The following is a 72,089-nucleotide window of genomic DNA, read 5'->3' on the forward strand; positions in this document are numbered from 1 at the left end:
GATAGTTTTCATACATACACATTTGCTATTTCGAGCCGAGTTTACTCGCCTATCTTTTTTTCGAAATACGTGTTGGTAGGATTTCGCTTTAACCATTTTTCATCTTTATCCGTGACGAAAGTCATGATGACATTTCAATCTTGAAAATAACTTTGATGACGATAGTCGTGAATAACGATTGTTATAAAATTATAGAAAAATGTTTCAATGCTTGAAATGTAGAGTTGAGATTATGTAACCAACTATGGATATAAGCATATTTAGTGTGTTCGTACATTAGTATATAAATCCATGTGCCGGAAACCAATTGTGTGCACTTGTGCATGCGACATTGGTAAAGGAGACAGGTTGGGTACGCGTACTGGCCGAAGTTTTTTAACCAAAAATTTCTGCTGGATTTTGTAGTTTACAAACCGGAAAACTAGTCACCTTAGGTGCGTACTCACATAAGTTTTCGAACCGAAAATTTCTGCTGAGTTTCCAAACTCAAATCCGGTAGCTAAGGTACATGTACACGTACGCGTACTCAAGCTGGTTATTCCTCAAATCGGAAGTTCATGAACTTAAAACAATAAATAAATAAGGAATGCAATCTTTGCAAACCATGACTATATTGTTCTTTAATTGATTCAAGTGAATCAAACCAATTTTGTTTCAATCATGTCTATTTATAAAGACCTAAGCAATTGAACAACTCTATCAACTAGTTCTTATGAGTCATTTGAACTAGTTATGAGAAAGATGAATATGGTTGATATGAAAGTAATCATATGGCTAACCTCGGTTAACTATTTGTGAACCAACCAAGTTTACACGTTTAGGTACGATTACTCAAACCTAAATGAAACACATTTCATTTGTGTATGATAAGCCAAGTTTCGATCTAACGGTTGAAAGATATTAGCTTGGAGAAATTGATGTGATTTCAAGTTGTTGTAGTAATATAAGATTCAAACTCTAAGACTTGTGAAGATTAATTTTAAAGATTTAATGAAAATAATAAATATAAACAAAAGCGAGAGTTACTGGGACTAGGATTCCACCAAATATTCAAATTCATGCGATTCACCTATTTATTCTAAACCATTATAGCTCATTCAATAAGAATTTTGACTCCATTTCTTTGCCTAAGGTAGATTCTTAAAATATTAATTATAAATCTTAAGCATGGCATATCAAAAGAATTAATCCTTAGCATAAACCATCAAATGAAATAACAATTAATTAAGAAAAACCTTTTTCTAATTTTAATTTAATGCAAATAGCCATATAAATAATTGAATGAATTTACCACATGACTTCCTCCGTCATCCCAGAGAAAGGTTTAGCTCCGCATGGTGAAAACACTCTCAAAATAATATTTCATTGCTTAAATGGTGTTTACAAAGAAGAGAAAAATAGAAAATCAATTAAAACAGGGAATCACAACGTTTATAAGCGTTTCAAACCCACTGATACAAAGAATAACGGTAAACTGTCGTACTGGACAGTCTTATATCTTAAGCATAAACGACAGAGTTTAACGACTGTCTTTGTCTGTATATTCTTCGTGTTCTTCACTATTTTTCTGCTGCTGCTGCAGAGAAATTTGCATCAATTTTCTCCACTCTGTAGCCTCCCCCAAACACTCGATGCCCCACTCTCCGTGTTAATGCAAATAATCCTCCATTAATCAATATTATCCTTAGCTGCCAGTTAAGGAAATATTTCCGTATTCTCCTCCCTTTCACGCGTCAACTACAGCTTGCGCACTCCAAATTCGTGGATTACAAGTTCCGGAAGAAGTCAGACTCCCTCTTTCCTCAAGAAAACCTCCAGTTATGCATACAGAATCCCGGTAATATCTCTTGACTTTGTTTTCTTTAAACTTGGTGATACTTTTCCTTTCTTACGTTTCTGAAGTGATTACCTCCCCTGTTTCATTCAAACAGGATATCTACGATTAAAATCCTCGAGAAAATCTCACGGAATCAGCCACAAATCCTCCAAAGAAAATCACGAAAATTCAAACCATTATATCTCGTATTCTTCTGTTTGTATTTATCCGACCATACAACCAATTTTAGCAGTTTCTATCACCCTTACCGACCCTGTTTGTCTAAATAGAATGAGCACAAATAATTCCAGTGATTGAGTCTTAGTGAAAGTCTCCCAAATTCTTCCAAGAAAAGTACGCAGTTCACTCGAACATTTCCCGCCAAAAAAATCAATTCAAAAGAGGAAGAAGAAGGTGCCCCTTAACCAGCTGCTTGGGGTGCGAATATCATGTGGGTGCCCCCTATCAGTTGAGGTGCCCCTTAGTAATTTGGTGCCCCTTATCCAAAACTGAGAGTCTGAATAACATGTGTCCTCCAGAGTACAAAAACCACTTTACGAGCAACTTTCTCCATAAGAGCTTATTTCACAAAAACACCTACAAACAAGTTTATTAGTGATAAAATGGGTCCCAGCTAATGTATTTATGGGTGAAAATGCGTCGCACTTTCGTGCTCATCAGAAATCAGGTTTTTCATCTAACGGTTAATATTGAATGCTTTGTTACCAAGATAACTTAGATTGCAAACCCTGATTTGAAAACTATATAAAGAAGACATCTAGCAACTGGAAAAACTAATCCCCAAAACTCCTGTGTGATACTAGTTAGTTTGCTAGAGTCGATTTTCCTTTAACCTTAGGTTTCTTCCCGAGACCCTGTAGGTTAACGACCAAAAGACTTCATTGGGATTGTGAAGCCAGACGAAACTACTTCTCTTGTAGTTGAGCGATCTAGTCTTTCCATTTTCTATCGTACGAGTTCAATTGAATAATTGGCTTGAGATTTATCTCCGATAGGGCAAGATAAAAAGAAATCACAAACATCTTTGTCTCATCGTTTGTGATTCCGCAACATCTTGTTTCGCTACCATACGATTAAGATTGTTGTGAGGTGATTGATATTTCTAGGCTGTTCTTCGAGAATATAAGTCCGGATTATCAATTAGTTCATGTTCACCTTGATTTATCAAAATACGGAACAAAAACTCTTAGGTCTATCTGTGGGAGACAGATTTTTTACCTATCATAGACTTTTCTGTGTGATACTGAAAAGTCTTCGACTTGATTTATTAAAGTCTTCGAATTTGGGTCGTAGCAACTCTTGGTTGTGGGTGAGATCAGCTAAGGGAATCAAGTGCGTAGTATCCTGCTGGGATCATAGACTTATGGAGCGTAACTGTACCTTGAATCAGTGTGATTTTGATTAGGGTTCAACTACAATCCAGACCAAAGTTAGTTTGTAGTAGGCTAGTGTCTGTAGCGTCTTAATACAGTGTGGTCTTCAATTTGGACTAGGTCCTGGGGTTTTTCTGCATTTGCGAGTTTCCTCGTAAACAAAATTTCTGGTGTCTGTGTTATTTCTATTCCGCATTATATTTTTTTTATATAATTGAAATATCACAGGTTGTGCGTTAAGATCAATCAATTAGAATATCCAACATTTGATTGTTGATTTAAATTGATTGACACTTGGATATTGGTCTTCAGTACTATACAAGTTATTATCCTTGTATTTGATAAAGACTCGCAGATTTCTATTTGCTTGAGTAAAGATCAAATCAAGTGAGAGAGATATTAACTCCTCCATATACTTTTCTCTAGAATGAGTCTGACTGTCTAGTTGATTCTATAGAAAGTATATTGGAGTTAGTCCATACAGATTGCTAATCGAAATATTGGGTGTGGTTGTTAGACCCCCGCTTTTTCAATCCTAACCAAAACTTCCAAGTTTTTTTAAAAAAAAAAATGAAAAATCGGAAAAAAAAATCAGAGATATGAGGACGAAACGTTTAGGTTTACTTACGTGAGTGATATATTCTTTATCGTAGAGGATGCCGATGATACGAGATAAATTAAAAATACAAAAACGAGATGATTCTGGCAACAATCATCTTCACCAGCAGTAAATGGAGAGTTGACAGAGATCGAAATCGATGATACAAGATAAATTGGAAAAAAAAATGGAATTAGATGTGACGTCATCTTCAAACACAGTAAATGGGGAGCTCTTTCAGTGTAGAAAACAAAGAAACTGAAAATAAAATCATTTAATTACGGGTTATTTTTTACATAAAAGAAAAACATCTTGAACTGAATCGTTCGTGAAAGGACTAACTTATTTTATATTACGTAAATTTGAATCTCCTAGTGCTTGATAGAGCTGGACTGGAGAGTCTAAAGCCTCGCAAAAAAAAATGGGAATAAACGTTGATTCTTACAATCAGTGATCTTAGATGTATTTTGAATTTCATAGGGTGCAGTGGTGCACACATTTAGACTCATTTTAAGAAAATTACATTTTAGTCCTTAGGATCCGCCATATCACTCTCGCATGGTGTCCCACCAACAAATACATCAAATTCCTTAAACCCATGCTGCATTTTTTCTTGAAACATCTAGCAATCGGGCTTCCAGGTATTTGAATGTGCAAATCATATTCTCGTCCACATATTTGAATCTTAGTAATCTGATTGATTGCTTAATCATCTGGGATGTAAAACGCATATAACCCTAAATTCAAATCTAGAGAAATGGAACACTTTAGATGTTTATTCCCTTATTAGTCTTTTCCATAACATTGTAATATTGGGAGGAGCAAGACTAAATTTTATGTTTTTGGTGCTAGAACCTGTGAGGTGATTAAAGAGTAGTTTTGATTGATCTCTTATCCAAGAGCTGAGATGGGTTGGAAAGCAGCGCAGAAGCTTGTACAAAAATGGAAGGTTCTCAGAGGCGACAATGTAATAACACACTGATTATCCTAGGTTCACTGTTCTCTTCAATTACTTGTTTCTCCTTTGCTCTTCTCATCTTTTAACACCTCTACACAGGTGATAATTATTAGGGGCAAAGATAAGGGTGAGACTGGAGTCGTCAAGCGTGTTGTCCGCACTCAGAATCGTGTTATTGTGGAAGGGAAGAATCTGGTGAAAATCTTTCTTCTTAATTTCGGAGGTGCTCGTCAGTTCAGATTTTCTGTTAGTGTTGAAGTATGTGATGTCATGATGATATAGGTTTAGCTTGACAGTGGAGTTCTTGCACACACACAAAAAAAATGACGGTGGAGCTGGTGGCCTTGTAGGGGAAAATGTATGTAACATTGGAAAGAAATTCTTTGTTGTGTTACTGAATGAGAAGTACAGTATCTTAGTACATTTTTACCATCACATCAACACTTGAATCTTGTTGTTTTGACTCATTTAGATACCCAATTTAGAGTGGTCCAGATTTGCGTGGAACTTATCGTGTCACATAAACTACGCTGCTATTGAATTCTTTGTGTACGCAACTGTCAGGTTTGTTGTTTTATATGAAGGTGCAGACAGATTTTCTTTTTATTGGATCTAATCCCTCATAATAGGTGCTAATTGTATCCATTTACAACTTATTTGGTTGTGTATGGCTTTCTTCCTTCACTGGGTTCACCGATTCTTATTATATACACGTGGTTCATGCCTCAATATTTGTGTTATACGAATGTGCATGCAATTCCTGATTATGCAAATTCAACTCACCTATTTGTTTTCCTCAACAATGTAGGCTGTTTTATGGTCTTCTTCCACACTACTACGGAGAAAATGAGTACTCAATACTATTTATCTTTTGTCTAATACAGGTAAAGAAACATATCAAGCAAGGTCAAGGTCATGAAGGTGGAATTTTTACTGTTGAAGCTCCTCTTCATGTTTCGAATGTCCAAGTTGTCGATCCTGTTACAGGGTAAGATGCCGATACTGCAGAGCATTTACCTGCATCTTACCAATTATTATGAGCACTGAATTTATGTTTTAGTTTCAGCTTTAGTTTTCCTTTGTGCTTTTTCAATTTCGGATAAAATTCTGATTGGTTTATGTTACTGGTGCAGGAAGCCTTGTAAGGTTGGAGTCAAATATTTAGAAGATGGTACAGAAGTAAGAGTGTCCAGAGGTACAGGAGCTTTTGGCTCCATTATTCCTCGTCCGGAGATCCTAAAGATAAGGACCACCCCTAGACCCACAATGGGTACGTACTTACCGTTGTCACTTTCATATTTAGAAATGTATACTTAGGTTTACTCTGCAGCATCTGTTAATATTCTCCTTTTGGATGTAGTTGTGCTTATATGTTGCTTCACCCAAGAATCCATTAATACCTCAGTTTAGCACGAATCAGGTTTCATTTTACATCTTCACAAAAACTCCAGTAAAATAGGAGAAAAATATTAGTTATATCACCTCTTCACATCATCTTTATCTGGGAGTCAGAAGGTTTTGATGTTAATGGTCTGGATTTCTTTTGCAGCCGGTGCGAAAGATACACCAATGGAACAAGTTCTGGAAAAAACTTATGATGCGAAGACTGGCAGGGGGATGCCTAGCCTTTAGAGTGTTCATTCATTTCTTCATCCCGATGAAGAGCACATAAAGATTTTTGACGGATAAGCCACAGTGTGATGATTTTGGAGAACAGAAGATCAATCTCCATTAGCTGTTGAAGTCAATAATTCATAACTGTTGAAGAAGAGGTAAGCCATATCCAAGCTGAATATCTACTGCTGTGTGTTGCCGTGTTTATAGACTGATTAGGGGCTTGAGTTGATCTTTGAATGACCTTTCCTTTTGTGTTCTCGAATACAAATATTAGCTACAAGGTTTACTGCCAGTTTTGTACGTTCGGATTTTACTGTCATCTGTGATTTGCGTTCTTTTTTTAGCTCTGCTCTGTGAATTTATAGATCTAGACCTTTTTGTGTTTAGTGAGGTGTGTTTTTTTTTTTTGTTTTTGTTCTTTATTTATTTTACCTTTCTGGGTTAATGTGGTTTTTCTTTTTTTTCTTTTTTTATATATATATATATATATATATTTTATCTTTCTGTGTTAATGTGGTGTGCTTCCTTTTTCTTTTCTTCTCAACTTTGGCGTGAATATCCTCTATCGCCACTGGCTTGATTATCCTCTACTAAAGTGTGTAAGCTTTTTGAAATGCCACTAGCTGTCATATGGTAAACATCTTAATGTTTAGAAACATCTTTGACAAAGCAGTTGGCTTAATTAAAAACCAAATCCGATGCATGCAACTCAAAATTCTTGGTACATGTAGAACCTAAAAGATGCTCCAAACTTATTTATTTAGATGACCAAAAGCCTCTTGTTCATTATCTTACATACATTACTTCTCAGACTTAGTTCACATACATGGATACATACAGTTACGTTCTCTCTCTCTTTTACACACATGCATACACTAGTAGTGCTAATTAGACGGCAGCAAAATCATAGATGGAGTTCAAAGGAACATCATGTTTTTGTTGCTGTTGCTGAGGCCCTGGTAGAAAGAAAGATTCTTTCTGGTTGTTAAAGATTTCTTCCACCTCTTTTGCTTGCACGTTGAACCCTAATTCCTTAGCCTCTCTACTCATCTGGTTCATAACGTTCTCCCTCCCTTCAACAATATTCAAATGAAAGTAAATTTACAAACAATTCTTTTACTGTAATATTCGAATTGGAACAACTAGTAAATCTATTTGTAGCTGATAAGTTCATCAAATTGGGTTACTATTAATACTAATTACCTGCAAGGAAGTTTTTCTGATTGTCACGGACATTGATTCCAAATACAACCATCTGTAGGTTTTCGTTCTTGGATGCAACAATGGTGGTAGGATGACCTGCCGGGATTATAAATGCTGTTTTTGGGCGAAGTTGTGCACTGATCCTTTGGTAATGAACGCCTTCTTGTTCTGTTTCTTCCTGTGCTTGTGTTCTCTGTCCTCTTTGTTGAGTTTCAGAGAGATGTGGACAAACCATTTCAAAGTAACCTTGACCCTTAACTATCATCACAAATCTACTTGATTTTGAATTGTAAAATGGTGCCATCATTCCACCCTATAATGTTAAACGTATCACTATATTATTAGTCACAATTATAATGAGTATCAGTTAGAAGTTAAGAATTCGTGAAAAAGATATTACCTTGGTGATGTTTGTGAAGGTAACGGACATATCAAGATCTTGAAGTTGATTGTAGTCATTTCCATCTATTTGAAATAGCTTTCCATGTTCGTTAGAATGTAAAGGAGACTTCTGCAATAGGTTAAAGGGTCCTCTTGATGATTTTCCTTTCCTCTTCTGGTGACTCTCTGATGCGTGTTTACTGATTGCCTTAATTTGTTCTTCTGATGCTTGGAACATCATTCCTTTCTTTTGTTGTCCAAACAACCTCTTTAATTGATCCCTTGGTGTCTTCAAACAAATTCAAAAACATGTGTATCATTTTCATGTGATGCATTAACGAATAAACCCTACATTTGACATAGAAATTGTGAACAAAACATACATTGAAAGCAGCTTCAAGTACTTCACCACTAAAGCTATTGAAAAATGATTCTGGATTCTGCCCTCCCATTCCAATGTAATCCTGCAAACAGGCAAAAAACATTACGAATGGCTGAAGCAGAAAACCTAGCTATTACCATATTTTTTTTCACCAGATATCAGAACCATAAAAGATAAGCATGGAAATGAAGATCGAAGGCTTACCCTGGGTTTGCCTGGAATGGAGATGGATTGGGCAATTTCAGCAAACTGAAGCTTCTGTTCGTTGTCCCTATTTATTACATTGAGTATGGTCCCTGCTGGAACCCTCAATACGTCTCCAGGTTCGAGATTGTATGTCTCTCTACTTTCTTGATTCACCAAACTTATTGTTCCTTTCCCTAAAAATATTCAGCTTTCAGAGTCAAAAATAACATCAGGAATCCAAGAAGATTCAATCTAGCGCAGTTTAATCCTTAAACGCTTAAGCTACGTTGCTGTTAACTGAGATCTGAAATTCTAACTTAATGAAGAGTAGGCAAAATAGGATGTAATATGCATGACAAGGGCAAAGTTTATGCGACTCGGATCCAAGAGAAAGAGGATTATCAACCATAGGAGTTAAAGATGATTATGCAACTCTTGAAACAAAAAAATTATAAATTAAACGAGGTATTAAAGACTAAACTATCAACCATAGGAGTCATGGACAAACGTCACAAACCTTTCACAACATAAAAGATATACTCGGCATCAATGTGGCTAGGGACTAGGAAAGTATGAGGATTAGCTTCAAAGAAAGATAAACGATAATTATCAAACGTTCGAAGTAGCTTTGATTTTTCGGAAAACTTTTGTGAAACACTGAAATACCCATCTTGTGTTCTAAACCATTCCTTAAAACTTTCTTCATCGAAGAAATAAGGATTATTCTGTTGTTGTTGCTCTTCTTCCCGACGTTTGTTATGTTCATGACTTCTTTCTGTTTCTTCTTCTGTTGATTCCCATCCTATTCCTCCATACTTTTCTTGACAATCTCTAAGGCAACGCTGTTGTTGGTATTTTTGTTTCTGTTCACAACGCTCTCTACATTGCCTTAAATTATGATCATGATGACACAAAGAAAGAGTTGCAGACAGAAGAAATATAGAGATTAATGAGAAGAGAATCAAAGTATAGCTTTTGATTTTCATCATCGCCATGGTTGTTGTTGCTGCTTGGGAAATGAGGGTATTGAATTTATACAGCGATAAAGGGCCGAGTTCAAATATACATGTTGAAGGTTTGGTTGGGATGTTTGCATGCAGATTTGACGAGTGTAAGCTGAGCAAATTAAGTGTCAAAACATGCAGTGCGCTTTCGTGTAGACACTATCAGCATGGAATATGGATATTGATGCGCAGAAAATAACAAAACTGAATTACTAAGCGCCAAGACGGTGATATTAACGATGAGATGACGAAAAAAGAAAACGATGGCCAATGATGCAGGATGATAGAATTGTTTGGGCTTCCAACTCAAGAGTGGAGTGGCTCCACACCTTATATATTAGGATCTAGACTAAGGAGTTAGCTATATGGAACTATATTTAGTTCTCCAACATGTCCCCTCCACGTGTAGGGCTCTGTGAATCCTCTATATCGTGGACCGTTGTATGGTTGTCATGCCTTCTTGGATCTTACCGGGTTTTACGTCTCATACAGAGCCTAGCTCTGATATCATGATAGAATTGTTTGGGCTTCCAACTCAAAACCAATTGGCAGTGAGTGGAGTGGCTCCACACCTTATATATTGAGATCTAGACTAAGGAGTTAGCTATGTGGGACCATATTTAGTTCTCCACCACATGATATCACCAACATTTGAACAGATGATCAGTCGATGTGGCGGAAAGTAGTTTCACTCTTTTTGTTTTCTTTATTGAACAATTCTACACTCTTCCTAGAGAAATCAAGAGTGAGAATAAAATGATGGGAGCACAGCCGTTTTATCATATCAGCCGTTTTATCATATAATGGGCTGATATTGGCCCCTCCACTCTCTCACTGTATTTCTTTCGGGAGAAATGCCCCGTAGGTCTGGTATTGTGGGGAAAATTAGGTGGAGGCCCAAAAAAAATAATATTCTTATTGTCAGGTTCATAAATTATTAAAAATATTTGCATGAAGGATTATACATCTGTATGACGGGTTATGCATCAGGGGTATAATTGGCAACACAACCTGGATATAACATATATAAAAATCCGTGTCTTGGAATTTTACAAATTTTATATCGTTGGAAATCTTTTTAAGAGATCTACGCAACGAGTACAAACAACAATATCAAATTTTTGTTTTTCACGAAAAATCGGAGGTGATCATCATTTTAGGCAAAAAATTCCGAAAACTTGATACATAACCATTATGCAGCCACCAAAAAAGATGCATAACACATTCTGCAGACGCATAACGAATTATGCAACCATTTTCTCGACTGCATAACAAGTTATGCATCTATAACAAGTTATTTAGCTATTGTTTTGGTTGATTTTAGTGCGTACATAAAAAATTGATGCATAATGCATTATACAGCCATATTTACGGATGCATGTCAGGTTATGCATCTATTTTCTCGATGCATAAAAGATTGTGCAACAATTTTCTCGATGCATAATACATTATGCAGCCATAGTTTCGGATGCATAACAGGTTATTCATCCATTTTCACGACTGCATAACATGTTATGCAGATATTATTATTGGTGCATGACAAGTTATGCAGTCTTTGTTTTTGTTGGTTTCAATAGTAACAAAAAAGTTGATGCATAACATGCTATGCAACAGTTTTCTGGGATGCATAACAAGTTATGCAACAAATGCATGATAGGTTATGCATCCATTTGCACGGTTGCATAACAGGTAATGCACATTTTCAGGATCAACAGCTGACTCCTATTAAATGCCATTAATCGGTTGCACCAACACCTGGCACTTACCTGATTTTTGGTTCCATACCACCAGAACTTGGAATGTAAATGAAGCTTAATGCTTTAGTTGCATGTCAGAACCAAGTGGGAAGTATCCTTCTTCACTAGCTACTTGCAGTAACCTTGAAGCTTCAGATTTATGCACAATATTCTCGCTGGAAATGTTCCTCAGGGACAATTTCAACCGAGTAATGTCATGGAGCTTCTCTTGACTTCAAATGATAATTCTGGATCTAGACCTCTTGAAGCAAGTAAGAAAAGTTCCTTGGTTAAACCTTGAGATGGAGATAACTGAATCGGAGGAGAGATCTGTAGTAAAGTTGGTCTGTGAATCATCCTGTGTGTTTACTTCAGGATCAAAACTACAAGTTTGACATACATATAAATCATCAGATATCCGTAGTAAAGTTGGTCTGTGAACTTTTTCAAGTGAAGCTTTCATACTCATCAGATATCAAATTGAGAACTCGCAATCCTAAAATCCAACTAAAATCGTTTTCCAAATGATAAAGATAAGCTGAATTCCAATCTGAACTTAGATTTGTGATTGCAATTGAGGTTCGGATGATGAAATTCCAACTAAGAACCCTAGAAAGTTTTGCCGTTGAAATCAAGAGGAAATCGAATCTAATTCAAAGGGTTTTATTGCTCGAAATTACAAAAAATTAAAAAAATAAATAAATATACAAGATCAACAAGTGTTAAGGAGATTTCTTTATATTAGATTGAAGCTGATAGTCAGTACATATTCATATATTCCCATATCCCAAATCCCCCATTACATAAACCTAACCCTAGAATTTAAACTTGTAAATCTTTCTCCTCTAAAACGTGATACTGATTTGATCCAATGGAGTACTTCACTGTGTGTCATCATCATGCTTGGGCTCTTCATTCTCTCCAGCGACGATTGAAAAACTCTCTTCCCTATTAATTTTAAGAAATATGGGTCTGCTAATAATTTTGTCTGAAAAAATGGGTGCGCGCCTGACGTTTTCTGAGCGTGAGTTTCATAGTGAAAGAATCCTCAAAATGGGTCTCCCTGTAGTTTTCACATTGATATGTTTTTGTTTTCTAAAAATTTATCCTTTATCACGGTAAGTTTAGCATCTTTTTTTTTGTTTTTTGAATTTATCTTTATTGATAAAAATATAGGAACCTATGCGATTGCATAGCCCACCTATCCTTCTGAGGAGTTGAGAATGGTGGTAAATTCAACCATCACCTTATATAGTATTGAATGTAATGTTTGTACTGAAAGGAATGAATCTGTTACAGAAGTAGAGAATGATACATCTATTTATTGCACGTATAAATAAAGAAACAAAGATAAAGGTGGATTACCTGACATTCTATGTCAATGATACACTTATACCTGGACCCATAGAGCCAAGCACAATTGTCACCGTTATCTCTTAGCTACATCTTATTTAAAGCTAAGGGAAAATGGCCTCAAGAAAACCTCACTATGGTGTTATGTCATCTCTTAACTACACTACACGGGAACTGAGTTTCCATGTAAATAGTACAAAACGGAAACTCAGTTTCCATTTTTTTCTCTCTAAATTTTTTTACCATGGAATATTTGGATAGGTTAAAAGATAATTAAGAGAAAAAAAAAGAGATATAATAGGTAAAAAAAACAAAGAATTTTAGTAAATCAAAATAGTGAAAAAGAGAAGTTTTAGGGTAAAACTGTGAAAACCAGAAACAAATACTCAGTGTCCGTTGAAAATCATACGGAAACTGAGTTTCGGTAATGTAGCTTTTTACACGGAAACTGAGTATCCATGTGATTTTCCTTCTCTACAAGCGGGATCAGATGTGATCCACTTTTAAGGATATCCTCACACTTAAGCTACACGGGAGACCATATAGTAGATGGATTTCCCTACAAACATGGGATAACTAAGGGAAATGGCTTACCATTGTGCTTGGCCTAAGGAAAAACTAATCACATAGACAGAGTGTATAAAAGGTGTAAGCGAAATTGTGTAATGCTATTACCCTCAAGATCAAGTTGCTTGCAAGAGAAGTAACATTCGACTTGTTTTTAAGAAAAGCAAATTTGGAACCAAGAAGTCCTTTCAAATAGCAGCCGCCTGATCAAGAGTTGGCAAATATGTAACATGCGATTACATGTTTCATGCTAATTCCTTGACAAATTAGTAATCAACAACCAAAGGCTTCACTTTGTTGAGAAAAACATGATTCGAAGAGAGTGAGATAGCAATGATGCTATCACATGAGATAATAGGTGGAGTATAGCTAGAAAAAAACGAACATCCTTTAGTAATTAACAGACCCAAACAACCCCATCAACAGTGTTGGCCATATTACTGTTCTCTGCCTGAATGGAGCTGCAACACCATTTTTTCTCTAAACCATCAAATGGGGTTAATATAAAAGAAAATGTGCAAAGACCTTTTAGTGTCAATAGAGCCTGCATGCCCAACCAGCATCTCTAAACTCATGAATTACCAACAAAATTTTGAAGAATATCAAACATGATGAGGAGTACCTGTTAGAGCACTGCTCGGTCGAACTCGCTATCTCAAGCATGTTTGTCAATGTTAGTGATCAAAAATATAAGTCTTGATTTCGAGCCTATTTATAGATGTCTCAGACTAGGAAATAGATTTTGTAGTTGATCTTATACTTCACGGCGTTCATCATTTGAAGACGAATAACTACTGAGGGGAGCTTGTGGAACTTCATCGGCAAAAAGTATGTGGAGACTTAAATTCATATATCACTTGGAAAGTCTATTTTTACTTTATATCCGATATTAAGACATAAGTCGTATTACGATATAGTTTTCTAAATACACATTTGAGATTTCGAGCTGAGTTTATCTCGCTTACATATTTCTCGAAATATGTGTTGTCAAGCTTTCGCTTCAACCAAGTTCATCATATATCATGTGAAAATTTCCGAGTAACATCTTACATGGTTTGTGTTATACAATCATTTGGTGTTGTCTTGGAATGTTTCCTTATGATTATTTGAATAACTTGAAAATCGCTTTGATGCTAATAGTATGTGAAAAACGACTGTTGTCATCCTCTAAGAAAGTTTCAATGATTGAGATAAGAGTTTAGAACACTTAATAATTATTGGATATGTCATGTTGTGCACTCTTGCACATATGTAATCCATGTCCGGGAACCATAGTATGCGCACCCGTTTGCGTACCTGTTGGTTTGATAAATCTGGGAACCTAAGTATGCGTACCCGTTTGCGTACTGGCGTACAGGTTCATGTCCGAGAATTTCTGCCGGGATTGAAAGTTCGCGTACCCGTTTGCATACTGGCAAAACCCAATCTTAGTCCGGGTATTTCAAGTATGCGTACCCGTTTGCATACTTAAAGGTTAAATTTCTAAAATCGGTTATGAACATGAACATAAACATTTATATAATAAGGAATACAATCTTTGCAAACCGTGATAGATTCGAGTGAATCAAACCGATTTTGCTTCAATTGTATTCTTGTATAATTCTATGAGAATATAATAATTGAACAACTCTTTAACTAGTTTCATTTGAGTCATTTGAACTAGTTATGGTTAAGATGAATAAGGTTGATATGAGAGTAATCATACGGCTAACTTCGGTTAACTATTTGTGAACCAACATAGTGTACACGTTTGGGTACGGTGAAATAAACCTAAATGAAGATACACATTTCATTTGTGTATAACAAGCTAAGTTCGATCTAACGGTTGAAAGATATTAGCTTGGTTGAATCAGGTTTTTCATCTAACGGTGAATATTGAATGCTTTGTTACCAAGGTAACTTGGATTCCAAACCCTGATTTGAAAAACTATATAAAGGAGAACTCTAGTAACTGGGAAAACTAATTCCCACACCTCCTGTGTGTTAGTAGTTGCATAAACTAGAGTCTATTGTCCTTTAACCTTAGGTTTCTATCGAGACCTTGTAGGTTAACGACTTCAAATATTCCATTGGGATTGTGAAGCCAGACCCAACTATTTCTTTGTAGTTGCGTGTTCTGATCTTTCCATATTCTATCGTATTGAGTTCAATTGAAATAATTGACTCGAGATTAATTTCTCTGATAGGCAAGATAAAAGTAATCACAAACATCTTTGTCTCATCGTTTGTGATTCTGCAATATCTTGTTTCATAGTCGATTAAGATTATTGTGAGGTGATTGATAATATTAGGCCGTTCTTCAGGAATATAAGTCTGGTTTATCAATTGGTTCATGTTCACCTTGATTTATCAAAAGACAGAACATAAACTCTTGGGTATTTCTGTGGGAGATATATTTATTCAATCTATAAACTTTTTTGTGTGAGACAGATTTGTTTATCAAGTCTTCGAATTTAGGTCGTAGCAACTCTTGGTTGTGAGTGAGAACAACTAAGGGAATCAAGTGCGTAATATCCTGCTGGGATCAGAGAATTAAGAAACGCAACTGTACCTTGTGTTAGAGCACTGCTCAGTTGAACTCGCATGCATTGCTATCTCAAGCATGTTTTTCAATGTTAGTGATCAAAACTGTAAGTCTTGATTTCTAATCTACTATATCTAAGTCTCGGACTGGGATAGAAAGTGTAGTTGAGCTCAAGAACTCCATGGCGATCATCATATAAGACGAAGAACTACTCAAGGAACTGGTGGAAATTCATCGACTAAAAGGTATGTGGAGACTTGAACTTATCTATTACTCAAAAGTATATCTACTCTATCTCCTATCTTGAGACAAAAGTCGTTTTACTATATAGACTTTGATTATACACATTTGCTATTTGGAGCCGAGTTTATCTCGCTTATCTATTTATAAAAATATGTGTTGGTAAGCTTTCTCTTTGTCCAAGTTCATCTTTACCTAGTGACGAAAGTCATATTATGTTTCAATTACTTGAAAATCGCTTTGACGAAAAATAGTTTATGAACAACAACTACATAACGTCCTCTAAGAATGTTTCAATGATTTAAATGAGAGTTTAGATTATAACCATTGTTGGATATAAGCATTGTGTGGTAACACATATATGTATAAGTCCTTATTCCTTGAACTAATGTATGTGTATTTTGTTGATCAGGAAACCGGAACAGAGTCCGTGAACCCAGTCCGCGTACCCAGTCCGCGAACTGTCGGAGGTTCTCGTCCAAAGAAAATCTGCTGGAGTTTTTAAACCATTTACAAACTTATTCCGGGTACTTAAGTCCGCGTACTTAAGTCCGCGTACTTAGGTTGATTATTTTCTAAAAACGATTATTCGTGAACTTATATAAAGTAAGGAATGCAAGTTTGCAAACCATGGATATAAAGTTCATGAATTGATTCGAGTGAATCAAATCGTTTTTGCTTCGATTGTGTCTTGTATACTTCTATAAGATCTAAGCAATTGAAAAACTCTCTAACTAGTTCATTTGAGTCATTTGAACTAGTTATGATAAAGAAGAATATGGTTGAATGCTTTGTTACTAAGATAACATTGATTGCAAACCCTGATTTGAAAGACTATATAAGGGAGAACTCTAGCAACTGGGAAACCTAATCCCCACACATCCTGTGTGATACTAGTTGTATAAGCTAGAATCGACTCTCCTTTAACCTTAGGTTTCTTCTCGAGACCCTCTATGTTAACGACTTGAAGACTTCATTGGGATTGTGAAGCCAGAACGATACTACTTTCTCGTAGTTGTATGATATGATATTGATGTTTCTATCGTATTGAGTACAATCGTAACGATTGGATTGAGATTGATATCTCCGATAGGAAAGATATAAAAGTAATCACAAACATTTTCGTCTCATCGTTTGTGATTCCACAATATCTTCTTTCTCCGCGTCAATTAAGATTATTGTGAGGTGATTGATAATACTGAGTTGTTCTTCGGGTATATAAGTCTGGTTTATCAATTGGTTCCTGTTCACATTGATTTATCAAAAGACAAAACAAAAATCATAGGTATTTCTGTGGGAGACAGATTTGTCTTTTATTGTAGAATTTTCTGTGTGATACAGATTTTTTAATTAAAGTCTTCGACTTTGGGTCGTAGCAACTCTTAGTTGTGGGTGATATCAGCTAAGGGAATCAGGTGCGTAGTATCCTGCTGGGATCATAGACGTAAGGATCGAAACTGTACCTTGGATCAGTGTGAGATTGATTGGAGGTTCAATTACAGTCCATACCGAAGTTAGTTTGTAGTAGGCTAGTGTCTGTAGCGGATTAATACAATGTGTGTTCAATCTGGACTAGGTCCTGGGGTTTTTCTGCATTTGCGATTTCCTAGTTAACAAAACTTCTGGTGTCTGTGTTATTTCTTTTCCGCATTATATTTTGTTATATAATTTAAATATCACAAGTTGTTCATTTGAATCAATCAATTAGAATATCCAACCTTTGGTTGTTGATTTACATTGATTGATACTTGAACATTGGTCTTTGGTATCGTTCAAGTGATTTCTCTTGTATTCAATTAGACTCGCAGATTTAAATTTGCTTGAGTAAGAATTGAATCGATAAAGAGAGATATAACTCTTTGATATACTTTATTAAGATTGAGTCTAATTGATTCTCTTGAAAGTATATTGGAGTTAGTCCATACAGATTGTTAATCGAAATATTGGGTGTGGTTGTTGTACCTCCGCTTTTTCAATTGGTATCAGAGCCAGGTTAACACGTTTAAAGACCTTATAAGTCTGTGTTTGTAGTGATCTGACTATATGGATAGTTGTGCTATCTCAATAAATGTACCACCAGATCCAGGGATTGCAGAATTTTCTTCCATGACTGATTTAATAAAATCCGTAAAAGAAATTCTATCTAAACCTCCACTAGGTTCAAAATCCCTTCAAATGTTTTTAGGCCTTGAAAAGAAACTTGAAATCTTATCTCTTGATGTTGAGTCATACCTTCAGAAAGAGGAAGAATCTCTTGACAAGCTAAATCAAGTTATGAGGAATAATATTCATGTTGAAGTCGACATTGATTTTCTAATCAGTGAGAGCAATGCTTCTCCTCTGTGTAATTCAATTAATTGTAACAAACTAAACGAATTATAAGAGGAGTTTAAATTTCAATCAGCTGAATATGTCTCCTAAAGCATGAATCGATTCATTGCTCAATTCCTGATACTTCCTATCAATATAGTAGTATCGTCTTCTTTTATGAAGAAGCTCGGACGTCTATTTTTATCAAAAGAGTTTCCCTTCGCAGTACTAAAAACTATCTGCAGAAACTGTTTTTTATAAGTTGGAAAACAAGAAATCAGAAACACAAATCTTTTTGGGTTCTCTTGAAGTTCTTTGAAAGACTCATAAAAACAGTTCCTTAGGTGTTTCTCAATACTACAAGATTTAAGAGTTGCTGGAAAGAAACTCTCTCTTGGTTCCATGGTGAGCAAGACATTGTTCACCTCAACATTACTTGATTTTGTTGTAAGTGCATCCTCACCAAGGAATGTCCTGCTATGTATACGGTGAGGGAAGCACGAGAACTGGGGAACACATATTATGTTCGGTAAGGCTGCAGAATTCGATTGGTTCTTCTAAAAAGGTATGTCTATAAACTTGAGCAACATTTGTGTTTTTATTTTCTTAGAGTATTTATCATGGTCCATGTACCTTGCTTATCGTTCATTTTCTACCTAACTTGATCTATTTTTAAGGTTCTTAAATGTTTAGGTTTGAAAATAGTAGTTCGGGATGTTTGGACTTCATGGAACACATACCAAGTGTACATACCATCATTTAAAATAAAAATCCAGGGACTTAAGTACGCATACCCGTTTGCATACTGCTCCAGATCACGAAAATGTGTTTGCAAACTCGTATGCATACTGACTTGTAGACGTCGATATTCGGTAAACTTGTTTTGGCCGTATCTTCTTCGTCCGAACTCGGAATGACCTCATTCTTTTTCCATTTTCTTCCTCTTTCAATACTATTCAAAATGGATATGAGAATTCTTGAATTTGGGTGAGTTAAGATTGGTCTTTATCCTGTCTATTGTTTTTGAGTGTTTTGCTCCATTTTGTCGCATTTGTTCCACTTCTCATGGACTTGGGCACTTGGATTCTTGGAGTACAACTATTCTAAGATAATTTGTAGCTTTTACAAGAATGTTGTTGGTGAATCACAAAGAAGAAATTTCAAGAATGGACAGTAGTACGCTTTGCTATGAGATTCTTGAATGTTCGCAGTCATCTTATGTGAACTATGGTGCATGGTCGTTAACGACTTTGTAAGTTCTTATTTGTTAAGAAAAACTTTTTATATGCCTTTGGTAGCCATTTATGGTGTAAATCCATGCGAAAAATATTGATTCTACCCTCTAAGGACAAATCATCTTATATTTTCATTACGAGTTTGTCTTGATGTCTAGAAAACTTCTTTTGCGAATTTTATTCTTGTGTTTTTTTAAGAAGAATAACTAGAGTTTGGAATAGCCATTATTGTGATTACACATAGCTATGTCCAACATTTTTATCTTCATGTTTTTAGGTTTATTTGATTAAATTCTAAAAAGTTGTTTGGAAGATGATTTTTGCAGTATTAATCTTTATGGTTTTATATATTGCAAAATTTTTATGGGATATATGTGTTTGCGTCCGTGAACTATGATTGTCCCATACTTTGTCAAAAGTTGAATCTTTCATATGTCGATATGCATGTATTGATACAAGAATGAATGAGCTTTTGAAATTACAAAACCTTGAAGCCTATTATGTCATTATTGATGAAAGATAGGATGAACTTTTGTTTACGAGGATTATGTCTATTGTATGTCATTGTACAAATAGTGATGGAAAATAGAATGAATCCTTATCTTTTCCATAGTATTGATCTTCCCTGATCCATATTTTATGTACATATTGTGCGGCTCCGTAAGTTTTCTTATGTCGAGCATTTACGATTAGATTAATCATGGGTTTTCTTGTGGTTAATTTAATTGAGTATTTTTGTATTCAAATTCATATTCGTATGTGATTTTTTATGTCCAAAGAAATCCTTCTTTTCTTATGAAATTAAGGTCGCTCTTGTTGTTCTTTCGGGAATGACATTTTATGTGGGAGAGTTCTTAATTGAACTTGTGCTTAATTGCCAAATCTTTGTGGGGAGTGCGTCTGTGGAATATTATAGGGGTTATCTTGTATCTTTATAAACTCCTAGCTTGATGAAAGAATTTAGCTTCGGCTTTATGATTGCATCTAAATAAGTTGATATGTACTTGCTTTTGTTCACGAAATGTCTCTATGGAAATTTTCATTAGGATCCCGTTTTCGTACCTTTTCCAATTTTATTGACAAAAAGGGGGAGAAATAATGTGTAGTTCACACTACAAATACATATGGTTTTCGGATCATTATGTAAGGAGGAGTGGTTTCCATGTAAGATGGAGTATTGACTAAGGGGGAGTGATACATATCACCATAGTATTGTTGTCGAAGTTGTGATACAATTGAACTTTGATGTTGTATAATATTACTATGACACTATGCAACAATGATTGAGAATTCTTGTTTTTTTATTGTTATAGCTACGGATTTTCAACAACGATGATGCTAAACTTACAACCTTTGGAATCATTGGAGTACTTGGAAGTGATGAATATTTCGAGTAATGTTGAAGATTAGGCATGTGGAATAGGAGATAAAAAAGTTTATTTATCTATTTTCTGTATTCCATATGTATTGATAGTTTTGTCACTAAAATTGACAAAGAGGGATATTGTTAGAGCACTGCTCGGTCGAACTCGCATGCGTTCCTATCTCAAGCATGTTTGTCAATGTTAGTGATCAAAACTATAAGTCTTGATTTCTAGTCTACTATAGCTAAGTCTTGGACTAGGATAGAAAGTGTAGTTGAGCTCAAGAACTCCATGGCGATTATCATATAAGACGAAGAACTACACAAGGAACTGGTGGAACTTCATCGACTAAAAGGTATGTGGAGACTTGAACTTATCTATCACTCAAAAGTCTATCTTCTCTATCTCGTATCTTGAGACAAAAGTCGTTTTACTATATAGAATTTGATTATACACATTTGTTATTTCGAGCCGAGTTTATCTCGCTTATCTATTTCTCGAAATATGTGTGGGTAAGCTTTCGCTTTTTCCAAGTTCATCTTTACCTAGTGACGAAAGTCATATTATGTTTTAATTACTTGAAAATGGCTTTGACGAAAAATAGTTTGTGAACAACAACTATATAACCTCCTCTAAGAATGTTACAATGATTTAAATCAGAGTTTAGATTATATAACCATTGCTGGATATAAGCATTGTGTGGTAACACATATATGTATAAGTCCTTATTCCTTGAACCAAAGTATGCGTACTTTGTTGATGAGAAAAACCGGAACAGAGTTCGCGAACCCAGTCCGCGAACTGTCGGAGGTTCTCGTCCCGACAAAATCTGCGGGAGTTTGTAAACCATTTACAAACTTATTTCGGGTACTTAAGTTCGCCTACCTAGTCCGCTTATTTAGGTTGATTATTTTCTAAAAACGATTATTCGTGAACTTATACTTATATAAAGTAAGGAATGCAAGTTTTCAAACCGTGGCTATAAAGTTCATGAATTGATTCGAGTGAATCAAATCGTTTTTGCTTCGATTGTGTCTTGTATACTTCTATAAGATCTAAGCAATTGAACAACTCTGTAACTAGTTCATTTGAGTCATTTGAACTAGTTATGGTAAAGAAGAATATGGTTGAAATGAAAGTGCTCATATGGCTAACCATTTGGTTAACTACTGTTGAACCAACGAATGTACATGTTTGGGTACGGTTACACAAACCTAAAGCCGTGCATTTCATTTGTGTGTAACAAGCTAAGTTTTCGATCTAACAGTTGAAAGATATTAGCTTGAATCTAATCAGGTTTTGATCTAACGGTGGATATTTAATGCTTTGTTACTAAGCTAACATTGATTCCAAACCCTGATTTGAAAGACTATATAAGAGATAACTCTAGCAACTGGGAAACCTAATACCCAAACCTCGTGTGTGATACTAGTTGTATAAGCTAGAGTCGACTCTCCTTTAACCTTAGGTTTCTTCTCGAGACTCTGTAGGTTAAAAACTTGAAGACTTCATTGGGATTGTGAAGCCAGACCGATACTACTTTCTCGTAGTTGTGTGATCTGATTTTACCGTTTCTATCGTATTGAATACAACCGTAACGATTGGCTTGAGATTGATATCTCCGATAGGCAAGATATAAAAGTAATCACAAACATCTTCGTCTCATCGTTTGTGATTCCACGATATCTTCTTTCGCCGCGTCGATTAAGATTATTGTGGGGTGATTGATAATACTGAGCTGTTCTTCGGGAATATCAGTATGGTTTATAAATTGGTTCCTGTTCACCTTGATTTATCAAAAGACGAAACAAAACTCGTAGGTATTTCTGTGGGAGACAGATTTATCTATTGCCGTTGACTTTTCTGTGCGATACAGATTTGTTTATTAAGGTCTTCGACTTTGGGTCTTAGCAACTCTTAGTTACGGGTGAGATCAACTAAGGGAATCAAGTGCGTAGTATCCTGCTGGGATCAGAGACGTAAGGAGCGCAAATGTACCTTGGATCAGTGTGATTGATTTGGGTTCAACTATAGTCCAGACTGAAGTTAGCTTCTAGTAGGCTAGTGTCTGTAGCGGCTTAATACAGTGTGTGTTCAATTTGGACTAGGTCCTGGGGTTTTTCTGCATTTGCGGTTTCCTCGTTAACAAAACTTTTGGTGTCTGTGTTATTTCTTTTCTGCATTATATTTTTTTATATAATTGAAATGTCACAGGTTGTGCTTTTGAATCAATCAATTAGAATATCCAACCTTTGGTTGTTGATTTACATTGATTGATACTTGAACATTGGTCTTTGGTACCGTTCAAGTGATTTCTCTTATATTCAATTAGACTCGCAGATTTCTATTTGCTTGAGTAAGAATTGAATCGAGATAGAGAGATATAACTCTTTATAATACTTTATTAAGATTGAGTCTAGTTGATTCTCTTGAAAGTATATTGGAGTTAGTCCATACAGATTGCTTATCGAAATATTGGGTGTGGTTGTTGTACCCCCGCATTTTCACCTTGAATCAGTGTGAGATTGATTATGGTTCAACCACAGTCCAGTCCGAAGTTAATTGGTAGTAGGCTAGAGGTTGTAGCAGCTTAATACAGTATGGTGTTCAATCTGTACTAGGTCCCGGGGTTTTTCTGCATTTGCGGTTTTCCTCGTTAACGAAACTCTGGTGTCTGTGTTATTTCTTTTCCGCGTTATATTTTGTTATATAATTGAAATATCATAGGTTGTGAGTTAATTTCATTCAATTAGAATATCCGACCTTGGGTTGTTGATATAAATTGATCGACACTTGAACATTGGTCTTTGGTACCGTTCAAGTTACTCCTCTTATATTCAATCGGGCTCGCAGATTTCTATTTGCTGATTGCGGATTGAATTAAGAGTTAGAGATATTAAACTCTTTTATATACTTTACTCTAGATTGAGTCTGACTATATAGTTGATTCTCTATAAAGTATATTGGAGTAATTCCTCTCAGATTGCCAAACGAATTGTTGGGTGTGGTTATTAGACCCCCGCATTTTCAGTACCTTTAGTGTATCTCAGAATTCTCTTAGCATCTGTAAAGTGTATATCTATGAGAGTACGAATATCCAATTTCAGGCTTTGTCTACGTCAAGTATTGACTAAGCTCCGACTAATGAGTTATATGATCACAAAGATCAGAATAACTAGTACCATCATGCTTTGACAGTTGAGATGAAAGACAAACATGAGCATTACATGGCTTAGAGCAAGGTATATGGAATGAGAACGCTCATTCAAAGTCAAGGAGTTTGATAAATTAAAAAAATAAAATTAGGTGCTACTATGGAATGAGAACAATCGTTCGTTCAGCCAAAGTCTTTCATACACTTTTTCATATGAAGGAGCGTGTCATAGTGGATACTACGATGCTGAACATATACCGCTCAAGTGACACGGTCAAAAATATGACACCCACGACCAAAAATCACAACTAAAAGGCTGATCATTAACCACTTGTGCACTTTTTCATTCCAAAAGGTACATGATCAACTTCTTGGGCGAATTTTTGGTTGCAGTGACTGAACATCAAAATGTCAGTGTGTTATTATTGCTCTTCCACGGTGCAAGAAACACTCTTTTACTTTCAAACCGAGTGAGAGATTAAGTGAAAGAGTGTTTTTGGACCGTGAAAGAGCAATTGTAACACACTAAGAGGCCAATGTTCAACCGATTGAACCAAAAATTTACCCAATAGGATGATTATGTGCTGCCTGAGAAGAAAATTCACCAAGAGGATAATCATGTGTCGCTTGAGATGAAAAAAATCACACATATACGACTGTTTGAAAAACCCAATCTAATTGTAGTTGGTTTAGCCACCATGCAAGAATACATTGTTGACGCATCTACCTGCCTGACATTCCTACCAAAATTCACTGCTAATGAAAGAACCAGTCTAATTGTAATTGGTTTGGCCACATTGCTAAAAGTTTCAAAATAGCCAATACCATATTGCTGATAAAAACCCTTAGCAACCAGTATGGACTTCTATATATTAATGGTTACATCAACATTCTACTTTACTTTAAATTCCAACACAATTACATGAACAAAATGGAGGCATTAAAGAACAAGTTCATGTATTTCGCAAAGCATTATATTCTAGAACCTTAAAATATCTCCACTATGATCTTTATGCATCTTGGAGAAGCAAGTTGGCGTAGGAGGTGGAATGGTAGATAAGACATGTTTAGTAGAATAAACTTTAGGTTTAAAAATACCTAATTTTCCCTTGGCGATCATGCTATGTGAAGTAGGAACATGAATATTAGGAGTAGTAAGAGCAGTTAAATAAGAGGATTTTTTTAGATGTATCAGAAACTTCAGAAGAAGGAATTGGAAAAGTGTTAGAAGATACTGGTGCAATAGAGAGTATGTCAGACGCAATGGAAGATATAAGCAAGATTTACTTATCAGAAAAGCTTGTGCATTTGAAATACTGTCAGATATTAGTGACAAATGAAGATATAGTTGGCTTGTCAGCAGATACTTGTGCAGTAAAAGTATCATCAAAAGTGGTGAATGTTAGAACTTTTAATGGATATTGTGCTTCATTAAACACAACATGTCTAGATACATACAACATACCAGTCTTTGAATCCAAGCATTTGTAACCTTCATGGAAAAATCTACATATACAAGTGAATACTTCCTGGATGTGATTTGTGAAGTATATGGTCTTAACCATGTGAAACAAGACCCAAAAGGAAAGTTGTAATTAGGGACCTTAACTTCTCATATGGGAAAATGAATCCTAGACTTCTAAGAGAAAGTCTATTAATCACATAATTTATTGATTGAAAAGAGTCCACCTAGAAAGAATTTGATAATTCAGACTGAATGAGAAATGTTCTAACACTAAGCACCTGTGTTTGGACTCAGCTAACCCATTTTGTTCAGGGTGTGTGGGCATGAAATTTCATGGTAAATGCTGTGAGCTGGTAAAAAATATCAAGTTCATTATTTAAGATTTTTTTTACCACCTTTAGTTCTGATTGTAATAATATAACAATGCAATTAGCTTTCAACGAAAGTTTTGAAATGAAAGAAGATAACTCTAAATTCAATTTTTCTGTGCAACATATAAATCCAACAAAATTTTGAAAAATCATCCACTGTAATCACATGGCATTTGAATCCACTAGTAAATATTATAGGACTAGGACCCCATAAGTCCATGTGAAGCAATTCCAATGAAGAATTTGCTCTTTGAGATGACAAAGTAAAAAAACATTATATGAAATATATGTACCCAACTAACATTAATTGCAAGATAAAGGAGATTTAACAAACATGCGAAAAATTTAGTAAATGACACCCCTTTTGAGACCTAAAATGAAGGATGATCTAATTTTCTATATCGTATAGAGGTTGACGTTGTACTACTTGATAAAGCATTATTCTTCAAAAGATATAAAAACTAAAGAGGATTTAAGCCATCGTTATGTAGCTCTTGAAAAATGATATTTCCAGATGAAAGATTTCTAACACAAAAACCAACTGGATCAAAACTAATGCACATTTATTGTTATTTGTATGGGTGATTGCCATACCTTTAACATTAGATAATTGAATCACCTTAGAAACATCATAAGGAGAATCAGTTTGCAACTCAGATTCATCAGAAGTAATACAATTGTTTGCACCAGTTTTAACATACCAGGTATTTTCACCCATAATATTTGCAGTAGCAAGAATTGCATGCACTTAAACTATGAGGAATAATATTTTCATAGGCTAAGTAAGTGTTTCCAACCTTATTGCATATCTGACATATATATTATGTAAAAAAAAGTAGGAAAAGATGTAGGTTTCTTCTTAGCACCAAGAGTTGGTGAAAACTTTGGGACAATATAAATCTAAAACTGACAGTATCCTCTAGAAGTAGGTTGATAAGATCCTATAAATTGTTGAGTGAAAGAAGACTGTAAATATGCACGACCCTATAACTTTATATTGTGCATAAGTTTATCTACCATTGGCAAGAGCCTTACTAATAGCTTCAGATAAGAGATCTTTCTGCTTAGAATTAACAACTATTTTTACACTAAGTAAAAGATTGTGCAATTTTTTTTGTTAGAAGAAAAAGAGGTTTACGAATTCTAATTGAGGTAAACAAATAACTGTAATCAGAACCAAGACCATTGGGAATAGTAACAACTAACTTATTATCAACTATTTTAAATCCAGCACCAATAATTCATCAGATTTTCTCGATTTCAATCCGATAGATAAAAATAGTACCTGATCAAGTTTTAGTGATTGAAGTTTGAGAAGAAGCTGAATCGAGTAAGTTGAAGAAATTTTTGAAAATATTGATTCAATAATCTTCAACAACTCTTGAAGAGATTCAACACCAGCAACATAAGAAACGATAGTATTAGAAATAGACGATTGTATCCAAAGAGTCAAAGTTATATCATCAACATTCTGAGCAGTATAACCATGATTAACAACAATATTATTTTAATTTCCTATAGTAAGATAATTATGGGACATGAAAGGAAACCATCAAGAAAATCAAGAACTTTGAATTCTTTATTTTAGAAGTGGAAGAATTAAATATTTCCAGGTAAGATAATTATCTTCCCTTAGCTTGATATGAATGATATGAGAAATTTGATTAAGAGGAATATGAGAAATTCTTGATTCATAAAGATTCTTAATGAAATTGAAGAAGGAAATCATAAAGAAATAGAGGATCTATTTAAGAAATTTGATCAAACAAAAGAAAATGACGTAATATAAAAGAAAACTTGAATAAAATAAGAAATGATCACCATTAATGATGATTCTGTGCAGAAGCTAAACCTGCGTGATACCATATTACTAATGAACGACATGTTATATTTTAAGAAACATATATGTTTCTGAAATAGAGAATGACATATCTATTTATTACAAGTCGAAAGAGAGAAATAAATAAAAAGAGAGGTGGACCACCTGATACCTTGTGTCGATGACCATCTTAAACCTGGACCAATGAGAAAACACTAAGATGCAAGGACATAATGCATAAAGGGTGTAAGTGAAATTGTAAGGCTATTACACCCCTCATCCTTTCACAAGAAAGTCCCACCGTGCCTTTCTTTTGGGGCATTAGATTGGACGGAAAAATAGGGATGAGGGAACTAGAATTTCGAATTCTAGGGGATGAGCCTGCTAATAATCCTTGCCTTCTAAGCAATAAAAATGATAATTCTAAACTATCTTGAAAACAATACGTCTCGGTAACAGAATGATTTAGTTAACTTACACATATCACTACAAACTTTAGACGCAAAGGTGGCAGACTATTAGAAGATATGTCGAATCAATAGTGATAGAGTGAATGAAATAAAGTTATTCATTAACTTTAAATGAATGGTTACAATATAAGAACAAATTTATGAGTCCAACTTATCAATGATAATCGACCAATGTAAAGAACACCGATAAATAATGTAGATAAAACACATGACACATAGATAGTATATCTCTATCATCGCCCCGCAAGATGATGGGGGTAGAGCTGCACCTTCAGCTTGTCACGTAAAAATCCAAAAAAAGAAGCCACAAAGAGACCTGGATTTTATTATTCTTTAGCACTGTAGTAACAAAAAGATCCAGAGGCTTACATATACCATCATTGAATCTTGTACATATATTGTAAGGTGGAGATCGAGTCGGAGGAGCACAACGGGGAATGGATGGTGTATCAGAAGAAACATGAATAGTTACAGTTGTTGGAAGTTATAATCTGGAACATTGTTGAAAGTTTTCTGAAATGGAAATAAGAAACCAATTGACACTGATGGTAATCTGTTGATAATATAATTGTCTCTAGAGTATGCTTCAAACTAATAAGAGTTAAACATTCTAAATTGGATAAGGAGGCATTTTATGATTGCAATAAGATGTATGTGCATGGAAGTGGCTACAACATTTTGTTCTTGACAAGAGAATAGGCAGGACAGGAGATGACTACGTTAATGCGAGTTAGGATCCTCGGCTAGAACTCATAAGTAATTCCTGATTTATCAAGAAAAATACACAAATATTTATGAATGAAGTCAGCACCGTCGTCAGTACGAATCGATTGAATTGAATATGCAAGATTTTCTCTACACATGTGAGTTAAAATTAATGAAAATAGCTCTAAAATCAAACATAAAGGAGAACGGATAAATCCAACATAAATTTGTAAACATCTACAATGATAACATAATATCTATAACCATAGAAAGAAATATTGGTGAAGGACCCCATACATACATATGCAATAGCTCAAGGGGTTGAGTAGAAATAGATGTAGATAGTTTGAAGGATTGCTTATAACTCCTAGTTAATTGAAAAACTTTTCAAAATAAAGATTTTGAAGCAACTTCATGCAAACTCAGATCTTTGCATAGCTTATTATAATAAGAAAAAGATGGGTTCCGATCGAAGTCGACAGTGCCAATCATCAATTGAAGTTTTAGAATAAAAGATTTGAGAGTAGTTATTATCCAGCAAAAACTTGTGCACAAATATGGGGTAATGGGAAGCAGTATGTACGTGAAGAATGTTATTGAGGTAAAATGTGTGATTATGAAGAATTTGAGAACCTTATATGGAAAAATGCGTACGTTGTTCATTGACAATATCATTCATTGGAAGAATGACTAAGCTTATTATATATTTGACAAACAAATCTGTCTAGTGAAGAATAGTTTGATTTGTACTGAGGCGAAAAGGTAGGATTAAAACCATGAACAAAGAAATTACATCTATCAGTAAAATAAGTGTTGAATTCTTGAGAGCAAAGAACTTTAGAAACATCATCAGATTGAGTAAAATTGTCCTTTCCTTGAATAATAATCTCTTCAGTTAGAAGAAGATTGTGTAGTTCTTAGAACTTAATTGGTATCGATCTAACTCGAATAGAAGTGCCGAATGAGTGATATTCGAATAAAGATCACAAGGGTTGTAAAAACTAATTCATCATCATTAACTATGAACCACATGCCAATAGCCTTACCCCTAGTACCAACTCAATCATATGACCGCTCCTACGCCGTGGCGGTAGCGTCTTAGGCAGTTATGCAGGAATCGTTTCTGCAAACTCTTCTAAGACCTCGGCTATCCCACCTCTAACTTCTATTGCCTTTCCTGGTTTGATCTCAAACCAACAAGCCTAGGAAAGTAGTCAAAACTTTAAATAAACATTCTTTCACCTGAATCGCAGATAAACATGGCTTAAGTGTCTTGTCTGGATCATCATTTTGTCTCACCCTAGGTACAAAGCATGTGTATTGAGGGTGTTGAATCAATATCCCATCTTTATAAGGAAGTGGTGATGCCTTCGCCGCACAAAAGAAAAATATACATGCCCAATTTAAGGTAATAATCATCCATGACCATCACTAGCAAAACTAGTTTTCCTTTCAATTCTCCAATTTGAACATCCGTATTGCGAACTTTCCCTCGACTGGTTTGTGGTTCTGAGTTAACATCCTTGATGGTACTAGTCGTGATTGTGACTGTTAATTTCAATGCTAAGCCAACGTCTGGATGAATAAAGGACTTAGTAGCAGTGGTCAAGGTATTGAAAGCGTGAAGCGGAGCGTGACTCGTTTTCTATTTTTGAGAAACGATGCGTAGGTTGAACCGTGAAGCGGCGCTTCATGGTTGGCGTTGAATCGTAAAGTATAAATTTGATATATTATAAATAGGTACGAAAATATTTATAAATATAAAATATAGTCAAATATTATACTAAATAACCATGTAAAACATTGCTTGAGCATTCACATACCACACATGAGGTGGTAGGTTTGAATCCCACTATCCTTTTTAATTTTTTAGAACATTATTTCTTGAAGTTTGACCATTTTGCGCTTCTAACTTTGGTCAAAATCATTTACTACACGCTTCACAGTCAGAACGTTTCACAGGTGCGCTCCAGAGCGTTTCTGATTTTTTTTCTCAAGCGAAGCGTACGCAAACCATGACAGTGGTATCAACCATCTCTAATTCCCGCTCTCCATTGATCTTCACATCAATGTACATCAGTCCATAAGACATTTTCTTCTTGGTTTGTGCCTTACTCCCTAGTAAGCAACTAATGTTCCGATGTTGGACTATATCAACATCATGCTGAACCTTCCTAGTATCGTGTTATATCTCATCAACACTTGCAGCGTACGCGGTACCCTAGTGTAGTTATGATATGTTGAACAAATCGTTTCACCCTTATCAAGTTGTTTCGAGGAAATCCTCCGTGTCTGATCATCAAGTAATTATTTTTGGGTGTAGGGTTCACATAACTCTAATGCTAACCTTTGACCTGATCTGCGTCCCATCCTTTCTAGGATTTGTACTCTTAGTGTGGATCCTTTACTTCAAATACAGTTCACAATCGTATTCAAGAACAACAACAACTTCAATTAGCCTTCTATATTCCAACATGAACAGAGAGACCTTAACCAGGGCTCTGATACCCTAATTTTCACAGGTTCAAACTATCTAAATGTAGCAGTCAACCTTAACAATGAGAATACACTCCACAGCACAGTCTCAACCTATTCACACTTAGACAATTTCACTTTTTCTTGACTAAAACTTGATTCAGCCCATACTAAACAAAGGTTCTGCTCACAATCACTCAAGCTACCAAATCAGCATACACACTCTACTTGATGCATAAAACAGTAAACCAAACAAAGGGACAAATGCACCAACAGAACTTAGCTATAATCTTGGCCGAATCCTTATTATTACTGCACACTTAAGGTTACAAAAACTCTCATTGTTCCGGACACCAAAACCTTCATAAGATCAGGCTTTTATACCTTACAAAATCTATATACAAATAACTGACTAGCAGTTAAATATTTGCTTTACTAGCAGTTGGAAAACCATGCGAACTTGCCTAACTCCTAATGTAAATCCATAGAGGCAGTTCCTAGCCTTAGAAAGCATAAAGCAAACACCAAATTTGTGTAACCAACTCTTAACCGTCAAGGCCCTGTGCCTGGCACATGTCTCTAGCCTTGCTGCGCTATGATAGCTTGTCCCAGCGAAAGTAATGTTATCATTGTTGTGCATCACTCCCCAAATGACGCAAGTGTGCTTATGAAAGTCTTGATTGCATCCCTGCATGCCTCATGCACACATGCTATGTGCCAAACTCTTTTGCCACCTATTGATGTAATCCTGCGTCTTTGGCCATGTCCGAACCCTACTTGGCTCATGCCTTGGCCTAGCCTGCAACTCTGAATGCACCATGCATTTATGGTCAGTGTCAAGTTGCAAATAACATGCCAACATTGCGCTTCATTACTAGACCGCTTGACCGACCGGTCATACCCCCCATGGTATCCCTCAAAGACCCATCAATATTTACCATCATAATATAACCCTCAAGTCTTAGCCATGTACATTTAAGTTCCACTTTACGATGATGGAATAAGCAAGGCACATTCAAGGAACTCCTAGACCGAGGACTATCATCTACAACAATCTTATGAGCAACTAAGTATCACATCCTGGATGATCAACCAAATCAACCAACTCACATGATCAGTAGAAATGCTCTGCTTTTTGAAGACCCTATCATTTCTCTCATTCCATATGTGGGCTATCGAAGGCAAATAAGCTTCCTTATGATACTGATAATATAAGAGCCCACAAAGGAACTTGCACATCAAAGAATCTATTAGACAACGTTGTTAGGCTTCATTGTATCTTTGAAGTAAATTGGTATTCATCAATGGTCGAATTAGTGTCTATTAATTGAACCATTTATTAGGGATCATGGTTTTTTTGGGGGGGACCATGGTCTTATTAGGCCAACCTCCCTATACTTATAAGGGGTGTCCTAAAGTTGGGTAAATACACATTTACCCTTTACTTTAATTTAAATTAAAACTAACCTAATAACTATATAAATCTAATCATATATTTCTAATCTAAATGAATCTATTAACCAAAATCAAAATCAAAAACAAAACAAGGGGAATCGAAAAAATTTAGTTTTGAAAAAAAAAATTATTCTCTCCTTCTTCTCTCTTTCCTTGATGTTCCTCGCTCGATTAAAAAATGAGTATTAACCATCAAATGAGTTGAAAATGGAAGTTGCAGAGAGAAGTTCGGCTATGAATTATGTGAAAAACTTGTCGAACTAACCGAACCTAATGTAAATGATGAACATGAAGAACAGTTTGGCTATTTCGCAAAAAAAAAATCCCATAGCATAAAACATTTCCCAACCGAACCCTAATAATTCGGTTAGTTGCTGAAAACATTTCCCAACCGAACCTTCGTTCGGTTATTTCGCAAAATATTTCCCAACCAAACCTAACAGTTCGTTTAGTTGCAAAAAATATTTCCCAACCGAACCTTGTAGTTCGGTTAGTTGCAAAAAACATTTCCCAACGGAACTGGTCAGTTCGGTTACGTCACAAAAAATGTTTCTTAACCGAACTTTAAGTTCCGTTTGATCGTAAAAAGTTTTAAATATTTTTGTAACCTAACTATTTAATGGTCACACCAAATATATAGTTCGTTTTGATCGCAAGGAAAATTTTCAATTTTTTTGTAACCGAACTTCTTGCTGGTAACTAATCATTACTAATCATAGTTATCACTAATCATTAAGTTCGTTTTTGGTCATAAATTTGGGTAAACGAACTTAATCGCAAAAAAATTTAAAATTTCTCGCAAAGAAAATTTTCCATTTTTTGTAATAGAACTTCTTAATGGTAACTAATCATACTAATCATTACTAATCATACTAATCATTAACTAATAACTAACTAATCATTAAACTAACACATTCAATTAAGGAGGGTAAGTTTGGTATTAAGAAAAACATTTAGATAAGGGGTGACTTAGGATTACTTATAATGTCTTGCCTAAAATAGAATCATGGTCCCCACAAAAAAAACATGGTCCCCAAAAAATGGTTCTTAATTTTTGCATAACAACAGCCTTGAAAGTTAGAAACCTAAAATACAACAAAGAAATACCATATAGTCCTAGGAATAATATATTAGAGAGAGTCTATTCCAGTTGACCTAGTCAATTGTCTGTTTGGTCCATTTTGGCAATATAAATTATAGTTTGGTCCTGAAAATTATAGTTTGGTCCTAGGGTTTTGTCCACCCATACGGAATATTCTTTTTCTGTTACCAAAATACCCCTGCACGTGCAAAAATTATCTTTTGGTCCTAAATTTTATTGTTTGGTCCTTTTACCGACATATATAAACAAGAAACAACAACAATAAATTTCAGGTTCAAGAAAATTTTCTCTCTCCTACTTCGATCTCGTTTTTCCTCTTTTGCTGCATATTTTTTTTCTAGGGTTTACGAAATCTTCCTCGATTTCGTTTTTGATACCAAGATCGATTCGATTTACATCAGATTGACTTGGTTATGAAGATTGATTTGATTACATAGTGAATTTAATTACGGTGTTTTGATTTGGAGTGAATTTGATTCGAGATTTTGATTACATAACATTTGATTCGAGGCTTTTTTGAAGATTTGATTCGAGACTTTTTTGAAATTAAGATTGATACGGTTGGAGTTGATTTTTTGGAATTACAGATTCGTAGATCGGTGTTTTTTTGGAGTTTGATTTGAATTCTTCTTGTTGCTAGTCAGTTTTCACGCTAATCGTTTCCTTGAATTATATATCAGCTAAGTTTTTCTTTGATTAGAATGAATGAAGTCGTTCTGTTAAGGCTTCATTTGTTAGAATGAACTCTTTATTTTGTTAAGGAAGAAGCTATTAATAGTGTTACGTCTTCATTCCAAGAATGAACTCTTCTTTTACCATGGAATAAGTATTGTTGGTGCTTTGTTTTTTCTTATCTTTTTTAGGATGTTAACGAAATGAAGTCATTCTGTTAAGGCTTCATTTCTTGGAATGAACTATTTATTTTGTTTAAGGAAGAATCTATTAGTGTTGTTCTGTTAAGGCTTCATTTCTTGGAATGAACTCTTTATTTTGTTTAAAGAAGAATCTATTAGTGTTGTTCTTTTAAGAATCTTTATTTTGTTAAGGCTTCATTTCGAGAATGAACTCTTCTTTTGTCATGGAAGAAGTACTGTTGGTGATTTTGTTTATCTGTTAGGATGTTAACGAATAAAGTCATTCTATTAAGGCTTCAATCCGAGAATGAACTTTTCTTTTTTGTCATGGAAGAAGTATTGTTGCTGCTCCGTTTATCTGTTAGGATGTTAATGAATGAGATCATTCTGTTTAAGGCTTCATTCGTGGAATGAACTCTTTATTCTAGAATAAAATGAGGTTCATTCTACTTGGTGAACTGTTTAAGGTTCATTCGTGGAATGAACTCTTTTCTTTTTTACTTCAGTTCATTCTACTTGGTGAACTCTCAAGCATTTCGAAGTTCATTCAATAAAATGAGGCTTTCAAAAAAGAACCAACACAAGAATAAATCTAGATAATGTCAACACCGGCTTACTTCATTTTTGTACAAAATCTAGGTATAATATGCAGGTATAAGAATGTAGATAATGAACTGTAAATCTTGAAGCGCAATTTTTCTAGACTTCATTCTAGAAATGAAGTCCAACAAACACCAAATGAGAAACATGGACTCAGTACAATTTTTCTAGACTTCATTCTAGAAATGAAGTCTAGCAAACACCAAAGTAGAAACATGGACTCAGCACAATTTTTCTAGACTTCATTTCTAGAAATGAAGTCTGGCAAACACCAAAGGACAAACATGGACTCAGTACAATTTTTCTAGACTTCATTCTAGAAATGAAGTCCAGCAAACACCAAAGGAGAAACATGGACTTAGCACAATTTTTCTAGACTTCATTTCTAGAAATGAAGTCCGGCAAACACCAAAGGACAAACATGGACTCAGTATAATTTTTCTAGACTTCATTCTAGAAATGAAGTCCGGCAAACACCAAAGGAGAAACATGGACTCAGTACAATTTTTCTAGACTTCATTTCGATTCAGTACAATTTTTCTAGACTTCATTTCTAGAAATGAAGTCCGGCAAACACCAAAGGAGAAACATGGACTCAGTATAATTTTTCTAGACTTCATTCTAGAAATGAAGTCCGGCAAACACCAAAGGAGAAACATGGACTCAGTACAATTTTTCTAGACTTCATTCTAGAAATGAAGTCCAGCAAACACCAAAGGAGAAACATGGACTCAGTACAATTTTTCTAGACTTCATTCTAGAAATGAAGTCCAGCAAACACCAAAGGAGAAACATGGACTTAGAAAAAAAATTGTAGACTTCATTTCTAGAAATGAAGTCCGAAAAACATCATAGAAGAAACATGGACTTAATGCAATTTTTCTAGACTTCATTCTAGAAATGAAGTCCAGCAAACACCAAAGGATAAACATGGACTTAGCACAATTTTTCTAGACTTCATTCTAGAAATAAAGTCCAACAAACACCAAAGGAGAAAGATGCAGACAACAGAAAAATTGGAATACAAACTGAATCAACAACAAACAGATCAAAATTCAACTTCAGAAGATCAAAAATCAACTTCGAATTAGTGTTTTTACCTTTCACTGCTTTCTTTAGTCTTGATTTCTTTGTCACTGGTTCTTCTTCTTCTTGACTATCTCCTTCACAAACAACTAATTGGCTATCTCTTTCTTCAACTTCTTCGTCTGAAGATGTATCTACTGCTACTTTCCTCTTGGATTTACCCATTTAGGGTTTTGATTTCTTCAATTTTTCTAGGGTTTTTCGATTTTTTGGGTTTGGTTTTCTGATTTTGAAGACTGTTTTGATTTTGATTTGTGAAAGTTGAAATGATTTCGACTGGTTTTGGTGGATTCGTGGTTTTGATGATGTTCGTTCTCTGGGTTTTGGAGAGAAGAAGACGAAGAAGTTGTGGTTCTCTGAAAATGTAAAAAAGAAGGAGAGAGACAGTTGACACGTTTTTAGGAGATCGTGGGTTGAAGGCGGTAACAGTTAAGGTAAGGGTATTATTGTTTGTTTGGTATTTTTTTAATTATGGACCAAACAGTAAAGGCGTTTGACCAAAGGACTAAACAGACATGGGCCCACCTAAAAAAGGACCAAAAAATATTTTTCTCATGTAACAAGGAAATACCATATAGTCCTAGGAATAATATATTAGAGAGAGTCTAGTCCAATTGACCTATTCGATTGTCTGTTTGGTCCATTTTGGCAATATAAATTATAGTTTGGTCCTGAAAATTATAGTTTGGTCCTAGGGTTTTGTCCACCCACACGGAATATTCTTTTTCTGTTACTAAAATACCCCTGCACGTGCAAAAATTATCTTTTGGTCATAAGTTTTATTGTTTGGTCCTTTTACCGACATATATAAACAAGAAACAACAACAATAAATTTCAGGTTCAAGAAAATTTTCTCTCTCCTACTCCGATCTCGTTTTTCTTCTTTTGATGCGGATTTTTTTTCTAGGGTTTACGAAATCTTCCTCGATTTCGTTTTTGATACCAAGATCGATTCGATTTACAGCAGATTGACTTGGTTATAAAGATTGATTTGATTATAGAGTGAATTTGATTACGGTGTTTTGATTTGGAGTGAATTTGATTCGAGATTTTGATTACAGAAGTTTTGATTCGAAGATTTGATTCAAGGCTTTTTTGAAGATTTGGTTTGAGACTTTTTTGAAGTGAAGATTGATTCGGTTGGAGTTGATTTTTTGGAATTGCAGATTCGTAGATCGGTGTTTTTTTGGAGTTTGATTTGAATTCTTCTTGTTGCTGGTGAGTTTTCACGCTAATCCTTTCCTTGAATTATAGATCAGCTAAGTTTTTCTTTGATTAGAATGAATGAAGTCGTTCTGTTAAGGCTTCATTTGTTAGAATGAACTCTTTATTTTGTTAAGGAAGAAGCTATTAATAGCGTTACGGCTTCACTCCAAGAATGAACTCTTCTTTTACCATGGAATAAGTACTGTTGGTGCTTCTTTTTTTTTATCTTTTTTAGGATGTTAACGAAATGAAGTCATTCTGTTAAGGCTTCATTTCTTGGAATGAACTCTTTATTTTATTTAAGGAAGAATTTATTAGTGTTGTTCTGTTAAGTCTTCATTTCTTGGAATGAATTCTTTATTTTGTTTAAGGAAGAACCTATTAGTGTTGTTCTTTTAAGAATCTTTATTTTGTTAAGGCTTCATTTCGAGAATGAACTCTTCTTTTGTCATGGAAGAAGTACTGTTGGTGCTTTTGTTTATCTGTTAGGATGTTAACGAATGAAGTCATTCTATTAAGGCTTCATTCCGAGAATGAAATTTTCTTTTTTGTCATGGAAGAAGTATTGTTGCTGCTCTGTTTATCTGTTAGGATGTTAATGAATGAGATCATTTTGTTTAAGGCTTCATTCGTGGAATGAACTCTTTATTTTGTTAGAACGTTATTGAATGAAGCTATTTTGTTTAATCTTCATTCCAATAATGAACTATTTTGTGTGTGTGTGTGTTCATTTTTCAGGTTCAGTATGGCCCTATCCAGTTGTTATGTTGTTGTGTACTACAAAGGGGATGGTATTCCGTTGAAAGTTTCTTTAGATACTATGATTCGTGACTTTAAAATATCTGTTTGTGATTATTGGAGAAACTTGACTCCTCAGAGCAAAAGATTTATTAGTGGTTGTGATAAAGCTCTCATTAATTGTGATTATTCTCTTCAAGGTATAATTGTTGTTACTTGTTAAAGGTAATTATCAAGTTTTGATCTGTTTGTTGAGGAGGCTTGTCATGGTGTTGCTTCTAGCTCTTCGTCTGGTATTTGCACACAGTTTCTCTGTGACGATGAATCATGCACTGGGTTCACTGAGACTTCAAAGATTAAATACCTGACGGAAGGTCATGAGAAATTGAAACCTCTTTTATCCGAAGGTTGGGAGGATATTTTTAAAGGTGTTGCTCAAGTTTTTCATGGTGGTGTTGATGAGGTTCGCTTAGCTGTCAGCAAAGGTTAAGAATGATAGACTCAGGTTCACAGGAAAGTGTGGTAGGAATGCAGAATGTCCTTGGTATCTGCACTGTATTCCAATCGATACCGCTAAAAGTGTCTTTGCTATCAAGGAATTCAATGGGGAGCATAAATGTGGTGGTGCTTATAAGCTGAAGGACCCACCTGTGAAGAAGAAATTTATTAAGCATCTATTCAAGGATCAAATACAGTCAAATCCGTCGATAAAGCCTAATGATATGGTTGCTCAAGTGAAGAGTTGTTATGGTATTGACATAAAATACCATCATGCTTATAAAGGGAAGGAAGCATCTAAGGCAGAGATATATGGCGATGATGTAAAAATTTATACAGAGCTTATTTGGTATGTTGAAGCAATAAAGGCTACCAATCCTGGCAGTTATATTAAGTTTGAGTATGGTAAAGAGACTAAACGTTTTCAGAGGCTTTTCATATGTTTTGCTGCATATATGGAAGATACCGGTTCATTCGCCCTATGCTTTACTGTGATGCAACATTTCTCAATGGGAGATTCAAGGGAATATTGATGGCTGCCACTGGTGTGAATGGAAACCAAGGTAAATTTTCTTTCTTTTCATATTAGTTTGTTGTTTGATTTTGAAGAGCAATGTGAATGAAGTTTCTCTGTTAAGGCTTTTCATTTTTTAGGATGAACTCATTTTATATTCAAGACGAAAGTAATTTCTATCAGTTTTACTTTTGTTATTTTGTTAAGAAGGTCTTCATTTTAAGAATGAACTCTTATTTTTTGTTAAGTTGTTAGCTGTTCATAAGTGGGAATGAACTCTTGCTGCTTTGATTCTACAGTTCATTTTATAGAATGGACTTCATTTTTGGAATGAAGTGTAGAAAAGTTATAGATTTTTTTATTATACAGTTCATGCTACAGAGTGGAATTCATTATATAGAATGAAACCTTTATTTTTTTTGATTTTAAATAGCAATGTGAATGAATGAAGCTTCTCTGTTAAGTTTTTTAGCTGTTCATAAGCGGGGAATGAACTCTTGCTGCTTTTGTTTATGTTTTACTTTGTTATTTTTTGAAGAAGAAGGTCTTAGTTCATGTTATAGAATATACTTCATTGTTGGAATGAAGTGTAGAAAAGTTATAGATATTGATTATTCTAAAGTTCATGTTACAGTTGGGACTTCATTTTTGGAATGAAGTGTAGAAAAGTTATATATTTTTTGATTATACAGTTCATGCTACAGAATGGACTTCATTTTAAGAATGAAACTTTCATTTTTGTTATAGACATTTTTTAATGAACTGACACTTTTAGTTCTTTTTTGTGTTCTTTTCATTCTATATGATTTTTTCCTTTTGCGTATGCTTTAGTTCCCGGAGAAGACATTGAAGGGTGGGAGTGGTTTATGGAGAACTTGCAGCATTGTGTCGACTCTCTTCCTATCACCTTTATCACTGATCGTCATGAAGGGCTAAAGCAAAGTATTCCCAAGTATTTTCCCAACTCTTATCATAGTTATTGTTCCACCATTTGAAAAATAACCTCCCCATCAAGAAATCACATGAGAAGTATAAACAAGTTCAAGATTTATTCCATAAAGCTGCATACTACTATAGTGTTTCTAAATATGAGTCTGCTTTAAATGAGATGTGTATCATAGGATGTGGTTGGGTTGCCAAGTACATCACAAATATCGATCCCAAGCACTAGGCAAATGCTTTCTTCGTAGGATGTAGCTATGGGACACACTCGTCAACTATTGCAGAGTCTTTCAATAACTGGATTCTTCCTGAAAGGGATCTGCCTCCAGCTGCTCTTGTTGATGAGATTAGGATAAAGATTATGAGGATGAGCGCAGAAAGGCGTGAGCTCGGTAGAAATTATAGTGATAGTTTGACTCCCATCTATAAAGCTCTACTCAAGTCACATGTCGATATAGGGCGTCCATGGAGTGTTACAGAGTCAGGTAATGGTATATGTGAGGTTCACTCTCCTAGCTCTCATGTTGTTGATCTGATGCATATGACGTGCACTTGCCAGAGACGGAAAGTGTTTGGTTCCCCCTGTGCTCACGCCACTGCTGCTATTAGTATGAGTGGTATTGAGATGTTGAGGTTTGTTGAGCCTTACTTTGGTTTGAATCAATTTCTCCCGTATGCTCCTGCAATTCGACCCATTCCCAATTAGGACAGGCCAGAAGCGTATGAACCTGAAGAGAGAGTCCTACCTGGTATTCTAAGGCCACCTCCAAGAAGACCACCAAAGAAGCGCATTCGTGGTGCTTATGAGAAGGAGAGGAGGCCTATGAAGTGCTCAAATTTCAAGAAGATTGGGAACCACAACAAAGCTACCTGTCATGTATTAATGCTGGAGTAGTATGCATGAACCTTTTTTTTTCTAGTTTATGTTTTTATGAACTTCTCTTACCTGTTTGATTATGCACTGGTTGTAGTTTTTTTTTTTTTTTTACTTTTTGATATGCACTTCATTTTCTGGAATGAACTTCATTTTGTGTAATGAACTCCCTTTTTTTTCTTACAAATGCTTTTTTTAGATATTATTTATTTTTGGATATGTATGTACTGATATTTTGTAGCAGGTTATGGTATTTTTCCTACCAAATCAACTCTATGGGATATGTATTTTTCATTATCAGGGATATGTATCAGTTCATTTACTGAAATGAACTTCATTTTCAGGAATGAACTTCATTTTCAGGAATGAACACAATTTTCAGGAATGAACACAATTTTTCCTATAACCAATAGAGTTCATTTTGGTAAATGAACTGGTATACATAAGACAAAAGACAAAATGCTGAAGTACTAGAGTTAATAGGTATCCATTAGATAGTAAGACAATGCATAATTTCTCATTATCTGGAATGAACCGCCCCTCTATCAGTTTATTTACTGAAATGAACTTCATTTTCAGGAATGAACACTAGTTTTCCTAGAACTGACTTGAATTCCATAGAGGTCATTTTCAGGAATGAAGTCCACCAAAACATCAAAGAAGGAACATTCATGCTACAAAATAAATTCATAAGAAAATAAGACAGAAAGACAAGGCATAAGATAGAACATTGATGTTATATACTATCCAAAATATGATAGATGAAAATATAAAACATACTAGAGTATTAATTACATTAGAAGGTAATTCAGGTGATATTAGACATAAGAGTTTTCTGTTGCAATAAGAATTAATCTACTGTGCAATATATTATAGTTAAAAAGAGTTTTATCTGTTTAATCTGTTCTAAGTAAGCAATTGCTAAGGTATTCTGAGTTGGAAAATGCACCCCAGCTCTCTTCATCTCCTGATGCAGTAAGAAGTTTGTAGGCCATCCCAACTCTTCTTGCTTGCATCTTCTCTATCATGTCAGCTTTCTTCAACACACTCTGCGACTTGTTTTTGGTTGTCTTTACACTTCTCTTGATCCAATAGCAGGTGTACAGCAGGCTATCTGGATATGCTCCTTGATCTGGCACTCCTTGCAGATTTTCAAAGTTGACGTTGTTGCATCTCACCCTACCATGAGCTTGTATCCACAAGTTGATGTGTTTCATGCAGTACATAGACATTTTGTTTGTGTCAGCTTTGCATTGCTTACCAAGCTCTCCCTTTTTGATGGAGTTGTAATGCTCCCATGTGTAGTTGTCAACGTCAAAAACCAGTAGATACCAGTGTTCACCTAGAGACCCTTTTGATTTTGCATTACCACTGTGTGGGTCAGTATTCATAGGAATGAGAAGCTTTTCGGTTTTTTCAGGCATGCCTTTTATAAACTGATCAACTTCTTCTGTTCTCTTCAGTTCATTGTGCCGCGCAAAAATTGTCTGAAAAACAAAAAGAGAAATGAATTAGATAAGAAGTTCTCATTCTATGCATGTTGGATTATACAGTTCATTATACGGTTCAAATAGATAAAAATCAAATAACTTTCATAGGCATGCATTTTTCTCTAAATCAGACAAACTACAAGCAAACAGTTCACTTTTTTATCAATGGATAAGAAGAAACACTTACGAATGCTGTTGAATTCATAATCTCGAAGTTGATATACTTTCTTCGAGTCTCACTGTCCTCGCTATAATTGAGCATTCTATTGTTGTTTGCAGCTTTATACTTTCTGTATATATAGTAGTCCAGCAAGGTGGTATTCAAGTAATCATTGAACAACAGAGAAACGATTTCACTCCCTTGAACTGAAATTTGAATTTGCTTGTGATTCTCTGCTTTCCAAGCTGCTTGACTGCAAAAATACAAAAAAAAATGAACTGTCAAAAGTTTATACCAAAAAAGAATTATTGAAGAGAAACATATAAAGAGTTAGTAAGAGAAACATACGTAGTCATAGCTTTGCCGAAGAAATCACCAAATACCTCCATCTCAGCATTATCAAATCTGTGGTACAAAGGAGATCCTCTCAGTTCTGGTAGATTTGGCTTGATTTCTTTTCTTACTCTTCGAGGAGCCTATGTTGCTTCTTCTTGAATCCAATGTTCTTGTTGCGCCTGTGGTATTGCTCCCTGAACATTTGCAGGCTCGGATCCTCTTTTCCTCTTACCAACAGGGTTCTTCTTTATCTCTTGCTGCGCATGTGGTACATTCTTCTTCTTCACTTCTTTATCTCTATCAACTTGAGGTGGTACCTTTGCCCCTACCTTCTTTTCTTTGTTCAACATCAGTCTGAATCTTGTTTTCTTTAAACTGTAATCTGATCCTGATATGAATTCATCCCCTATTGGTTTCACTGGTTTGTTTGATCTAATAGCCATTCTACTAGTTTCTTCCGGTACTACTTTCGCAGGTGTCTTCTGAGTCTGCTTCATCGATGAACCAAGGCCTATTTCATTCAGTTCTGCAACTATTTGCGAAGCTGTTTCCACATCTGCGACAGTTATCTTTGCTTTCTTTGACCTAGTAACCACTCCAGTTCCTTCTTGTGACATAGGGGTGGGCTGGTACTGTGTCATCCCAATCGAGAAACTAGGAGGACTACAGTCATCATTGATCGCCTTTAGTGTAGCTTTGATGACGGTGTCAGCTTCTTCATCATTCAAATCCTCATTCTTCTCATTCTTGTCATCAATAAACAGCAGACTCACATGCTATTCTTTATCTAATATATCATCTGTGTTACTTGCTGTTACAAATAATTCAAGAAGCATAAATCAAACAAATATACACCTTCATTCTAAAGAATGAACTCACAAATAGATCTAACTTCATTCTATAACATCATCATATAGATCTACTAACTTCATTCTATAAAATGAAGTCCATAAAACATCAAAGGAGAAACATGGTTCACTGTAGGAATGAGCTCTTTACAATTTTTCTAGACTTTATTCTAGAAATGAAGTCCATCAAATATCAAATAGGTAACTTGGTATACGCCTTCATTCTAAAGAAGGAACTCCTAAAACACGATATACACCTTCATTCAGAAGAATGAACTCAAACAACAATTTTCAGTACAATTTTTCTAGACTTCATCCTAGAAATGAAGTCCAGCAAACATGGTATTATTCATCAAACATCAAACATGGTATACACCTTCATTCAGAAGAATGAACTCCAACTTCTATATTTGTAGCCAGAGTTCATCCATGAGAATGAACTCCAGCATCTGCTTGAAAAGTCAGAGTTCAATTCTAGAATGAAGTCCAACTTCTATACTATATCCAGAGTTCATCCATGAGAATGACCTCCAATCTCTGCTTGAAAATTAAAACTAAAATATTTGCAGAAGGAAGAAAAATAATTGGAATTCTTACCCAGGTTCACACATTGATCAATACTCAAAGGAGATGCGGTGTTGTTTGGAATTGAAGGAAGCTCTACTTCAGTCATCTCATCAAGGAGCTTTTGCTGAAGCTTGCATCAACTTCTACAGAAGGATCTCCAACAGATAAGGAAGGAAAGAGATGATCTGAACCTCCAGCATCTTCATTTACAGCATCTGGTACTGCTTGCATTCCGTCATCCACAACAACATCTGGGTTTGCAATTCCAACATCATCATTCATATTTCCAACACCAGCTTCCACGGCCTCATCCACAACAGCATCTGATTGCATATCTTTAGCAGCCTTATGCTCATCAGTGAAAAGTTTAGTACGCATGTACTCTGATGCTTGGTCTGCCATGAATTTCGCCACATTCCCTCCTTGAGATAGAAATGCATCAACTTCAGGTTGATTTGAAGCCAAGTATATTTCAAGGCATTCCATCTTTCTATCAAAGAGTGTCTTCGAAGTTGTGGCTTCTGCAAGTGATTTTTCAAGGTCTTCCTTCCTTAACAAAAGATCCAACATCTCCTCAGTATGCTTCTTTGTCAACTGTTGTATCTCTTGAGCATGTTTACCTCTCAGGTCCTATATTTCTTGAACATGTGTAGCTTTCATATGTTCTATCTGGGCATTCATTTGACTGAATTCTTCCTCAAGCAATTCATCCTTTGTCTTGGCTTTTTGCTTTTGCAGGAGCTTGTTTTCAGCATCAGTATATTCTTCCAAGAACTTATCCGACAGCTGCACACACAAAAAAAAAATTTGAGTTCATTACACAAAATGAACACACTCATTAAACATTCCTTGCAGGTATCCATTACAATACAAGGAGAATTAACCAGAACATCAGATGATTCGACATTAACAGTCATAGTTCATTTTGTGGAATGAATTCCCAGTTTTATCTTAAAGCAGCATAGTTCATTATATGAAATTGAATAAAATATAATGGTATAGATTTTTACATCTCCAAAATCATCAACATTCATCTTAGACGTTAAGTGTTTGCAAATGGTATCGATATTCTACCTTGCAAATCTTGGACGGTAGTCTACTATTTTCTTCACCTGCCACTTGGGTTTTAATTTCTTTGAATGCTCAGCAAACCAAGGCTGTAAAAGAGAAGAATTATAGTGGTCAGTTATCAGCAACAATTCATTTCAACATCAAACCTCAAAATGACAAAATGAACAGTCTTTCATCTCACCAACAAGTAAAGGTAACACCCTTCAGAAGAACCTCTTCTCAAGCTTTCCATCAAATGCTTGTGTATGAGATGCGGCAGAGATACTCTATCTATTGCCTCTATGCAGGCTAGGTACTTGGTGTGGATGGAACCTCCATCACCAGTAGTAAGAAAAATAGTAGACAATAGAAAGAGCTCAAACATGGTTACAAGATCTTCAGTAGATCCTCTATTCCTAATCAACTCAACGATTTTTTTCTTTCAGTTCTGTGTTCTTTATATCAGAAAGTTTCTTTTTAGGTGGAACAAATTCGTAGGTTCGATAGAACCTTCCAGCAGTGTAGTTAGCTACGTTTCTAGTGTCCAAGAAAGATTCTTCTATTCCACCTCCAGGAATACATGGTATTCCAAACACTAACGATAACTTTTCAGGTGATGATCTTAGCACATATGTTTCTTCCCCTACTTTGAAAACGAACGTATGGTCATTTGTTTCAGGAATGAACTGGTGTGCATCGCAGACAACTTGGACAGCAGGTATTGACTTAATCCATTCAGTAGCAACAATCTCTCCTTCCAGAAATACTTTGGCTATACTCCCCAACGGACTCCCATACAAAGCATATCTCTGTTATTCATTCAAAGCCTCATGTTTTGGAAGAACTTTAATCTTAGCAGCAAGAGCAATGGCTCCAGCAAAGCTACAATTTATCTTCTTATCTACAATTTTTTTAAAGACAAAAGAAAAGAAGATTAATGGTTACATTTTTTTAAGTAGTAGCTTATAAAAGAAGATAAAGTGTGGCTTGAGAAGGACCAATACTTCAGTTCATTCTACTTGGTGAACTCTCAAGCATTTCAAATTTCATTTAATAAAATGAGGCTTTCAAATAAGAACCAACACAAGAATGAATCTAGATAATGTCAACATCGGCTTACTTCATTTTTTCATTTTTGTACAAAATCTAGGTAGAATATGCAGGTATAAGAATGTAGATAATGAATTGTAAAATCTTGAAGCGCAATTTTTCTAGACTTCATAATATAAGTGAAGTCCAGCAAACACCAAAGGAGAAACATGCAGACAACAGAAAAATTGGAATACAAACTGAATCAACAACAAACAGATCAAAATTCAACTTAAGAAGATCAAAAATCAACTTCGAATTAGTGTTTTTACCTTTCGCTGCTTTCTTTAGTCTTGATTTCTTTGTGACTGGTTCTTCTTCTTCTTGACTATCTCCTTCTTGACTATCTCCTTCAAATACAACTAATTGGCTATCTCTTTCTTCAACTTCTTCGTCTGAAGATGTATCTACTACTACTTTCCTCTTCGATTTACCCATTTAGGGCTTTGATTTCTTCAATTTTTCTAGGGTTTTTCGATTTTCTGGGTTTGGTTTTCTGATTTTGAAGACTGTTTTGATTTTGATTTGCGAAAGTTGAAATGATTTCGACTGGTTTTGGTGGATTCTTGGTTTTGATGATGTTCGTTCTCTGGATTTTGGAGAGAAGAATACGAAGAAGTTGTGGTTCTCTGAAAATGAAACTGAAAATGTAAAAAAAAAGGAGAGAGACAGTTGACGCGTTTTTAGGAGATCGTGGGTTGAAGACGGTAACAGTTAAAGTAAGGGTATTACTGTCTGTTTGGTTTTTTTTTAATTATGGACCAAACAATAAAGACGTTTGACTAAAGAACTAAACAGACGTGGACCCACTTAAAAAAGGACCAAACGATACTTTTCTCAAAATACAATTCTTAATTTTTTGTACCATCCACTTACATAGACAGAAATTTTCCAACAGCCCTTATATGTTATGACATGTTAGCTACCACCACCATGATGGATGTAACTTGCAGTTTTCAGTAGATAGAGAATCAAAAAGATATAGGGCATACTCAAAACTTGTTAACTTAGATATATATATATATATATATATATATTCAAAACTTGTTAACTTAGATTACCAAGAGCTCTTATTCGTTATCTTACACGCATGGCTCTTCATAATTAGTTCCCATACATACATACACTTACTTTCTCTCTTTCTATACCTCGCTGCTGATTAGAAGGCAGCAAAATCATAGATGGAACTCAAGGGTACATGATGCACCCCTTCCTCTCCTTTCTGTTGTTTTTGTTGTTGCTGCTGCTGCTGAGGCCCTGGAAGAAAGAAAGATTCTTTCTGGTTGCTGAAGATCTCTTCCACCTCTGTTGCTTCCACATTGAACCCTAATTCCTTGGCTTCTCTACTAATCTGGTTCATAACATTCTCTTTCCCTGCAAGGATTCAAACAATAGCTAAATTACAAACTAGTATTGTCCCAGAGTATCTAAACCACACAACTAATAAAAATATTCATGACAAATAATTAAGTTTAATGGAACCGAGTTCTTTGGTATACCTGCAAGGAAGTTTTTCTGATTATCACGGGCATTGATTCCATATACGACCATCTGCAAATTCTCGTTTTTGGATGCAACAATGGTGGTAGGATGACCTGCCGGGATTACAAAGGCTGTTCTTGGGCGAAGTTGTGCCTTAATCCTTTGGTAATGTACCCCTTCTTGTTCTGTTTCTTCCTGTTCTTGTGTTCTTTGTCCTCTTTGTTGTGTTTTAGAGATATGTGGACACGCCATTTCAAAGTAACCTTGACCCTCGACTACCATCACAAATCTACTTGATTTTGTATTGTAAAATGGCGCCATCATTCCACCCTAAAATGTTAATGTATCCATCATATTATTAGTCAAATTTTTGATGATAAGTTATAGCCGGAAGTTAAAAGGTTTCATGGAAAAGTTATTACCTTGGTGATGTTTGTGAAGGTAACAGACATATCAAGATCTTGAAGCTGATTGTAGTCATTTCCATCAACTTGAATTAGCTTTCCGTACTTGTTAGAATGTAATGGAGACTTCTGCAACAGATTAAAGGGTCCACTTGATAATCTTTCTTTCCTCTTCTGGTGACTCTCTGATGCATGTTTACTGATTGCCTTAATTTGTTCTTCTGATGCTTTGATTATCATTCCTTTCTTTTGTTGTCCAAATAACCTTTCTAATTTATCCCTTGGTGTCTGCACACAAATTCAATACAATTTAATCATTTCCATATGTAATAGACCTTAGTTTGCACAAAAGAAGTATGTGGTTGTGAAGGAGAGCATGACATACATTGAAAGCAGCTTGAAGTACTTCACCACTAAAGCTATTGAAATATGACTCTGGATTCTGCCCTCCCATTCCAATGTAGTCCTGCAACAAACAGAAAAACCTTAATATCCATGGCTGATGCATAATATTTATACAAAAATCTAAGATAGTTGCTGTTGTTGGAAATCACAGACACATAAAGAAGTAACATTGTTTGCTTAAAACATAGAATGAAGATTGCAGGTTACCCTGAATTTGCCTGGAACGGAGATGGACTGGAAGAATTCAGCAAACTGTAGCTTCTGTTTGCTGTCTCTGTTCACCACATTGAGCATCGTCCCAGCTGGGATCCTGAGCACGTCTCCACGTTCCAGATTGTATGTCTCTCGGTTTTCTTGATTCACCAAACTTATCGTTCCTTTCCCTGAAAAAATCCCAAGCCAAATCAAAATGCCAGATACCCAAGAAAATGAGGCGTTTATTCATTTGACTCGTGTTGACTGTCATTGAATCCAATCTCCTCAAGTTCACCCTTCAAACTTCAAGCTAATTAAATTGGTGTTGTATACCAAAAAAAGAAGAAAAAAAAAATTTGTTGTTGACTCAAGTGGATATTTTACTCTTTAGAGTTTAGAAGCAGCACCAAAAAGAAAACTAGACATTAAGAATTGACATGAACAAACCTTTCACAACGTATAAGATATACTCAGCATCAATGTGACTAGGGACTACGAAAGTATGAGGATTAGCTTCAAAAAACGAAAAACGATAATTATCGAACCCTTGAAGTAGCTTTGATTTCTTAGAGAACCTCTGCGACACCCTAATATATCCTTCTTGTGTTCTAAACCTGTCATTAAAGTTTTCTTCATCAAAGAAGTAAGGATTATTCTGTTGTTGCTCCTGTTGCTCTTCTTCCCAACGTGAGTTATGTTCATGACTTGTTTCTCTTTCTTCTTCTGTTGATTCCCATCCTGTTCCTCCATATTTTTCTTGACAGTCTCTGAGGCATCTTTTTTGCTGGTATTTTTGTTTTTCTTCACAACGCTCTCTACATTGCCTTAAATTATGGTCATGATCATGGTGACACAGAGAAAGGGTTGCCGAGAGAAGAAGTATAGAGAGAAGTAAGAAGATACTGCAATGAAAGCTTTTTGTTTTCATCATCATTGTTGTTGTTTGTTGTGGTAAACAGTTACGAAGTTGCGAGATTTTATAGTGAAGTTCGAGAGGATATAGATAATCTTGAAAATTTAGAGTGCCTTGTTGGTGTTAGAGATGCATGCAAAGTTGACGAGTGTATACTGAGAAGATGAAGTGTCAAAATATAGGACACGGTTTCGCTTATGGACATAGACACCATATGGTGCGGATATTGATGAATAGAAAATAACAAAACTATGAATTGCTAAGTGCCAAGATGGTGCGATTCACGATCGGATTCATATTCTTGAATGCTGCGAAGTGATAAGGAAGACATCAAAACTAAATTGTACTGTATATTTCTGGAACTTTAGTTTAAGTTTGTGTTAATGGGTCTCTAGAAATTTAGAATGGTGGCTAATGTTGAATCGAGTCTTCCAGATGCTAGATATGAATTTGAGCTTCTCGTTCCTGTCACAAATAAAACTTAATTGGCACCTACAAATCCCCTGTCCACCTGTGTTTCTTAGAAGTTTTTTCATTGTGCTGTTTTCCTGCTTTTCAAATGTTCACAAATTGGATTTCTGGCGCTAGGTTTAACATTTACTTGGTTAAAAGTCTATGAGGTTAAGATCAGTCGCTTAAAGTGAAACCCGAATTACCAAAAGAGTTAAACTTTGGAAATCTCCGTTGATTCCTGCATGCAGTACGTGCCAAAGAAAGAAGTTTTTTACTTTGGACCATCTCTAAGCTAGGTTCGGCCAGATGGCGTGTTAGTATTAGCTAGCTACATAACAAAATTTGGCTTCCCAACAAATCAGTAAGTAGAGGAAAATCCATCCTAGCGATCCATGCACCTCGACACATCAAGCCTCTACTTGTCACTGTGCGTGCACTCCACAGTCCCACTAGCTAGTTCCTGGTGGTTTCCCCTTTAAGACCTAAAATTCCGTAACTCTTTCAAATTAAGTGCGATATCAACAGATAACTTCATAGTTTCACTTTTTAATAGAACCGATATGGCTATCAGAATCAAAATTTCCTCTTTCCTTCCGGTGGTGTGTCTAGTTTCTCTTGTAGTTTTATTGCCAAAAATTACAATCTATTCATCACCCCTTTATTACCATGACCGTGGTGATGATGATGATCAAAGACAGATTGTAGATCCAGAGCTTCATCAATGTAGACACCAGTGCCAACACCAAGAACATTTTGGCCAGAGAGAACGAGATGAATGTGCAAAACGATGCGAGGAGTATATTAGAGAGAAAAAAAGACGTGAAGGACGAGAGCAAGGAAAACGATACTTAGGTCGTTTTGATATGTACATGGATCAGTACATATTTTAGTATACTACTGGTGTCTGGTGATCTCAACCTGTAACATATAGCTGGCCTGGCTGGATGTTGTGGCCAGGTGCGGTTGCATGTAATGTTATTTTTATTTTATCTTCGGCTGTTTGGGTTATGGCGTCGTCTCATGTTTGTGCCTTAGCTTGAGGCATGAGATGCCGTTGGGCTAATCAGTTCTCGATCTGCACTGCAAATATGTATGAATTGTCCTAAAATACTATTACTATATATAGTAACCAAAATTAGCAATCCTGGAGTCAACACAGTGGCCGGATGTTATTCTCTTTGGACAGGAGGTTATTCTATTTGCTTTTTCTTTTTCTTTTTTTTTTGGAAATTGTCAGGCCCAAAAAAAAAATGTCAGGCCCAAAACATTTTTGGGTGACATCCATAATAACTCGTTATGTATTCTAAATTTTTTAGGGGTGTAATTGTTATATAGGCGGAATTTGGAAACTCTCCCGTACCTATTATACAGTCGGAATTTGGAATTTTGTTTGTCCCACTAGATAAATATCTAGTGGTCCTATTTTCAAGATGAATTTTTTCACAAGTACCCTCATTTATTACACATGGAAAATTGTGTTAGTAATTTGATAAAAGGTAAAACAAGAAAAAATAGGAAAAAGATGAGTTCAAGGTAATTTTCTTAATATAAGAAAATTGGCCCCTCCGCCTACGTGGTACAGAGGGAGTATAAACATCTAAAAAACATTGCCTTGAAATATCAAATTTTATCTCGTTGGAAGCCTTTAATAACACACAACGAGTACAATAACAATTCTAAAAATTCACACAACGAGTACAACAACAATTCCAAATTTAAGTTTTTTATGAAAAAGTCGGAGGCGATTGTATATAACCATTATGCAACCATCAAAAAAGATGCATAACACATTATGCACACAATAAAAGATACAACCATATTTTGGTTCATGCATCGATTAATTTATGCATAACATGTTATGCATCCATTTTCTTGGATGCATAAAAGATTATGCATCAATTTTTTAATTCAGTGCATACAGAAAAGTGGCTACATAATGCTTTATGCATCCATTTTCACGACTGCATAATATGTTATACATGTATTATTGTAGGTGCATGACAAGTTATGCAATCTTTTTTTTTGTTGGTTTCAATATTAGCAAATAAATTGTTGGAGAACGTGTTATGCAACTATTTTATGGACTTCATAACAAGTTATGCAACAACTTTTGTATATGCATAAGAGGTTATGCAACCATTTTCATAGTCGCGTAACAAATTATTCAACCATTATGACCAACACCAACACATACATCCGTAGCTTCCCGACCAACAACACCTCCTCAAACTCATCTTATCCAACCATTATCCTTCATCTGTAGCTTCCCAATCCACTACTATCAAAATTGGGTTGCTAGAGATGAGTGGCTCTTTAATCTTCATGAATAGTTTTGCGTCTATTAACTCTCTATGCACTGTTGACTGACAATAATCTCTTCGCGTTGTTGAATTCTCTTCGCGCTGTGGAACTCTTTCGTGTTCTAATGATTTTTTCTTTCACCCATTAACTTTATAGGCTGAAGTTAGGTTTTATTCGTATCTTGGCTAGACTGATTAGGATATCGTCGCGCTTTACTGGTTGTTGTTGCTTCGCGCTTGACTGGGGTGTTCGGACTGTCTTGTATTCGCATAAATGGTTTGAATGGTGAATTCTCCAGATTCTTGCTGAGAGAAACTTGCAATCCTACTTCGCCCGCTGGATATACCACAACAACTCATCTCTTGCTGAAAAATAGTTGATAAACAAATTCACAGTTTTGATGTTCTGTTGCGGAGTTGCTTCTTCGTTAACTATCACAGACAAAAAATAATCAGAGGAAAGGTTAGATTAAAAATCCCAATATCTAAGTTTTTCTGAGATTAAATACAGGGTTTGTAAATCCACTTTGCCTAATCACAAATTTTAATTGAAATTTGTTTTGAGAGAAAATATATTTTCGATGTAGAATAGAATCTGGGTTATCATGAAATATTTTTTCTAAAATTTGTCTTCCAAATAACTGATTTGACTACTTCAAAAGCAAGATCAAGGAAACGAGAAGAGTATTCATCCTTTTAAGGTCGATCGTTGATGTAGCTTTGTTTTGAGGCGGAAATTATATAGAAAACTCAAAATTGAATCAGTATTCCATTATATCAACCCCAATTCCATCCATCAAATCTAAAATTTTACTTTTTTATCAAGAGATCTAGATAAGAAACCTTACCAGTTTCACATCTCTCCTCGTTAAGCCTTAATTACACTATCATTGATGAAGATTTTCATCTGATTTCTCCAATTTAGAGCAGTCTTCAATAATACGCTTGCGAATTCTTTCGGTATTACATTACAGTTGAGAGGAAGAAAAGGAATTGAGAAGTAGTTTGGCGAAAACAAAGACCAAAACATAATTTTATAAAATTTGGGTTTGAGGGAAATTTTGTGATATAAAATGGGTGCGCCGTGAACTTTTGGAATGGTGGGTTGACAGTGGAAAAAAATTGAAAAATGGATGTGACTGTAGTTTTCACTTTTTTTAATGCAAAAATAAGCTTATATGGTTGGGCCGGGGTTAGTAAATTAAGAATTATTGAAATTTTGATAAAATTTTAGCACGAGAGATTTGGAGAGATTCTTTATAAATTTAGTGTTTATAGTGACTTGTGGATATTGATTAAAAAAAAATCCTAGAGATGTGTTTGTCATCAACATTAAAAATCTATTATGGCTCATTCAATTAATTACCACCAAACGTAGAATTACCACCAAATGTAGAAATTGATGAAAAGAAAAATCATATTGATGTGTTTTTCATCAACATTAACAATCTATTATTATAGCTCATTCTATTAATACCACCAAAAATATTACAATTTATATCGATAATGTATTCTAGAGATGATTAATTTGAGTATAATATATAGCAGCTTAAGATAAATCAACACTAGCGTCAATTGGCTTCAAAGTCCCCCAAAATATTATATAATTTGGTCATGCTATTTTTCATATAAACATCTCCCAAAGTTATTACAAGTCCATAACTTTAAATTACATATCCATTTTTTAAAAGTATTTAATGAATGATAAAAACTTCTTCAAAATTTTAGAAGAAGACAAAATTTAGATGTTCTCACAAATTGGGGGATACTCACGATTCTATGAGATTGAATTTTAGCTGAGAGGTATTTTTAATTTGGTATCCCCTCAAAACCTAAATCAATTTCAATACCGATATTAGTTTTTGTATGATTCGAGCAATACTTTAATCTTAGTAACTGCCAAATCAATGCGCCTTAACCATGTCAAAGCTCCAAATCAATACTTTGATCTTAGTGAAGTTAACAATAAAATCATCAGGGAGAACTTTAATCTAAGAACTTGTGACATCGAGATGTCTCGAATTTTTCAAATGCCTAACCCTACCAAGAAACCCAGTATAATTTAGGTATCGATGGAGTATCAATGTCTGCAAGTTATGGGAATGATTCAATGACACACCATGTGACGAATCAAATTCACAATTTCAGAGGTCCATATACCTCAAATAATTAAGCTTGGAATCCGAGGAAAATTTTGTATCCCAGAGACCGGATGGTCATTCTATGTATTGGGTTTGTTTTGATATTATTTTTGTGGTACACAGTGGTAACAGTCGGTACTGATATTAGTTTGAATACAATACCGACTGCTATATTCGGTATTATTTTATTGATGAAACCAATACCGACTGTGTTAATCGGCATTGTTTGTAGGTTGAATTCAGTACAGAATGAAATTAAGTTATATGGGTATTTTTGCATGTTAGGAGTTAGCATAGTCGATTTTCATGATTCCAATACCGACCGTTAGTTACCAATGTCGATTCCATTTGAGCGAATGCGTTTGCACAATTGTGTAAAAACTGAACTCTCTGCCTTGAAATTGTCCATGGTCGGCATTTTCGGTAACACATCCCACTGCCGACTGTTAACACACGTGGGAGACACTTAAGGGTAGTTTATCCATTACAAAAATTATTTGGATAAGGAGTTGTTTAATTACCTCACAATTTTATTTTATTTTATTTTATTTAGTTTTTAAAAAAAAATTGAGTATCCCCCAGTTGTGCCTTCTTTTAGAAACTTAAGCTAAGTTGTTATTCACTAACATGTTTGGTTAACAGACAATATCTAAATCTCTAACGACCAACAAAAAATTTAAGATCTCTCTGAAACTCGATATAATTCTTTATTTACTAATCCTTTTAATTTATTTAAATTGTTGATATTGTCTAGTAAAAATTCATTGGTAATAAAATTTGGAGGTGTGTCAAGCCAGACACTATTAGTTCTAAACTTTATACTAAACTTAGCAAGTTCATCTGTCGCTTTATTGAAAATCTAGGAACATAACTACTTTGCCATAGATGAACCTGTTTAAGACTATTCAAAGAATTAAGTAGCATGGCTTCATTTTACCCAAGCAATTATTGAAAATGAACAATTTATACACCTCTAAATATTCTTTAAATTCAATTCTATAATGATATGTGTGAGGTCCATCTCCTTTCTCCATCTAACTATCTCAAAAAAGAAAACCAGGCATTCGGCTTGTTCTGGATCTCTTACTCTCTCGTACCGTCTTGCGTAGAAATCCTTCTATTTTCCTGTACAATCGCGTAATATCAACCAGTACCCGTTAGTCTGGTGTTTGAATTAAATGAGGCATCCCCAATTTACAGTAATGAATGGATTAGGAGGTGGTTTCAAATGGAGCGGAAACTGCACAGCAAGTTGAGAATTTCTCAAGTCTTCTCAAGTTTCCCTAAACAGTTAAATTACGAGGGTACCAAGTACACCATGATATTATCGATATCAACCTATATGACACACACCTTACATAATCTAATATAGACAGAGACTTTCAAGAAGATTGCAACCACAAGGTGTACACTTGGTATATAGAATATGTATCGAAACCGAACGCAACTATAGGGATCAAACCCAAATGTTTGATTAACATACAAGTGCAATTACTTTATTATAACTAAAACAATAATTATAATATGGAAAATAAAGTAAAAGCACACAACAAGATTTTGTTAACGCGGAAAGCGCAAATGCTGAAAAATCCGGGACCTAGTCCAATTCTGAATATACTCATAATTAAGCCGCTATATAAATATTAGTACCAACTTCGTATAATTGAGACCAAGTAAACTAACTTCAAGTTACCTAGTTCCTTCAGTATCCCTGAGCCTACTACTAATATGGTCAACACACGTGAATTCTGAGATAGAGTCCAGTATCTAAAGTATCTTCGCCGCTTGTGAAGACTTCAAGCACTCAAATCATTTGGATCGTATTCCAAAACAGTAAAGGACTAATCTGCATTCGGTAACAGATCTAAATCTCAATAACTAAATCATATATATTTGTTGAGTTAAACAAAAGCTCTTCCGTTTAAATAATATAAACTCCTTTGTTCGGTTTAGATCAACCAAGATCTAGATTCAAGATAATCATACCTTGGTTCACAACCTATCAAATTAGGATCCTGAAGAAGACCATCAAATGATAGATCGTCGATTTACACAACAAGTTATGAACATCAAAGATAACCAAACTCGTTGGATCCCATCCAATCGAGTGTGTGGTATTGAGAAGCGTCTAGATAGTACTATTTAAATAATATAAACTCCTTTGTTCAGTTTAGATCATCCAAGATCTAGATTCTCAAGATAATAATACCTAGGTTCACAACCTATCAAATTCAGATCCTGAAGAAGACCATCAAATGATAAATCGTCGATTTACACAACAAGTTATGAATATCAAAGATAATCAAACTCGTTAGATCCCAGCCATTCAAGTTTGTGCACAAAGTAAATCACAAAGATTAGAAACTAATAAGAAATCTCCTTGTGTTTGAATTTTCAGTATTCAATGTACCTGCACAAACAAACTTGATTCCCTTGTAACCGATCACGCACAAACCAAATAAATTGAAGGCCGACGGCACATCTTAGTTTCTCTTATCCGGAATCGAAATGGACTAAACAAATGATCCCGTATTTTTTTAAGCCTTAAACAACACATACAAACCAAATAAATTGACTTGCACTATTATTTCTCTTAACCGGAAGCAATTGAAACAAACATAGACATTAAAGCACCGCAATTGCACCGAAATTTCGTTAAGCAAAAAACAATTGGTACTAAACAAAAAGAAAAATAACAATAGTTTTTCTCAACCGGAAACAGTTGAATCCCACACACACATCCATACATACATAATGGAATAAACATCAATTGTACCGAATTTTGTTAAGCAAAAGCAAAATATATGCAATAAAATCAAACTTTTCTTAAACAGGAAAACGATTAACTAACAAATTTGTTACCTCAGATTCCACATCCTCTTCTTCCCAAAAAGATATATCATTAAGCGCAAGTTCAAGTTAGAACTCTCCCCCATTGTGTTTTCATCATATCGCAATAATAAAAGAACAACAACAAAAAGCAACCTTTACCAGAAAAAGGTTGAATCGATTTTAACTAATGCGTGCCAATAGCAAAAGTTGAAAATCCGAAACACATATGTTTGTGCAAAACACAACTCATGTAAACACAAATTGATTCAACACAATGTGACTTTTTACATGTGAGTTTCAGTCGTAACACCTTATGATCCTTTGATAAAGCCTACCAACATGGGATAGAGAACTTAATCCCGCTGAATCAAAAAGCCACACAAACCATAAGGGTTCACACATATGAGATTGAGTATTAAGGTTAAGAAAACAAAAATCAAACATCCCATAAACCCATAGCAATAATATAAAGCATTCAAGCACATGCTATGTAATCGGAAAACTATCACAAGAAAAATTATAAAATAATAATTTTATTCATAAATAATAGATAGTTTTATTCAGAAATAGACCTTATACAATGATTGAAATAAATCAAAAATTCATGTCTATTTTCCATAACCTAATCCTTCGTATCAGTGCTAAAGGAAGGCAGATTATTACTTTCAGTCTTCTGTTTGTGAATTTCTTCAAGTAGATAACCTTGTTGCTTGACCATAATTTATTGCAGTTGAGAAGTTTTTGTGAATGATTCTGCAAGAACATGTAATTATGTATGTGATTGAATACAGAAGTGTGTCAATGCTTCAATACATTGATCTTTCTTCAGCATATTCTCTCTTTCCTTCTTTCTAAGCCAATCTCTCTTTTTGATTTTCTATTTGATTTCTCAATATCAAGAGAAGATGCAGACTTATTCTTAAAGTGATTTTTCAGATCCAGCACCTTATCAAGAGAAGACATCGGATCCTGACTCATGGTTTGGACAAGGAATGACCAAAGAAGGAGAAGGATCCTTTTATATTTTTCATACTTCCGAAAATATAATATTCCTATAAATACGAATATCTCAAATATATTTTCAATTACTAGATTTTATCCCATAATCTACACATGGGTGCCTTGATTTTTACTTCCTCACACAAATTCGGCACACACGGTGAGGATGTAATTCTAATACCGATCAGGTGGTATTAGTATGAGATTTTCTCTTATTATGGGATTTGGAAAAATCAGTGTATTCTTGATCTAGTGTAGTATGAAAAATTATTTTCTTGTTTCCTCGAATTAACAAAACTCCTTGAGATTGGTTGGAAATGCATCCACACCTTTTAGCAGTGTTGTTTATTGAGACAGTTTTACACTTTGTCTTATTTTTACCTTTACTATTAGATGATTTATTAACATCGGAAGACATGTCCATTTTTAAAATGGCTAAATCACTAATGGAAGAAGAGGGAATTAAATTGACAACTAGTGCAAAGTTAGTTGTTTCCTCTTCTTCATAGTCATATGAATCAGAGGTCTCATCTAGAGTTATAGCCAAAGCCTTACTTCCAGTGTATTTCCTAAGATTGGGACAGTATTTAGCCATGTGACCGAAACCTTTACACTTAAAGCACTGAGGCTGATATTCATCATCTTCTTCTTGATCTTTCTTGTTCTTGACAAGAACACGATTATGGGGTCGAGAAGACCGATGAGTATCTTTTATGAATCTCTTATTTATTTTCTTTAATAGATCTCGAAATTGTATGGTGATCAACGATAATGATTGTTCAATTTCATCATCATAATTTTATGCAATCAGTTCATCATAATCATCCATCAATCTATCTTTCTCTATTGGAGCTTTTGGAAATTTTACAGCTTTAAAAGCAATTTTTTTGGTTGAATAGACTGTGATTCATGATCAAAGATATTTAACTTTCCAACGAGTGTGGTTCTCGAGAGTGTTGAAAGATCATTTGCTTGTATGATTGCATGCTTCTTAGATTCGTATCTAGATGGCAACGATCTGAATTTTGCACACTATATCTTTTTCAGAAATAGTCTTTCCAAGTGAGAGAAAAGCATTAACTATCTCACAGAGATTAATATGAAACTCTTCAAAAGTGTCGTTGTCATCCATTCGAAGGTTTTCCCAATCGGACGTAAGAGTTTGAAGTCTAGCTTCTTTCTCTGATGTATTTCCTTCGAATACGATCTGAAGATTATCCCAAGCTTATTTTGAAGTTTGACATATTGATACATGATGTTGTAGATCACGACTTACAACATGTATAATAGCATTCAAACCATCTGAATTCTGCTTTGTAAAAGCCTTTTCTTCGTTTGAATAATCCACTAAGCGTTTAAACTCAGTTTCCGAATTTTCTATTTTCGGACGATTATAACCATCGACGACTAATAGCCAAGTATTTAAGTCTCTTGATTGAAGAAAAGATCTCATAGCAAATTTCCACCATAGATAGTTTGTTCCGTCAAATCTTGGCGGTACGTTAATTGAAATCGGTTCATGTAAACTCGAGTTCATTTCTTATAGGTTGGATCGCACCAAACAAAGATTGTTAGATATTTTCGTGTTTGCCTGCTCTGATACCAATTGAAAAGACAAGAGTACCCAAATGCACCACAATCTTTTATTTATCCACCTATAAGTCATCTAACGAAAATGATTGTCTATGGACAAAGTCGAGACAATACTACGAATCAGTTCACACTTCTTGTGATAGTCTATGGATACGAGATCGAGAAAATACGACAACAAGATAACTTTTGTGATTGACTATGGATACAAGATCGAGACAATACAACAACGAAGTGTGATACTTGATAATAGGTTCGACTTAAGCAAACTCTGTAGGATCACTATCAAGTATATTCGGAATTAATGTTTGTGTATTTTACTTCTAATTATAATAAAACAATTATAATGCGGAAATAGAAAAGTAAAAAACACGGAAAGATTTTGTTAACGAGGAAACGCAAATGCAGAAAAACCCCGGATCTAGTCCAAAATTGAATACTCTCTAAATTAAGTCGCTATACAAAATCTAACAAACTTCGTATAGTTGAGACCAATCGACTAAACCTATAGTTAACCTAGTTTCTTCAATATCCTTACGCTTCCGACATTCAATAAGCGCACGCACTGGAACAATTCCATTGGATCGTATTCCAAACAGTAAAGGAACAACAAATCTGTTCGGTAACAACTCTCTTGATTCTTTCAGATGAAGATATCTCAAGTCATATGCAAAGGATCTTCCATTTAACCAATAAACTCCTTTGCCTGGTTAGATCAATCTATCCAAAAACTACCGAAATACCAGAGTTTAGATTTGCAATCAATCAATATATAATCAATTAAATAAAATATAAGGTGATGCTGATCTTACACAACTAACCAATCGAACAAATTCGATTCTAGTTGGATCCCAACCGATCAAGGTTTGTGCACACCAAAGATATAGAAACCAAATCAGAAATATTCTTTGTCTTCAAATCTTCTTTAATCTTCAATAAACACCTGCACAACACCACTTGAATCTATTGTGATCAATCACACACAGAACGGAGTCTGTTAACAATGGATTATCACAAGACGTCTTTAGATCTACAAACAGTTCTAAATATACCGTCGATACTTCTATCTAGTTTGAGTAAATCTTATATCAGAAGAGAAGGTTCTCAAGAATGAACAAACTAGGTGCAATCAAAGTTCTACAACCGTTAGTCAATCAAATCAATCGAAAACCAAAATAAACTGCAATTATCCAGTTTCCCACCAACGGTACTCGTACACTTTCTTGATCCCATAGAAGTCTTTAAACAAGCGGTCGTAAGAGATTTCGCCTACTTACGGTACTTTCCTCTCCGATTAGACGGCTCCACCAGAAACAACAAAAAGATGAAGTTTGCCTGGCTCTTAAGATGGTTTTCTCGAAATTCAAACTTGAGTATTTATAGACCAAGGATGTTTGGACACCAAGGAATTTCCTAGGATGGATTGCTCGAAATTCAAGATATGCAATAAATTCCCAAATCGGTTTTCATAATTCCTGGAAATGCTTTGTCCAATATTTCTGAAATCTCACTAGAAAATCTCCAATTAGTAAATGCACATTACCAATTTTTATTCTATGAAGATATGCATTTAATTGCAGGTAATTAAAGCGTATAAAACTAACAACCTTAATTAAAAGATTCTTAATTTATTTCGGTCTGGGATCTCCTTGAGTTATTAAGGAATATCTTTGAACAATAAAAGATAAGAATTACTGAGCATGTTCAAAGTATGTCGACATCTTTTCTTTGTAAATCCTTTTTCATATTTACAATCTTGGAATCGATTATACCACACTGATAAGTGCATAATTCAAATGATTTTAGTGTCTATTCCATACTTGTTTTAGCTATTATTCTTGCATATTTTCGTATTATTACTCTTGTTTGCTCTTATTTGCCTCTATTAGGTGAATCATCCAAACAGGAGCTACAAAATGCTGAAAATATCTAGGAAGATAATCATTCCAAGTATCCAAGTGCCCAAGTCCAAGAGAAGTGGAAAAAGTGCGATGAAAATGAGCAAAACGCTCAAAATCAAGAGACGGGCCAAAGACCGATCTTAACTCATTCAAATTAAGTATTTATAATCTTCATCTTGAATATAATTGAAATATAAAAAGAATGCAAAAAGAATGAGGTCATTCCAAGTTCGGACGAAGAAGTTGTGGCCAAAACAAGCTTTTATTGAATACCGAAGACGGTAAAGTATGCAAACGGGTATGCATACTTAAGTTCCAAAAATTTCTGCTGGAATTTGAGGTACGCATACTTAAGTAGTATAAAAACGTGTATGCATACTTGTAAAGGCCTAAGGTCACGTTTGGGGTCATTATTTCGTATTTTCGGGTCGGGTTCTTGAACCGAACTAAATACTTGATGGCCAAGCAATGTAAACCTATAAAAAGGTATTAGGTCATGGAATCGTCGAATCTCATATTATACTTTTGTTCTTCATTAATATTTTAGGGTTTACCCCTTTAGGGGGGAAACCGGGTAATTGTGTAATCATGAGAAACTAATCCTTTGTTGATTAAGGATGAATTCAATGTTCTAAGCGTGAAGCTTTATTATTAATACAAATCTATTGAGAGTTTTAATCATCATCGTTTGTTATCACTATATTTAGGGTTTGTGATTTATTTCTAGATTGTTCAAGTGTACAATTGGATTAATCTTTTGACCATTCTATTGCTAGTAAAGGGTTAGGATATCCGTGTAATTGTTGAATAACCCTTACACAAGTAGAAAACGTGAGACCTCTCAGAGAGATTCTGCGGAGCAATCATGTGTGAAGACAACACTAGTAAATGGACCTTGCGCTAAGAGTCTAACTGCTAGGATTAACCTAAGTTCACATAACTTAAGGCTTCCGACTGGGTTACACCTTGAGTGCGCTACTACTTGGTGGTTCAGTTGGATAGAACTTGATATGTGAGCGCTTCGGTATCAAGTTACACAAGGAGCGTTGGGGATAACACTTATCTAGCTGTTATTCTACGGTTGGTGATGAGTGGTTCTTATGAGCGATGGATAAGTATTCTAATCCTGTTAACGCTTGCTAACGGCGAAGGATTCCTTGATCATCCCTTTCTTTTTATTATCTTTACATTTATCTTACAACCAAAAAAACCCTTTGTTATTTACTTTATCTTGCTGATCAAATAACCTATCAATTACACAGCTCCCTGTGGGAACGATCTCTTACTACCGTTATACTACTAGTTAAGTAGTGGGAAATATCTTTGTTAATTTGTTGCATTAACGACACGCATCACATTTTGGCGTTGCTGCCGGGGAGCAGTCACTAATTGATTTGTTATTTGTTTAGCTTGTTTTTATTTTTGTTTTTATTTTTGTTTTTGTTCTTGTGATTCGTCATGTTTCCATAGAGAAATAACATGTACGAAGCACAAGACCAATCAACATATAATAGTGGTAATAAATATGTTTTTCAATCTCATTCACATGTAAACTACAAACCATCCTATGGGTATAACCAAAACCAATCTTTTGGTTATGATCATTATCTCACGGAACCTTATGGATATTCTCATACATGTCAACAACCTTATGACGGGCATGTAAGTAAACAATCACAAGGATGGAAGGATAGTCATGCTTCTGATCAATTATTTTCTAGTAATGTGCAGATGAAAAGTTATGATACTCAATCAAAACCTATTCCTCTTCATCGTGTGTTTCCTTCACTCTTTCCAAAACAGGAGATTGTTCATAATGGTGGAAAGCGTGTTAATGTCGGAAAACTTTTTAAGAAACACGAGCAGCTAGAAAAAGCCGGTGCATCACAAGAGATTCTTGACGGAATTAACAAGTCCATAGACATGGAATTCGAACGTCGTTGGTATGTTGACGATTCAGATGTTGACAGTGATTCTGATGAAGATGAACCACATCTTGAAAGTATTTGCAACAATGATACGATTATTCCACCTCCTGATCATAATAACGATCATTCTCCTATTCAAAAGGAGGAGATTGGGTATGACATATCTATTGTTATAAATGGTGTAACCTACTCAAATAAAGAAATTAGGAGTTGCATCAATGAACTAGACGTTTTAGAAGAAGATTCCAATTCCGATGACGAGGTTGTTAAATAGATTGAGAATGAGAATGAAACCAAATTGATTGAAGTTGTGGAAGACCCAGTTGAGCTAGATAATAATAGTTCAATAGAGGACCACGATATACTTGAGGTAAATACTTCATTGTTAATTAAGAAAGATGAGGATCACGTACAAGGTTTGTCTAATCCTTTGCATAATTCTATATTTATTGATTATCTTCCTCTAATCGAAGTAGCTTCTCAAAGAGTTGTTAACCCAACTTTTAAGAAAATACCTCACTTAGGATTGGAGTTGTGTGCTTCCAAAGTTTTAACGGATTATTTTGCTTCTAAGTATCCACCACTTGATGTGTTTGATTCGAGTATTGTGCAGGTTCATCAAGTTGAGGAACCTTTTGAAGTTCCCCAATTTTATGTTCTCTATCCACTTCCGAGTGTAGAAAGGACTAAGTGTGGGGGAAACTTCAATAAATTGATAGCTTCAATATTTATGTTTTGCGCTAACGTTTTTGTGAAGCTATTATTTGAATTGCAGATTGTTATTTGGAAGGATTACCAAATTTTCAGATTGTTGGTGTACGGACGATAACAATAACGTCGGGCTGACGACATTAAACCAAGCGCTACGAGAGAGGCAACCTATCGGTTTTGTATATCTATCCATTTTATTTTTATTTTTATTATTTTTTCATATCATATCTTGCATTCCCATCTAAGATTTTACAAAATCCAATATCTATAATGGAAGCTTTGACGAAACTATTCTCGTCAGAAAAATTCTGACTGCGCACTTGTTACGAAAATAGCTCTCGAGACTTCATACGGAGTCCGATTTGAGTGTTTGACCCCAAATTTTAAATAGGACAGACTCACCTTTATTTTCCAAAAAGAAAATATGAATTCGGAGTCTTTTAAGTTGTATAGATAGGCCTGGACATTTTAGTTTTCGGTATTTTTCCAGAAATTTTTCAGATTGCATGTCAGTCAGTATGCTGGCCATAAACATCAGACCGTTTACCAAAACACTGTAAAATTTTGAGACCTTATAGAAATAACATAGGCGGACAATTTTCATTTAGGATGTTTTTCCTATTTTCCTACCCATTGGTACAGGTTTTGAGTTTTTCAGGGATGTTATGTCAGAAATCAGAATTTTCGGTTTCAAACATTGAGGACAATGTTGAGTTTAAGTGTGGGGGAGTATTTAGTATCACACTATTTGCATATACACATAAATAAATAACACTATTTGATTTCTTGCATTCTTGAGACTTAATATTTTGGAGTTACTTATGAGCTATTTAGGATGACACTCTAAACCTTTTCAGGTTGAAACAGTTCTTACGGCTGTAGATTGAGTTCCACTTTATCGTTCTAAAATCCTTAAATATATATGTTCATAATTGAATGCGAAACTATGATATGGTAGTCGTTTGAAAGATTCATCCTCGCAATGAATCATTAATGAATCACTTTCTTTTTATTTTTACAGTTTTATGTTTCTCTAAAGTGAATTGGTGGGATCCTGATACTACCGTGGATGTTGTAGCAAGGTAATCATTGGTTGAGCTATTTAAAAGCCCCATAAGAAAATTATCTTACACTCAGTAAGAGCCAAGAATTTAAAAAAAAAAAGAAAAAAAGTATATATATATAAGGCTCCTCTTCATTTCTCGACACTTGGATAGCAATACGTGTGAAACGTTGTCCCTGTCTTCGTCGCCTAAACAAGCGTGGAACGCAGGATCCAAGGCAACCACGACGTACTTGCTAAAAAGGAACATGCGGCTTAGAGTATCTAATCATGTAGTCGATGAAAATAAAAACCTATCATCATTATATAGCAAGTCAAAAAGACTATTGATGAGGTTCTTGACACTTGAGTGGAAGTATGCGTGAAACGTTGTCCCTGTCTCCGTCGCCTAAACAAGAGTGGAACGAAGGATCCAAGACAACTATCTCATATTTGTTGAAAAGGAAACATGCGCTTAGAGTATCTAATCATGTGTCAAGTTAAATGGGTGCTTCTCTCAACTATTGTGCTATAAATAATAATCCTTTGACGACATTCATACAAGTATTGTGGGTAACATCTTTCACTTAAGTCAACATTTGCACACTTCGCTTTTCTATTTCCATTTTATTATCTATCCATGTGATTTCAGTATGCGGGTGTTGTGACAAACGTTGCAACAAGTACGATGACTATCTTAGTAGAGTTTTGCAATCAGTTTGAATGGCACACGTAAGTAATTGCTTGTGTGTGATGATGTGAATGTACGTAGGATGTTTGCAGTTAAAGAACTTATGCAGGATAATTATTTGGCTTTTTACTTTGTGTAAATCCTTATTGGTTCTTCTAAGGCGAGAAATTGGAGTAAGTTTTGTGGGTATACCTCTTGTAATCCCTCACGAGACTATAACTCGTCCACTAGGGACACCTAGGAGTTTAAAGGCTTCTTATACATGTTAAGTGCAACCGTTTTCTCGACGACATGGAGTTGTTGTATTTAGGATTAGTTTTATTTAGTTTTCTCGAGGACTAGAAAAAGCTAAGTGTGGGGGAATTTGATAAGTGCATAATTCATATGATTTTAGTGTTTATTTCATACTTGTTTTAGCTATTATTCTTGCATATTTTCGTATTATTACTCTTATTGGCTATTATTTGCCTCTATTAGGTGAATCATCCAAAAAGGAGATACAAAATGCTGAAAAGAGATAGGAAGAGAAGTATTCCAAGTATCCAAGTGCTCAAGTCCAAGAGAAGTGGAAGAAGTGCGATGAAAAGGAGCAAAACGCTCAAAATCAAGAGATGGGCCAAAGACCGATCTTAACTCATTCAAATTAATGATTTCTCATCATCATCTTGAAGATAATTGAAATAATGCAAAAATTATGAGGTCATTCCGAGTTCGTACGAAAAATTTGTGGCCAAAACAAGCTTTTATCGAATACCGAAGACGGTAAAGTATGCAAACGGGTACGCATACTTAAGTTCCGAAAATTTCTGCTGGAATTTGAGGTACGCATACTTAAAGAGTATAAAAACGTGTATGCATACTTGTGAAGGCCTAAGGTCACGTTTGGGGTCGTTATTTCGTATTTTCGGGTCGGGTTCTTGAACCGAACTAAATACTTGATGGCCAAGCAATGTAAACCTATAAAAAGGTATTAGGTCATGGAATCATCGTATCTCATATTATACTTTTGTTCTTCATTAATATTTTAGGGTTTACCCCTTTAGGGGGAACCGGGTAATTGTGCAATCATGAGAAACTAATCCTTTGTTGATTAAGGATGAATTCGATGTTCTAAGCGTGAAGCTTTATTATTAATACAAATCTATTGAGAGTTCTAATCATCATCGTTTGTTCTCACTATATTTAGGGTTTATGATTGATTTCTAGATTGTTCAAGTGTACAATTGGATTAATCTTTTGATCATTCTATTGCTAGTAAAGGGTTGGGATATCCGTGTAATTGTTGAATAACCCTTACACAAGAAGAAAACGTGAGACCTCTCAGAGGGATTCTGTGGAGCAATCACGTGTGAAGACAACACTAGTAAGTGGACCTTGCGCTAAGAGTTTAACTGCTAGGATTAACCTATGTTCACATAACGTAAGGCATCCTATTGGGTTACACATTGAGTGCGCTACTACTTGGTGGTTCAGTTGGATAGAACTTGATATGCGAGCGCTTCGGTATCAAGTTACACAAGGATCTTTGGGGATAACACTGCTCTAGCTGTTATTCTATGGTTGGTGATGAATGGTTCTTACGAGCGATAGATAAGTATTCTAATCCTGTTAACACTTGGTAACGGTGAAGGATTCCTTGGTCATCCCTTTCTTCTTATTATCTTTATATTTATCTTACAACCAAAAACCCCCTTTGTCATTTAATTTATCTTGATGATCAAATAATTAACCTATCAATTACATAGCTCCATGTGGGAACGATCTCTTACTACCGCTATATTACCAGTTAATTAGTGGGAAATATCTTTGTTAATTTGTTGCATTAACGACACGCATCACATACACTTCCAAACAAGTTAGAATTGCTTCATATGTATTTCAAGAACTATGTGATTGGTCAAATATCAAATCACTAATTATGGGTTTACGGTTTTACCAAACACAAGGATCGGTTCTACCTTAATATGGTTACTGGGACCAGTTACACCAGTTACCAGGATCAGTTACATCAATTACCAGGACCGGTTACCATATTCTCATGGTATTACTTGTGATTGGTTACACAAGTCACTAGGATCGGTTACACCAATTACTAGGACCGGTTACGCCGATTACAAGGATTGAGTACACAACTATTTTGTGACCGGCCACACCAATTGCTAGGATCGGTCACACCAATTACAAATATCAATCATACCATATTAGGTGATTACTGAGGATCAGTGGCACTAATAAAAGTCATACCAATACATAAGTCATGCACTGTGATTAGTTTTACCAAAATGCATAACAAATTATGATCGGTTCTACTAACTCACACATATTGGTAATCCAAAGATATGCAATGAATAACAGTACCAATAAGACTAGAGATTTCCTTTTCTATTCATAAAACAAGTTCATGAATGTACTTCCTTTAAACAAATGTAAACATTGTTTCCTAGGATGAAATCTTCACCTTTACCCGTACACATAATCACAATAGCATTCATACGATTATGTCGATGTCTTATATACGAAGTTCAAAAGATAAGAGCTATACTTCATATCCTAATTCATTAACACTATGATCATATGATCATGTATTACTACTAGAGTATAATCATTCACAGCTTCGCAGTTATGTTTTCAATATAGCACGACTTGAAAGATACGTAAGGAATGAAACAGTTCAAGTCAAAATATTACTAACCTCAAGAGGAAGGATGATGTCGTCGTTGTAGCTTGTTACTTCTTCACATTCTTCAAGTCTTCGAGTAATACTTTTATGTCTCATAATCCTAGTCTTAATACCCTAACCTATACGAAGTTGACTCTAGTACATAATCAAGCGACTCTTTAAATGAGTTTTGATTCACCTTAATATGACAACCAAACTTGACATACCAACACTTGGTGGGTTCAACCGAGCTATGCTCTAACAATCTCCTCCTTTGTCAATTTAGTGATAAAACTCTTAATACATATGGATAAACAAATTACAAGAATTCATTACACATACACTTGATTCCAAGTTTCAACAACACAATAACCTGTATACATTCAATCCATAAATGTCGTTGTTGACATTTGAATAACAAAGCTAATACTCCCCCTAAAGGTAAGATAGATAGATTTTCAATCTGAAAATCTTTGTTATTCCTCTATTGTAGTCAAGATAACTACAACAACAATATGATATGTTGCTCCCTCTTAGTCAATGCTTTACTCTTTCGTCAGATATAACGTTTAAGCACAATTGTACTTTCCTTAGTGATTACAAATCACTTGTTTACTCCATGTATTTCTCCCCCTTTTTGTCAGAAAATTGACAAATGTTCGAGCAAATAAAGGACAAATCGAAAGGATCTTACAAATCTAAAAGACTTGTACAACCTATAAGAGTTAAGCACGAAGGTTTCACATACCATTTTAGATAACCAATATCAAAACTGAAACTACAAGTAATTTGGTTTTAATATGTTATCAAGGAAACAATTTCCCGAAGCAATTTTCCCTAATAGTTTAACAAATTGACTAAGAAACTTAGTTCCCTTGCTAAACCGATTGCACAAATACAATCGCTTATTTCGATAAGACCAAAATAAAGATTAGAATTACCTTTATTTTTTCTCATCAGGCTCTAATTATTCAGACAATAACTTAGACCTTTACACTTTAGACAAGACAAGTACTAGTTTAGTTAACTAGTATTTCTTGTCAAGGAATTCGATTAGACTTGAATAACCGAATCCTTCACTTTGATAAGTCTAACTAGGATCACAATTAACTTAGTTTCTCTTATCCGGAATCGAAATAGACTAAATAAATGATCCTGTATTTTGTTAAGTCGTAAACAACACATGCAAACCAAATAAATTGACTTGCACTATTATTTCTCTTAACCGGAAGCAATTGAAAACAAACATAGACATTAAAGTACTGCAATTGCACCGAAATTTCGTTAAGCCAAAAATAATTGATACCAAATAAAAAGAAAGATAACAATAGTTTTTCTCAACCCGAAACAATTGAATTACACACACACATCCATACATACATAATGGACTAAACATCAATTGTACCGAATTTCGTTAAGCAAAAGCAAAATATATGCAATAAAATCAAGATTTTCTTAAACAGGAAAACAATTAACTAAAAAATTCGTTACCTCATATTCCGCATCCTCTTCTCCCCATAAAGATATATCATTAAGCGCAAGTTCAAGTTAGAACTCTCCCCCATTGTGTTGGCATCCTATCGCAAGAACAAAAGAACAACAACAAAAAGCAACATTTACCAGAGAAAGGTTGAATCGATTTTAACTAATGCGTGCCAATAGCAAAAGTTGAAAACCCGAAACACATATATTTATGCTAAAAACAACTCATGTAAACACAAATTGATTCAACACATTGTGACTTTTTACATATGAGTTCAATCGGAACAACTTATGATCCTTTGATAAATCCTACCAACATGGGCTAGAACTTAATCCCGCTGAATCAAAAAGCCACACACCATAAGGGTTCACACATATGAGATTGAGTATTAAGGTTAAGAAAACCGAAATCAAACATCCCATAAACACATATTAGTAATATAAAGCATTCAAGCACAGACTATGTAATCGGAAAACTATCACAAGAAAAATTATAAAATAATAATTTTATTCATAAATAATAGATAGTTTTATTCAGAAATATACCTTATACAATGATTGAAATAAATCAAAAACTGATGTCTATTTTCCACAACTTAATCATTCAAATCAGTGCTAGAGGAAGGAAGATTATTACATTCAGTCTTTAGCTTGTCAATTTCTTCAAGTAGATAACCTTGTATCTTGACCAGAATTTATTGTAGTTGAGAAGTATTTGTGAAGGATTATGCAAGAACATGTAATTTTAACTTTGATTGAACACAGAAGTGTGTCAATGCTTCAATACACTGATCTTTCTTCAGCATATTATCTCTTTCCTTCTTTCTAAGCCAATCTGTCTTTTTGATTTCTCAATATCAAGAGAAGATGCAGACTTATTCTTAAAGTGATTTTTCAGATCCAACACCTTATTAAGATAAGACATCGGATCCTGACTCATGGTTCGGACAAGTAATGACCAAAGAAAGAGAAGGATCCTTTTATATTTTTCATACTTCCGAAAATATAATATTCCTACAAATACGAATATCTCAAATATATTTTCAATTACCAGATTTTATTCCCATAATCTACACACGGGTGCCTTGTGTTAGAGCATGGCTTGGTCGAACTCGCATGCGTTGTTATCTCAAGAATGTTTGTCAATGTTAGAGATCAAAACTCTTAGTCTTGATTTCTAGCCTATTTAGATGTCTCGGACTAGGACATAGATTGTGTAGTTGAG

The 72,089-nt window shown here is 34.9% G+C and overlaps 4 protein-coding genes across 4 annotated transcripts; 1 reads left to right on the top strand and 3 right to left on the bottom strand.

The window, feature by feature from the left end:
- Positions 1-4,715: 4,715 nt before the first annotated feature.
- LOC113350737 (50S ribosomal protein L24-like) lies at positions 4,716-6,458 on the top strand. The gene is made up of 5 exons (XM_026594861.1): positions 4,716-4,775; positions 4,866-4,961; positions 5,651-5,754; positions 5,900-6,036; positions 6,316-6,458. The coding sequence occupies exons 1-5, from the start codon at positions 4,716-4,718 to the stop codon at positions 6,396-6,398; spliced, it is 480 nt and encodes a 159-aa protein (XP_026450646.1). The 3' UTR covers positions 6,399-6,458.
- An 813-nt stretch (positions 6,459-7,271) lies between these two features.
- On the bottom strand, positions 7,272-7,890 carry LOC113350739 (vicilin-like antimicrobial peptides 2-2). The gene is made up of 2 exons (XM_026594862.1): positions 7,587-7,890; positions 7,272-7,456 (listed from the first exon to the last, which is right to left on the bottom strand). Exons 1-2 carry the CDS (start codon positions 7,888-7,890, stop codon positions 7,272-7,274), a joined length of 489 nt encoding a protein of 162 aa, XP_026450647.1.
- A 585-nt stretch (positions 7,891-8,475) lies between these two features.
- LOC113350740 (vicilin-like) lies at positions 8,476-9,530 on the bottom strand. Its single transcript, XM_026594863.1, has 2 exons — positions 9,053-9,530; positions 8,476-8,729 (listed from the first exon to the last, which is right to left on the bottom strand). Exons 1-2 carry the CDS (start codon positions 9,528-9,530, stop codon positions 8,476-8,478), a joined length of 732 nt encoding a protein of 243 aa, XP_026450648.1.
- A 38,365-nt stretch (positions 9,531-47,895) lies between these two features.
- Positions 47,896-50,156, bottom strand: LOC113350741 (vicilin-like antimicrobial peptides 2-2). Its single transcript, XM_026594864.1, has 6 exons — positions 49,670-50,156; positions 49,235-49,410; positions 49,008-49,088; positions 48,641-48,910; positions 48,236-48,548; positions 47,896-48,110 (listed from the first exon to the last, which is right to left on the bottom strand). The coding sequence occupies exons 1-6, from the start codon at positions 50,154-50,156 to the stop codon at positions 47,896-47,898; spliced, it is 1,542 nt and encodes a 513-aa protein (XP_026450649.1).
- Positions 50,157-72,089: the final 21,933 nt, after the last annotated feature.

Source organism: Papaver somniferum, chromosome 2 (genome assembly GCF_003573695.1).
Source record: "Papaver somniferum cultivar HN1 chromosome 2, ASM357369v1, whole genome shotgun sequence".
Taxonomy (NCBI): domain Eukaryota; kingdom Viridiplantae; phylum Streptophyta; class Magnoliopsida; order Ranunculales; family Papaveraceae; genus Papaver; species Papaver somniferum.

Excerpts from the sequence above, each read along its gene's own strand:
- LOC113350740 (XM_026594863.1), bottom strand. The coding sequence starts at position 9,530 with ATGGCGATGATGAAAATCAAAAGCTATACTTTGATTCTCTTCTCATTA. Across the intron at positions 8,730-9,052 it reads TATCTTTTATGTTGTGAAAG|GGAAAGGAACAATAAGTTTG; the intron begins GTTTGTGACGTT and ends GAATATTTTTAG.
- LOC113350741 (XM_026594864.1), bottom strand. The coding sequence starts at position 50,156 with ATGATGATGAAAACAAAAAGCTTTCATTGCAGTATCTTCTTACTTCTC. Across the intron at positions 49,411-49,669 it reads TATCTTATACGTTGTGAAAG|GGAAAGGAACGATAAGTTTG; the intron begins GTTTGTTCATGT and ends GGATTTTTTCAG. Across the intron at positions 49,089-49,234 it reads CCGTTCCAGGCAAATTCAGG|GACTACATTGGAATGGGAGG; the intron begins GTAACCTGCAAT and ends TGTTTGTTGCAG.
- LOC113350739 (XM_026594862.1), bottom strand. The coding sequence starts at position 7,890 with ATGGCACCATTTTACAATTCAAAATCAAGTAGATTTGTGATGATAGTT. Across the intron at positions 7,457-7,586 it reads TCAGAAAAACTTCCTTGCAG|GGAGGGAGAACGTTATGAAC; the intron begins GTAATTAGTATT and ends ATATTGTTGAAG.
- LOC113350737 (XM_026594861.1), top strand. The coding sequence starts at position 4,716 with ATGGGTTGGAAAGCAGCGCAGAAGCTTGTACAAAAATGGAAGGTTCTC. Across the intron at positions 4,962-5,650 it reads TTGTGGAAGGGAAGAATCTG|GTAAAGAAACATATCAAGCA; the intron begins GTGAAAATCTTT and ends TGTCTAATACAG. Across the intron at positions 6,037-6,315 it reads CACCCCTAGACCCACAATGG|CCGGTGCGAAAGATACACCA; the intron begins GTACGTACTTAC and ends TTTCTTTTGCAG.